Raw genomic sequence first — 72,089 nt, forward strand, 5'->3', positions numbered from 1 at the left:
AATTTCGCGACAAATTTGCTACGAGGACGTGTGGAAAAAGGCACTCGATTCTAAGAACGACTTATAAAATAAATAACTCCTTGTGTCGTTATTAGGCCTCCTATGACGACAATGTTCGGCACCAAAACTGAGCATGCTAATTAAAATAACTTTGAATGTCACACGGGCAAATGTTTCGAAAATCCAAAGAATGACTAAAAGAAGAGCCAAAGTGTACCAACACATATGAGAATAGAAAACCAATAGAAAGAGTCGGAAGTCTAGACTGAGTAATACTTAACTTTGGGCCTAAACATTAGCTTGTCTTATGCATAGGGCTGGTTCTGCCACTTGGTGTCGATATGAAAATCAAAGGTTAGTGCGTCTCGAAGCTACATCACCAACACAAGGCCTAGTAACTCCAAGCTCCATCCGTCATTCCCCCTTTCAAGGATCTCCCCTCCCTCAACCTCGGTTCGCACCTTCAAACACGTCCATGGAAGAATTACGAGACCAAATGGTCCAAATGACCCAACTTATGAACCAACTGAGAATGGAAAACGAATCCTTAGGAGCCGCACAAGCCAAAATGACCTCGATAACGAGAAAAAGATCGAAAAAATGGTTCTGCAGCAGACCATGGGGAGCAAGTATTTCTCCTTCGATCCTAAACCTTTTCCCGGCAAACTACCGGAAAAGTTCAGTTCATCTGACTTACCAAAGTTCAAAGCCATGGACAACCCCCGTGATCATCTCTTGAGCTTCGTGAATGCCATGAACTTGAAAGGTGTGGACAAGTCCATGTATTTGCCTGCCTTTCCTTTGTCCCTGGAACCTGTGCCACTCAAATGGTATTACCACCAGGACCCTAAGCTCTTCCCCACTTGGGAGGACTTTGTCAATGTCTTCGTCAAGCAATACTCGTCGAACATGGATTTTCAAGTCACCATGCGCGAGCTGGAAGTACTCTTCCAAAAGAAAAATGAAGGTTTCACGACCTATTTTGCTAGATGGAGAGACCAAGCGGCCCAACTAATCAATAGGCCTCCTGAAACGGAATTGGTCCAAAAGTTCATTAAAAACCTAGACCCAACTTATAAACAACACCTTAGGTACTTGGGCCTTGATACCTTCAAAAGGGTTTATGATGTAGGAATAAAGATCGAGGATGTGTAAGGTTATGATACATATGACAATTCATAAATCATGCGGAAAAAACCATAAAGCCACGAAAGCATATTATTTACACATAATCATTTAGCATAGAATAGATACATACATGTTGTAGCGTGCCTTCCCTAGCTGCGCCCGAACCGAACAAGAACAAGTCTTTAGGACTCCAAATGCCGTCCCTCCGTAGATAGTCCACAGTATGTCCGGATCCGCCTCAAGTTAGACCAACTAGAATCGCTCTTAAGGTGCTTAGGAATTTTGGCTAGTGTTTGCAAGTGTATGGCTGATTTTTATTTCAAAAACTTACCCTTTGAATACTTCAATCGTACCCATAAATTGTGACCCTAGGCACCTATTTATAGGAATATGGAAAAGGAATTGTAATCCTACTAGGATGTGGATTTGCTAGTTTAGAACTTTATTAGGAATCTAAATAACAAAACAAATCTAATAGGATTAGGATTTTAATCTTTGCACAAATCCTAATAGGATTAGGATTTCCCGCACAAGCATTGCACAAGCCGTGCACCCGCGCAAGCCTTGCGGCCCACGACAGGCGCACGGCCCACGCTGTTGTGCTGCGCGCGCGCCCTTGGCTGGGCCTGGCCTTGCGCTGGGCCTGGTCGAGGCGTGCGTTGGTGTGTGCGGCTCGCTGGGCGATGGCCTGGCTTCGTGCTGGGCCTTCGTCTAGCGGGCCTCGTCCGATACTAATTCGTACGATACGCTTCCGATTAAATTCCCGATTCCGGAATTCATTTCCGATACGAACAATATTTAATATTTCCGATTCCGGAATTAATTTCCGTTTCGAACAAATATTTAATATTTCCGTTTCCGGAATTATTTTCCGATTCCGATAATATTTCCGATTCTGACAATATTTCCGTTTCCGGCAATATTTCTGATTCCGGCAATATTTCCATTTCCGATAATATTTTCCGATACGTACCATGTTTCCGTTTCCGGCAACATCTACGACTTGGATAATATTTATATTTCCGATACGATCCATATTTCCGTTTCCGGCAATATCATCGTTTCCGGAGTATTCATTTCTTGCTTGTGACGATCTCAGCTCCCACTGAAACCAAGATCCGTCGATTCCGAATATCCATAGATAGAGTATTTAATGCCATTAAATACTTGATCCGTTTACGTACTATTTGTGTGACCCTACGGGTTCAGTCAAGAGTAAGCTGTGGATTAATATCATTAATTCCACTTGAACTGAAGCGGCCTCTAGCTAGGCATTCAGTTCACTTGATCTCACTGAATTATTAACTTGTTAATTAATATTGAACCGCATTTATTAGACTTAACATAGAATGCATACTTGGAGCAAGGGCATTATTTCCTTCAGTCTCCCACTTGTCCTTAGGCACAAGTGTGCATTTCCTAATTCCTTTGTCTCTCGATGCTTGCTCTTGAACATAAGGTAAGAGTTGTCATCCTTATTATGTCCAGAGGTGTTTCTCGGTTTCAGAGTTCAATTGATCAAATAAACAGATAATCATAACCTATGATTCATCCGAGCACGGCCATGCATTTCACAGTTTCTAGCTCTCCGAGTGGCCTTGTACAACTTTTAAGCATCTTATCCCGATTTATGGGAGGACAATCCCAATCTTGCGATCTTGAGATTAGACTTCGTTTGATAGGTGATTACCTGAGCGTTGCCTTTATAGCCTCCTTTTACGGTGCGACGGTTGGTCAACGTCAAAGCAACCAGTTCTCAAACAAGTAATCTCAAATCACTCAGGTATTGAGGATTTAGTGTCTAATAGTTTTAATGAAATTTACTTATGACAGATTTTCATCTCTTACAGTAAAGTTTCATAGGTCTGTCCGATACTAGTCTTCCCAAAGTAAGTATCTATGCAAATGACTGTGACATAGCCATGTCCACATAGTTCAAGAAACAGAACTACTAGTCATCTTGCATTCTAGTCGTCTAACGTTTTCTATGCGTCCAATTATATAGAAAACTCCGACTAGGGACCATTTTCAACCTTTGACATTCAAGTTCACTTGATAGACATTTCTTAGTCACAGGACTGGTCTTGACAGTCTATCTTGAATATATCGTCAAATTGAAGGGACTTATCATTTAATAAACCACAAATTAAATGGAAAAATGAATTCTATTCATTTATTGTGAATGATTAACCAATAATGTTTTACAACATTTAAACTCTAAAACTTTAAAACATTAAACAAGGATATCAACGCCATTCTCCAATATGCTTGATTCCCATAGCTGCAGTGTGCGAGTTGTGCTTCGCCTGCGGCAGAGGTTTAGTCAATGAATCTGATATGTTGTCATCAGTTCCAATCTTGCTTATCTCGGCTTCTTTTCTTTCAACGAACTCTCGTAGAAGGTGAAATCTACGAAGTACATGCTTGACTCTCTGGTGGTGTCTAGGCTCCTTTGCCTGTGCAATAGCTCCGTTATTATCACAATACAGGGCTATTGGTCCTTTAATGGAGGGGACTACACCAAGTTCGCCTATGAACTTCCTTAGCCATATAGCTTCCTTTGCTGCTTCATGTGCAGCAATGTACTCCGCTTCAGTTGTAGAATCCTCAATGGTGCTTTGCTTAGCACTTTTCCAGCTTACTGCACCTCCGTTGAGGCAGAAGACAAACCCAGACTGTGATCTGAAATCATCTTTGTCGGTTTGGAAACTTGCGTCCGTATAGCCTTTAACAATTAATTCATCATCTCCACCATAGACCAGGAAGTCATCTTTGTGCCTTTTCAGGTACTTCAGAATATTCTTGGCAGTAGTCCAATGCGCCTCTCCTGGGTCTGACTGGTATCTGCTCGTAACACTGAGTGCGTACGCAACATCCGGGCGTGTACATATCATAGCATACATTATTGAACCAATCAATGATGCATATGGAATCCCATTCATTCGTCTACGCTCATCAAGTGTTTTTGGGCACTGAGTCTTGCTTAGAGTTATTCCATGAGACATGGGTAGGTAGCCTCGCTTGGAGTCTGCCATCTTGAACCTATCAAGCACCTTATTGATATAAGTGCGTTGACTAAGTCCAATCATCCTTTTAGATCTATCTCTGTAAATCTTGATGCCCAATATGTACTGTGCTTCTCCTAGATCCTTCATCGAAAAACATTTCCCAAGCCAAATCTTGACAGAGTTCAACATAGGAATGTCATTTCCGATAAGTAATATGTCGTCGACATATAATACTAGAAAAGCAATTTTGCTCCCACTGACCTTCTTGTATACACAAGATTCATCTGCGTTCTTGATGAAACCAAAGTCACTGACTGCTTCATCAAAACGTATATTCTAGCTCCTGGATGCCTACTTCAATCCGTAGATTGATTTCTTTAGCTTGCATACCTTTTTAGCATTCTTTGGATCCTCAAAACCTTCATGTTGTATCATAAACACAGTTTCTGTTAAAATGCCGTTTAAGAAAGCGGTTTTGACATCCATCTGCCATATTTCGTAATCGTAATATGCAGCGATTGCTAACATTATCCGAATAGACTTTAGCATTGCAACTGGTGAAAAGGTTTCATCGTAATCCACACCGTGGACTTGCCTGTAACCTTTTGCAACCAATCTAGCTTTGAAAACTTCAAGTTTCCCATCCTTGTCCTTTATCAGTTTGAAAACCCATTTGCTTCCAATGGCTTGGTAGCCATCTGGCAAATCGACTAAATCCCATACTTGGTTTTCAGACATGGAGTCTAATTCAGATTGCATGGCTTCTTGCCATTGCTTGGAGCTAGGGCTCGTCATAGCTTGTTTGTAAGTCGCAGGTTCATCACTTTCAAGTAATAGAACGTCATAGCTCTCGTTCGTCAAAATACCTAAGTACCTTTCCGGTTGAGATCTATATCTTTGCGATCTACGCGGGGTAACATTTCTAGATTGACCATGATTCTCACCAGATACTTCTAAAGATCTCTGAGTTTCATCCTGAATGTCATCTTGAGCATTCTCTAGAGTTTGTTGTTCGACTCGAATTTCTTCGAGGTCTACTTTTCTCCCACTTGTCATTTTGGAAATGTGATCTTTCTCCAAAAAGACACCATCTCGAGCAACAAACACCTTCTTCTGTAATACCCCTTTGTTTCCTTTGGATAGCCCACAAGGATACATTTGTCAGATTTCGGATGAAGTTTGTCTGAAATTAATCGTTTGACGTATACTTCACATCCCCAAATCTTAAGAAAAGACACATTTGGAGGCTTTCCAAACCATAACTCATATGGAGTCTTTTCGACAGCTTTAGACGGAGCTCTATTTATAGTGAGTGCAGCTGTATTTAGTGCATATCCCCAAAATTCTAATGGAAGTTCGGCCTGAGCCATCATTGACCTGACCATGTCTAGCAAGGTTCTGTTCCTCCGTTCTGATACACCGTTCCATTGTGGTGTTCCAGGAGGAGTCAATTCTGATAGAATTCCACATTCTTTCAGATGGTCATCAAATTCATAGCTCAGATATTCACAGCCTCTATCAGACCGCAGTGCCTTAATCTTCTTGCCTGAATGATTCTCTACTTCACTCTGAAATTCCTTGAATTTGTCAAAGGATTCAGACTTATGCTTCATTAGGTAGACATAACCACATCTACTGAAGTCATCAGTGAAAGTGATAAAGTAGCTGAAACCACCTCTAGCATTTGTACTCATTGGTCCACATACATCTGTATGGATTAAACCCAATAGTTCAGTTGCTCTTTCTCCAACTTTAGAGAAAGGTTGCTTTGTCATTTTGCCAAGTAAACATGATCCGCATTTACCATAATCCTCTAAGTCAAATGGTTCTAGAATTCCTTCCTTTTGAAGTCTTTCTAAGCGTTTCAAGTTTATATGGCCTAATCGACAATGCCACAGATAGGTGACATCTGAATCATCCTTTTTGGCCTTTTTGGTATTTATGTATAAACTTGTTTGTCGTGATCTAATAAATAAAGTCCATTGACTAATCTAGCAGATCCATAAAACATCTCTTTAAAATAAAACGAACAACTATTGTCTTTTATTAAAAAGGAAAATCCCTTAGCATCTAAGCAAGAAACTGAAATGATGTTTTTAGTAAGACTTGGAACATGGAAACATTCTTCCAGTTCCAAAACTAGCCCGGAGGGCAACGACAAATAATAAGTTCCTACAGCTAATGCAGCAATCCGTGCTCCATTTTCCACTCGTAGGTCGACTTCACCCTTGCTTAACTTTCTACTTCTTCTTAGTCCCTGTGGATTGGAACATAAGTGTGAGCCACAACCTGTATCTAATACCCAAGAAGTTGAATTAGCAAGTATACAGTCTATAACGAAAATACCTGAAGATGGAACGACTGTTCCGTTCTTCTGATCTTCCTTTTGCTTTGGACATTCTCTTTTGTAATGGCCTATTCCATCACAATAAAGACATCTTGATGTGGACTTGTCCTGCTTTGATTTAGCATTGCCCTTGGACTTTCCACTTTTCTTGAACGGTCTCCCTCTAGCCTTGAGTAAATCTTTGGCTTCACAGTCCAGTATTATCTCAGCCTTTCTGACAAGGTGAACAAATTCTGCAACTGTTTCTTCTCTTGGTTCACTTAGGTATAGTTGCTTGAAGCGACCAAACCCACTGTGTAGTGAATTGAGCAAGATAGAGACTGCCATCCTTTCGCTTATTGGTGTTCCTAGTAGACTTAGGCGATCAAAGTATGAACGCATAAGATCCACATGGAACCTCAGTGGGACGCCTACCCTCTGTTTACTGCGAAGGAGCTGAACATGTGTTTCTTGGACTTCCATCCTATAACACCTGTTGGGAGAACTAACCTTTAGACCAGACATTGATTCAATCAACTCATGGACGTTCAGGTCTCTGTCCTCCGTGCTTCCACGACAGATATCCCTCAGATTCTTGATGAGCGTAAAAGGTTCATAGGCTACAAACCTTCTAGCCCAATCATCAGGGATATTGTTCAGCATGAGACTCATAACCTTTTTGAGATCCGCATCCCAGGAGAAAAATCTCTCAGGGGTCATGTCTCTGGCATAGTAGCTTGGCATGGGATGTAATAGTACATACTCAAGTCCATTGAGTCTGACTATTTCAACTAGCTTAGCTTCCCATTCAAGAAAATTTGCTAGGTTCGGCTTGACCATAAGCTCAGAACCCATGATGATGTTTTGATTGTTGTTTGCCATAGTTAAAACTACAATTGAAAAGAATAAACAAATAAATAACCATTCACAGTTTCTCTTAATAAACTTAAATTCTAGCATACATGCATAATTCAATGTTCATTAAGCATTTTATTCAAGTTATGTGTTCCGGCAGGTGTGAATAAAATGATTCCAAGATCCTAAAATCATTGAAGAATTAAGCACAGTTTGTCGACTTAATCCTAAAACATCTTAGGTAAGCAAAAGCCTTTTGCTAATAATCTAGAAACTATTCTTGGTTGATAGGTACGTCTAAGAACTTATTAGGTAAACCTATAGATTTTGCCACGACATAAAAGGACTCCTTACTTATATCGTTGAGTTTCACCAAAACTAACATGTACTCACAATTATTTGTGTACCTTGCCCCTTTAGGACCAATAAGTAACACCTCGCTGAGCGAAAACTATTACTAGATTGATGTAAAGGATATCCAAGCAAGTGTATATTTTGGCATGGCACCTTTTAACTCAATTTTTAAGTTTGGAACTTAAGGCTTTTACTATGTTGATTAGATTTTAAGTGAACTAAAATCCTTAATCATGCAACATAATCAAGCTTTGATCTCATGCATATTTAAGACATATTTAAAAGCAATAAATAACTTAAAACATGCATAAGATAAATGTGATCTAGTATGGCCCGACTTCATCTTGAAGCTTCAACTTCAAAGTCCGTCTTGAAAATCTCCGTGGGAGGCACCATTTTCTTCAAATAGGACAAGCTATAATTAAAACTAATTACAACTATTTGATGGTACGCAGACCATATTTGAATTGAAAAACAATTTTGGTACTTTAGACCAATTACATTCAAATTAATGGTACGCAGACCATATTTTCTATCCTATTTGGGCCATACTAGTCACTTCATAACCTGCAAAACAGTACATATACAATATATACCATTCACCCATTCATTATCATGAATGGCCCACATAGCTGGTTAGTAAAACACATTATGCATCACATAAACATTTGCAGCAATTAATCAAGGGCACCAATAATCTATCAATTATTCATTCCTTATTAATTCTAATCAAGTTGTTTTAATCTTAAGGATTTGTAGACCTAATCAAGAGTTTATGACTAAAAGGGCTCCCACTTAAACCAATAAATTCATATGCTTTACTAATTTTAAACATAAAAATGTATTTCTAGTCTAACCCGAAACATACAAATTTAATTAAAATTTAAAGCTCATATAAATTTATAAATTGAATCCGCTTATTTAATTTATTTTTCAGTCGTATTTAAATTAATTCATGATGTTAATTTTAGTAAAATAATTAGAATAAATAAAATTTATTATAATTATAATATTCAAAATTAAAATCCAGGAAAACAATTTAAATTATTAATTTTAAAATTAATTAAAATTACGAAAACTGAAAATTTCAAATTAAAATTTTAAAACTATCTAATCGTAACGCAACAATCCCACGCAACGCATAGCCATGGGCCACACGCACACAGCCATCGCTGGCCATGTGCGCGCAGCCCATGCGCTGCGTCGCATCGCTGCTGCTCACCATCGCAAGGCGCGCGCCAGAGCTCGTCGCAACAAGCACGCTGCTCACCATCGCTGGGCGCAGGCGCTCGTCGCACGCGCACGCTGCTCACCATCGTTGGGCGCAGCGCCAGCGCTCGTCGCAACAAGCACGCTGCTCACCATCGCTGGGCGCAACGCTCGTTGCACGCGCACGCGAGGCAGTGCGCGCTGTGGCGCAGCTCGCTTGCTTCCCACACGCGACTGCTCGTGCCTTGCTCTCGCCCTTGCCCATGCGCCCATCGCACACAGCCCACGACAGAAGGCAGGGCTGCTGCCTTGTGCTCGTGCACCATGCCCTTGCTCGCTGCATTCGTACCGCATGGGCGATGAGCTCCCTTGCTCGTCGTCGCATGCCCGCACTATACAACACCCCTTAAGGGTAACACGTAGAGTCCATTGCTTTGTGTGTGCAAGTTATATGAGCGAATCGCATAAAAACTAAAAATTTTATTTTCAAAATTAATGACAAATTAATAAATCATATTAATTTCATAATTTTAGGGCGAAAAATCGAAAATTTATTAATTTATTGATTTCCGATTAACACGGATTCAAGTCTAGGTCATAAAAATTTAAAATTTAACATAAATTTACAATTTTTATGGTGGTTTTTAATCATAGGTATCTAATTAAATTATAACTAATTATGAAAATCAAATTAATTCTAAATTATTCCAATTTTCAACAAATTAATCATAATTACGAATTAGATTGCATAATTAACAAGGCTAGGCATTCAAACTTGTTAAACATATACAGTAGGTCAATCAAAAATTCAAGATTTATCAACAAGAATCGCAAAAATTTAATTTAACATCTTAAATTTACGAAATTTTGCGTTCGAAAAACTAAAACCTCCGAAAAGTCATAGTTAGGCTTCGAATTTGAGAATTCTGGGTTCGGCCAAAAAATTTTAGAATGCCTTTTACATGCGGAATTGACACAAAAATCACTCGATTTGGATGAGTAACGAAAAAACTGCCGAAAAACTGCGTACGTATAATTAAATAAACGCAATTTGCAATTAATTAACAATTACGAAAATTAATCACCCCTTTTAATTCTTGCAAATTTGTAATATTTAACCATGTTTATGCAATTTAGATTATGAAAATAATAAGAGGCTCGTGATACCACTGTAAGGTTATGATACATATGACAATTCATAAATCATGCGGAAAAAACCATAAAGCTAGGAAAGCATATTATTTACACATAATCATTTAGCATAGAATAGATGCATACATGTTGTAGCGTGCCTTCCCTAGCTGCGCCCGAACCGAACAAGAACAAGTCTTTACGACTCCAAATGTCGTCCCTCCGTAGATAGTCCACAGTACGTCCGGATCCGCCTCAAGTTAGACCAACTAGAATCGCCTTTAAGGTGCTTAGGAATTTCGGCTAGTGTTTGCAAGTGTATGGCTGATTTTTATTTCAAAAACTTACCCTTTGAATACTTCAATCGTACCCATAAATTGTGACCCTAGGCATCTATTTATAGGAGTATGGAAAAGGAATTGTAATCCTACTAGGATGTGGATTTGCTAGTTTAGAACTTTATTAGGACTCTAAATAACAAAACAAATCTAATAGGATTAGGATTTTAATCTTTGCACAAATCCTAATAGGATTAGGATTTCCCGCACAAGCATTGCACAAGCCGTGCACCCGCGCAAGCCTTGCGGCCCACGACAGGCGCACAGCCCACGCTGCTGTGCTGCGCGCGCGCGCCCTTGGCTGGGCCTGGTCGAGGCGTGCGTTGGTGCGTGCGGCTCGCTGGGCGATGGCCTGGCTTCGTGCTGGGCCTTCGTCTAGCGGGCCTCGTCCGATGGTAATTCGTACGATACGCTTCCGATTAAATTCCCGATTCCGGAATTCATTTCCGATACGAACAATATTTAATATTTCGGAATTAATTTCCGTTTCGAACAAATATTTAATATTTCCGTTTCCGGAATTATTTTCCGATTCCGATAATATTTCCGATTCTGACAATATTTCCGTTTCCGGCAATATTTCCGATTCCGACAATATTTCCATTTCTGATAATATTTTCCGATACGTACCATGTTTCCGTTTCCGGCAACATCTACGACTTGGATAATATTTATATTTCCGATACGATCCATATTTCCGTTTCCGGCAATATCATCGTTTCCGGAGTATTCATTTCTTGCTTGTGACGATCTCAGCTCCCACTGAAACCAAGATCCGTCGATTCCGAATATCCATAGATAGAGTATTTAATGCCATTAAATACTTGATCCGTTTACGTACTATTTGTGTGACCCTACGGGTTCAGTCAAGAGTAAGCTGTGGATTAATATCATTAATTCCACTTGAACTGAAGCGGCCTCTAGCTAGGCATTCAGTTCACTTGATCTCACTGAATTATTAACTTGTTAATTAATACTGAACCGCATTTATTAGACTTAACATAGAATGCATACTTGGACCAAGGGCATTATTTCCTTCAGGATGACCTTGCAAAAACAGTACAAAGCAAGCCTGCATACAAAAGTAACACCTACAACAGGGGCCACACGCCTCAAGCCCAAGAGGTCCACGCCTTAGAGGAAACCCCAACCCGGTGGAGCCCTTGAAGGTGGACCCGAGATCGAAAGTTTGCCTCACTCGGGTCGACTCTGGTACAAGCCTTTCAAAGACTAACCAATCAAGGAAAGCTAAGGCCCATAGGCCCCACACCTGACCCTTCATTCAAAAGTAAATATTGGGTCGAGGGCACCTATTGCAAATTCCATCAAGGGAATGGGCATGACACTGAAAACTGTTGGAATCTAAAAAACACAATCCAGGATATGATAGAGGATGAAATAATACCTCTCCCTAACGTTGGCAAACCCAACAACAACAAGAGCCCACTCGGTTCTTGTCACATCCCTCTCGACCAACCAGAAAATAAGGACTTTGACCCTACGGTGTATATCACGCCTCAAGGTGCACCACTCACCGTGGTCCCTATGGATCAAATCGAGAGAGAAGTGTGCGGCGTGTGGGATGATGATGCTGAAGATGTCTACCTGTCTCAAGTGTCGGGACAGGACCTCTTTACTGAAACTTGGCCCGGGCATGCTCCCATTGACGCCACCCCTCAAGAGTCCGAAGTTGACAATCTCACTCGGTCCGGAAGGGTATACCAACAGGATATTCGCCCACCCCCTATGGACGACATCCCAGTCAGACAGACTCCTGAAAATGTGCGGCACACCACCGTCGCAGAAGTCATCGAAAATCCTCTCTTGAAGCAACTAAAAAGAACTAAAGCCGAGATTACCATCTGGGATCTCATGTGCACTTCAAAGGAACATCGTGAAAAACTAATTCGCTCACTTGGACCTCATCTCAGTCCCTACGGATATCACACCTGACTCATTGGTTAACCACGTCACAAGAGATGTTGAGGAAAAAGCAATAGTTTTTACTGACAAAGACTTACCTAAAGAAGGAGGCGCCCACAATAAGGCCCTCTATCTAGTGGTTGGATGCAAAGGACAAAACATCCCCCTAGCACTCGTAGATAACGGTTCAGCGGTAAATGTTTGCCCATTGCGAACCGCCCATTGCTTGGGGCTAGGAAATGATGACTTCCAAACCTCCACGCAAGGGGTGCGAGCCTATGATAACTCTCGAAGGCCTGTGTTGGGAAAAATCAACCTCACAATACAAACCAGGCCCGTGGCACGTACCGCGGAGTTTCAAATAATCAACATCAAGCCCACTTTCAACCTCCTCTTAGGACGCCCTTGGCTCCATGACTTAGGAGGTGTGGCTTCCACCCTACATCAAATGGTTAAACTTAACCATAACGGGGTAATTCTAGAAATACGCGCCCCTCCTCTCGACGTCAACTGTATTATGGTTGGAACGGCCGACACTGCGGAAGACCTTTACGGTTTTCAAGTGGATGAAGCCATCCATTTCATTGAGGACTATAATTTAGCATTTCTAGATCCGCGTGCATCCCGGGTCATCCCTAAAATATTGTTAGCTCAGGGCTATTTCCCGGGAACTTCATTGGGCATAAGGAAGAAGAACTACGTGTTCCATCCCCCACCCAACAAATCTACTCCTTTTGGCCTAGGCTATGAACCAACGAGGAAGATATTGCTGATCACTTGTCTAGGCTACGCCTTAAGCCAGCCAAGACAAAACGAGCCGCCCTCCTTTCCCCATATCAAAGAACCCTTAACGGTATGTTTGTCCGGGAAGGAGAAGAACACCCATGCTGTGACTTCCCTGAACCCTTCGTTCAAAATGGCCTGCTAAAGCCCGGATTCGAAATTTTCCATGACTGTCATACTTTGGATAGGGCACCCCACCTCACCAAGACTGAAACCGCTGAAATATTGGACAACCAAGCTCTATGGACATTGTTTAACGAATCGAAGCCTATGGAGGACGAGACTGTGATGACTACCCTAGCTCTACAAGATGAAAGTTTCGATCCAACTCGGTTAATCACTCCTACATCAACACTAGAAGAGGCCGAGAACGGATGGGTGAAGACATGTCAGTGGGTCAACGCAAAGGGAATAGAGTTTAAAATGAGTATAGGATAAGGACCAAAGTTCTATGAGACTAAACCCAACGCTTGAGCCGTAGAGAGCACTTTAGCAAAACGCCTATTAGTTCTTTAGATGATAGAAATAATAAAGCCCTAGATATGGTCCTAAGAACCCCCTAGAATGTTGATTAATTTATTTTCAGTGTGTTTTCCTTACTTTCCAAATTAATAAAGGCGTAAGATTTCTCCTAAAATATTATTCTAACACTAAACAAGCACTAATCATATTCGCAAATATAAAATCAAAAAAATATACGGTTTTTTCATGAAATGCCCCTGAGGTTTCACGAAATTCACCAAATACCCCTGCGTGTTTCAAAATACATAGTATACTCCTAATTTTTTCATACTGTTCACCAAATACCCCTATTATGACTTTCCGTTAGTCCTCCGTTAAGTCATGTTTATAATTCACTAATTGCACCTATATATAAACTTTTTGCATAATATACACCTATTTGTAAAGTTCTTTGCACCAAATACCCAAACTGCCTTTTTTCTTTTCTCTCCATCCCTTCTTTCTCTTTTCCTGATCCATCTTCTCCAGTACTCCTATTTGCTTTGTCAGTTTTCAACGGGATGATTGTCCTTGCAAATGTGTGTTTTAGTGTTGTTGTGTTGGTGCTTTTGATGCATAAATCAAGGTTGTTTTTAGGTGTATACAAAAAGGGTCCAAGCTTGGTAGTTAAATTTCTAAATCACTACATTGATGATGCCATATACGAAATACTCTGTATTAGGTAACTACTTCATCATAATGAAGCATATTCAGTCCAACTAACGACTAATCCATATTTTACGCTTTGCAACAAATCTTTCATCGATTTCATTGCTATAATCATAATAGATTAAAACCCGACTACAATATCAACAAAAGAACACGAGATCTATATTTAACAACAAAGATCAAAAGATTTATCAGACATGCAATTATAAGAAAACACCATGTCAATTTGATTCAAGCCAACAATACAAAACACCCCCAAATTACACTATTAATGGTAGAAATTATATACAAATTGAAATGGAAAATGAATAAAAACAATTGGAACCATCAACAATTGGAAAATAATCGCCCACAAATTGGACTGAGATTGGAGATACAAGAAGGAAGAACCCAGAAAAGAACATACGGGAATGTAGATTGGAGAAACTCGCGTTCATTGCCTTCCTCCGATTCACCGCATTATCCATCTTTAAAATTGCAAACCCCAAAAAAATCAAATTGGGTAAAAAATTGAAAATTGCAAACCCAAACAAATTATCCATTATATCACCCACAAAACTGCACCAAAATCTAGAAAAGTCATCCACAAATATTATGGAAAAGCAGTCCCTAATTTGCAGAAAAATCGAATAAAATTAAACTCCCACAATCCCTTTTCGGTGCTTGTCAAGTGGTACTTCGTGGGATGATGAGAAATGGGTTGGAGAATGCAATACTTTTAACCGGTTCCGCCATCGTCGCGAACGCCTGACACGCCGCGGTGAGATCCGCTCTCATTGGCGACCGACACGGGCTGACCGGAGGTAATAGCATGTCGGATAAGTCGTCGCTTGAACTGATATTGGAGAAACAAGAAGGGCGAACCCACAGAAGAGGGTATAAGGTTGAATTCGGATTGGGATGCGGATATGAATTTGTGTTGGGTTAGGCTAATCAATGGGGTAGAAATATTTGTTTTTGTGAAGAGAGCAAAAATGGCAGAAGAAGAGAGGAGAGAGAAGAAGAAGAAGAAGAGAGAAAGATGGGTCGAACAACAGAGAGGAGAGGAGAGAGAAGAAGAATAAGAAAGAGGAATTTTTTTTTTTTTATAAAAAAAAAGGTTAAATGTAGAATATTGGGTGAGTAAGGGTATAAAGGTAAACTAACGTTAACGGAGCACTAACGGCCGTTAAGTCTAGGGGCATTTGGTGCACTTTAAGTTTAAATAGGGGTATACTATGTATTTTGAAACACGCAGGGGTATTTGGTGAATTTCGTGAAACCTCAGGGGCATTTCATGAAAAAACCGAAAAATATAAGGAAGCGACCCACTTTAGGCCCAATAGCAAGGCCCACTCGGTCTTTAATCGTGACATAAAACCAATCCACAAAATAAACCGTACCATCCCCTTCATATCTCCAAGACATAAAGGTCAACCCGTGTAATCATAAAAGTTAACCCATGCAACCCAAAGAAATCAAAGGAAATCAAATCCAAAACAAATGCAAATGTTGCTTAAAAGGAAAATTAATAAAACATAACCCTACCATACCCTTCATTAACAACACGCACCTCAACCCACTCAAAAGCCTACGCAAAGATCTTCATATCTTCCGCACCCTAACTCCAATTTCAAAGCCATTTCGAGTCACGAATAGAAAAAATTAATCTGGACGAAAATGCGTCTAACGCTAACAGTCCAAAAAGCTTCCAAAATAGCGTCAAAATTGATTCCTGACGAACAAAGAGTAAAACAAAGAAATAAATGCAAGAACATGTCAAGTAAAAGAAGCAACGCGCCAAGAAACTCGCCCAGGAATCATTTTCAGCGCCCAGGACTGGGAGCCGAAATCTTTAACGCCCCAGCCTGGGCGCTGATTCTCTCTGCTTGCCGACTTTTGCCCAGAAGTGCTCATCATTTTATCCGCACATACACGGAAAAATAACGAACACTTGGGGGGTACATCACGTATACGCACCACAAAAAAAACACATGAAAAAATGATGTGCAAAATACGTGTACTCAAAAATAGAATGCACTCAAAAAATAAAAAATAATTTTTTGCAATTCGGGAAAGCAACAGATTAAAAATAAAAAATAAACTTCACTTATTCTACCGTTTCAAATAATATGTTCCATCTCAGAACATACTTATCGAGTTCGGCATCCTAGAATCTATTTTAGCCAGATCTACGCGCGACCTGATTCTAAGTTAAAGTAATTTAACAAGGATACGTAGGCAATCCTGTTTAGGGATTCGGTCCAATCAAATAAAAAAGAATATAACGTGCATAAGTGTTAGAAATGAGCAAATAAAAAAAAAGAGAAACAAAAGGAAAACAAGAAAGATAAAATCACGCCTTTATTAATATTTAAAAATAAATAAGAAGGAAAACAAGAGTGCTAAGGAATGAAGAAACAAACACAACTGAAATAAATAAAGGGCACCTACACCCTAACAAGAACTACACTACTCGAGTTCTTCCGGATCATCAAACAAAGTCTTGTAGAGGGCAATGTTCGCAGGGTCCACTTCCACGGGCTTCTGCGCTGCCCCTATATCAATCTCCATAAGAACAGGCTCCTTGACACTAACTTCCAAGGATGCCAAGGCCTCAGAAAAATTTTCAGTTTGAACAGCTATAGCCCGCTCAGCCTCAAGGGCACAAACAATGGGAGGGGAAGGATTATCAACATCAGTTGGATTAGCCACTGGTTCTACTAGGGGCTGAACTTTCCTAACCCATACATTATTCCGGCGACGATCTCTGCGAGAGATTACATTTTTTGGGTGAACAGCAGGACCCTTCATGTTAGGCACCTTTTTAGGCCTAGAACTGGAACGGGGAGGAACTTCCTTTCGCTTTCGATCAGGACGAGCTTTTACAGTCTTAATACCATGGTCGCGAGGATTAGCAGTATCACGGTTCTCATACCTAGCCCTACCTCGAGGTATCAAAAGCTCAGCCGGCTCTTCATTTCGAGCCTTAGTTCTCACAGCCTTATCATCGGAACTCATCCACAACTTGTAGTTTTCGGAAAGACCCACAAAGCCGTCTCTAGCCACGGTCCAACGCGGGAGGCCACCATAATACTTAGCCCACGCTTGAACCCGTGCTTCGGGAAAGACCGCTACTTTAGGTGGTACCGTATCGGAAAACGGGATAGTCTTCCTTAAGCCGTACTGTCGCATGACTCGGTAAGGGAAAATGTAAATGGGCCGAGATAACCCCAACAAAGAAACATAAACTAATGCCTTGGAACCCCCCGTCATATTAGTCAAACCCCACCACGGTACCATCTACTTAATAGAGCATATGCCATGAGTAAAATAGGAGGCCCACTCGGCCTCGTTCTGGCCTTGATGCAAATACTTTCGGTTACCCAAGGCTATAGGGCGATAACGTTTAGGATCGGCGGGAGTTTCTAAAAGCCTGAGTCGTTCCATGAGCCAAATCTGCAAAAAAAAAAAACGGGTACGATCAGAAAAATAATAATGCCTGGGACGCACTTTCAACGCCCAAGACTAGGCGCCAGAATATACGACGCCCAGACCTGGGCGCTGAAAATCAGCTCCAGGCAGGGGCAAATAAAAAAAAAATATGTGCGCGCATATAAACGATCGATTACCTACAGCAATAGGGGGCTCCCCTTAAAAATTTCAGACTTGGCATCCTTCTTTAACTCATCCGCACTCAGCAAAGTCTCGGCAACAACCAACGGCATAATGGAATAACAACTCTCCATCTGGCTGATCAAGGGGAACAACCTTATGTCACCGAACTCGTCATTATTATTCGACAGTAAATAGTGGTTCAATAAGCAGAATACAAATGCTCGAATATTCAATTTCTGTTCGGTCATATTCTTACTAGGTCTAAATGGTGTTTTACAAGCTTTGCCAAATTAACCTTATCACCCACAACGATCTCAGCAAGCATGTTAGCATCTAGTCCTAGGAAAGCCCCTATGGTTGTTTTACCCTCTTCAACAGTGCCAGGGGTAGCAGGAGTAGCATTGGTAGGATAACCAAGGATCGCGGCAAACTCATCTGGCAAAGGGCATACTTCATTGCCCCGAAAAATAAAAACATGGTGATCAGAATCCCAAAAGTCTAGGGCCGGATACAGAAAGTTATAATCAATATTAATTTGTTGTAAGCCTAAGAATGCCTCTAAGTGGTATCCTTTCAACAAAGCCTTTTCTGTGGGATTAAGGGCTCTTAGCCAACGCCTAACAACTCGTTGGAGGGAGAAAGGAGGAATCGACATGGCAAGAATAGGAAAGAGTAAAAGCTAGAACGGAAGATGGAGAGTAGTGAAAAAGAAAGACGTACTTAACCCCTATATATATACACGAAATCATCAAGTGACGTCCTGATCCCAAACGTGTTAAGAAATCCGGAATTAAGAAAAGAAAACTGACGAAATAGCATTTCTAGCGCCCAAGGCTGGGCGCCGAAATTATTAACGCCTTGCCAGGGGCGCCGGAAATCTAGTCCAGGGCCCGGACCCTTCAAGATGCGGAGCAGGAAAGGACTTAAAATCGTACGAGGCCCTGTTGTAATCAAGATCAAGCCCAAAGCACCGTTAGAGCCCGAATAGTGAAAACAAATGTTAAGACTTGTCGAAACTTAGACCCATCTCAAGGAAAAAATATGTGTACATTTTTTAAGGCAATAAAAAAATCAAGGTCATTCTTCGAAACACAAAAACAAAATCGAGTCGTTGGTGTCTACAATTAAAAAGGGTTTATTTGTCAAAAGATCAATCCGGGCCAAAATAAGCTCGATGTATTAATTATTGAAAAATGGAGCTAACTTTGTCGCCCGGAAAACGAAGTCGCACTCCACGACTTCATCAAAGTAGCATACCACTACAAAGATCGCTCGCACTTACGAGCACGGTCCCAAACACGATCAAGGACATTACAAAATGCGTATCCCCAAGGAACCTCTTTGACAAGAAATGACCATCAAGCACAAATGCTTGGGGGCTCGAAAGAAAATAAACATTTCAAAAGAAAGTATGCAAAGTTAAAACAACATTCCCATACTACGCTGTATGAAATCCCGTGTTTGAATAATCTCAAAAGATAAAACCGGATTACGACCTTAAGACAAAGGTCGCCGTTGATACCTATACATAGTCCTCTAATCAAGGACCCAGATAGTGGCAAAATTGGGCCGTAAAGACTAGCTCAAAACCATGAAAGACGATGACCGCGAGACAATGGCCCGGCTAAGCACGTTGTCAACCCACATTCAGGTTGCAACTAAATCCGAGCATCCCTCGAAAGAATTCGCTCTTACAAGAATGAATAAAAAGAAGTTCTCAAAAGAAATCCCAAGAACAAAGGAAATAGGGACTTGCCCACCTCAATCGGGCAAGATCGCGCCACGAAGCGCGCGGTTCCAAATCGAAAGACGAATTCAGATTCGCTCACCTTCAGTGGGCGGGGTCTGCGTCACTAACCGCGCAGGTCCTCAGTTTTCGAAAATGAAATCTTCAAAAAACACAAAACAGGCTCGCCATCTTCAGCCGGCGGGGTCTACGTCACAAACCGCGTAGGTCCTTATTTTCAAAACATCAAAACAGATTCGTCCACTTCTATCCAACGGGGCGTCCACCCTCAGCGGACAGGCTCGCCCACCTTCAGCGGGCGGGGTCTACGTCACAAACCGCGTAGGTCCTTATTTTCAAAACATCAAAACAGATTCGTCCACTTCTATCGGACGGGGCTTCCACCCTCAGCGGACAGGCTCGCCCACCTTCAGCGGGCGGGGTCTGCGTCACTAACCGCGCAGGTCCTTAGTCGTTGCAGCGATAACTTTTTCTGGTTTTCCCTTTTCCAAAAAATCAAAGGATTGGTTTTCCGTTTTCCCAAAAAAGCGATGTGCTGGATTTTCCTTCGTTTTACGTCCTATAAAAACAAGGGGGTTTTCTCGTTTAGCTAACCTTAAAAATGAGAATCTTTTAAAAAACGTTTTACCTCGTGATTGGGCTTGGCCAAGCCTAGTTACACTTTATAGCTTTGATTTCGAAAACATCTTTAGATACTTCCAATGACAAAGTGAGGGAGTTTCTATACTATCGGTTAACAGATTCCAATGACACGTGAGGAATGTGTTAACACTTCAAGTGATGATCCTTAAGTCAAATGTTATCACTCGGGGGCTCGTGAGACCCTCGCAAAACAGATCACATACACCATGGCTTGTATGACGCACTCCGTCTAATACTTTGACCATCGTCTTACTCCAAGACTCAGTCAAAGTGGGGGCTAACTGTAGACACCTACTTTTGTCCCCATTCCCGAAAGGGAAGGATCGATGATGAGAACATAAATCTCCACTTGGCAACGCATCTCCTACAAAATAACGAATCTCAATCACCCTTTCATTTCAGCCAAAACTGCTATTTATAGAAACCTGCTAAGAATAGTAATTGCCGTAAGAAGTAGTTGTTAAAAGTGGCAAAGTCATAAAAGATAAAAATCTATCAGAATTAGGTGTTGCACTCCAACATAAGTCCTAAAAGAGATAGAATTGGCAAAAGGAATTCTATTCCTGCTATAATTTGAAAATAAGAGTTACGTATTAATTAAATTCCTAACGAACCTAGAGTTCGTAACGGGCCCAGACGCATTCCGTCATAAGTTAATACGCACTAAGAAACTCGGATAAGTCTCAAAAGCTCCGTATTTAATAGTCCAGATCTGACAAAAGGCTCGGCCCAGATCCTATTTTCAACGCCTGGGTCTGGGCGCCGAAATCTTCGGCGCCCAGCCCTGGGCGCTGAAAATACCTGGGGCCGTGTCGTCTCCGAATTCTTTTTGGATTCGTATTCTAAAGATCTATCTTTCCACAAACTCTTTCCCTATAAATACAGCCTAAAAACCGACGTGAACACAACACACAATTCGATAACCTGAGTATTGACTCTAGCGTTAAGCCTAGCCTCACGCTGCAAAATTGATCCGGCGTTCTGTCGCAATCGACCCAAAAGTCGAACAGAACGCGTCCTGCCCCTTGTAGCTGATGATTTAAGCCTAAATACTGGAACACTGCTTAGAAACCCGAGATTCGTTAAATAAAAGGAGAAATAGCAAAGCCAAGTGGTTAGTTTTCTGAGAACCGTGACGCACCTCTCAAGGGTGCGTTGTAATGTGTCCCTCACATGATTTAATCGCTTTCATCACCCTTTTATAAAATTGTCAAACTATTAACTTGATTGATCTATCACGCCTAATAAGATAATACCTTGGACAATTGAATTATCATGCTAGGTACCTTAAATCAATCTAAATAAGATAATCACGATCGATTTAGTATTATGTGTTGCATGTTGCTAAAATCAATTCAGAATAGTTTAATAGTTTAACGCATGTCCCTTCAATTATTTATGTTGAGCTAGTAAGGATAACCTGCCTCTGGAGTTATCGATGAGCACTCCTCTCGGTAGTTACAGTCCCCCGAACTCTCAATCTCTGCCCTGCGGGTGTACGTTGAGCGATCCCCACACCAGGGATCACAAGGGAACCTATGGCCGTCGTGGTCGATCATAATTGCACTCCCTTTATGTCACGATAACCGGGTTTTGTCAGTTTTTCTCATTGTCGTTAAAAACTGAATGGCGACTCCTATATTACTAGTCGATTGGGTGTAAACTCACAGGAAATCTAACTACACTTGATCTGACGACGTCACGCCCACGAGGGACGAGGTCATGCATTAGCCTCGTGCTTTTTCGACCCCCTCACACTAGTACTATTCGTACAAAGGTACAGCACTACAAGACGAAACAAGGACGGAGCCCGCGTCCTTGCTTTGGCGGCATTCACGCCACTTCCTCAGCGCCCAGCGCTGCTTCGGCGTGCTGCGCTGGCATGTGCTGGCGTCTTGCACCCATTCCTCCTATAAATACCCCTCATTTTCAGCATTAGAGGAGGGGCATAACAAAATACAACGTCGTAATACTGACATTACGCCCAAAATACAAATAAAAAACCCTTCAAAAACACATACAAAATTTCTAATTCTAAGCAATTGGGAGCTCTAAAAGGAATTCTTGCCTAAACCTAAATAGGTAATTCCGAATCCCACCATATTCAATCATGTTTCTTTGATTTCAAAATGATTAGCAAGTTGGCATTTTTATTATTAAAAATGTCACTTGCAACAATCATACATCTTTTCAAAATCCAAACTTTTCAAAATACAAAAATGCAAACTTTCAAGATTCAAGGATGTTCAAAGTTGCTTGCAATCACCTCTTTGAACTAGAATCACCTTCAAGTATGGAGTAATCAAAGATGACACCTTTTTAACTCTTAAAAGTTTAGTCTTTTGAGATTCAAAACTCCATTTTTCAATATACAAGTTCAAGTTTTCAAATTTCAAGATCCCACCATGTTTAGGGTTGTTCATAACTACTTCCTTAAACTAGGATCCTTTCAAGTAAGGGCATATCAAAGATCTAACCTTTTCAACATCAAAAGGCCCGATCTTTGAGATTCAAGTCTCTTAAGTTTCAATATTTCAAGTACAAGTTCAATATTTCAAGTTCAAGTTCAAGTATTTCAAGTTCAATATTTCAATATTCAAGCTTTCAAGTTCAAGTTCAATATGCAAAGTCTAGGATACTTGGGTTGAGTAACCTCTCCCAAGTTGAGATTTTTGGCTTTGAATTCGTGTCGGGCGCACTTATTTTTAAGGAGCTGCTTGGCGTTCGAATCTTATGTTCCCAAGTACAAGTTTCAATTATGCACCTTTCAATATTGCAATTTCAATATCGCACCTTTCAATTCCGCAATTTCAATACCGCAATTTCAATACCGCACTTTCAATATCGCACTTTCAATTCCGCACTTTCAATCCCGCATCTTTACTTGCCTAGTCCATTTCTAGGCAATGTGGACCTACTCCCTAGTCCATCTCTAGGGGGTCTTGTATTTACTAATTCCGCACTTTATTTAGTATTGTGATGTTGCTTTATTTGCTTTATTGCTTTCATCACCGCACATGCTAAATACAACCAAATACAAGGTTACATCACGCTTAACAAAGATAATTTCTTGGACAAACCGGCCTTAGGTTCCTTTAAATTAATCTTTAAAGCAAAGTGACCACCATACAAAGTAGAGATTCTATTTGCTCTAAATTTCAAACCCACATAGTCTAATCTAGGGTATATTTTCGAAAATGTTGTGCCAACGTACTTGAATATTTCTAAAGCTCGCGGAATAAGCATTTCGTTCCCGTGCCCGGATCTCACCCATCCGTTTCAAGGATTCAAAGCCTTATCCAAAATAGAGTCAATTGCGGTCTTTCCAAACGAGACTTTAAAACAATGTTTGGTGGCGACTCCTTCAAGGTACAAAAATACAATGGTTTTCTAAAAAACCGCCCCTCTTGTAGAACGGGAAACAAGTGCAAAAAAAAAACCCTACAGTAATCCTTTGTGATCCTGAGTAACCTAGGGTCCTAAAACATCTCTTTTCCCATTAATCTTCTACAGCTAAATCACTTGACTTTCCTCACTGCTTTCAGATTCAAATTGTTCTTTAAGCATGCTCTTTCTATTCACATTATATCCCAAAGTATTTTTAGAATAAATACTTAGAACATTGGACCAGACTTAATACATTAATGCTAGAAAACCCATCCAATGGCATTGCTGAAGAAGATCTGCAAGCATATCTTCAAATCTTACTCATAATCCCCACTCCGATAATATCAATAATAAGTACAATCCAAGTGATTTACGACTGATTTTGTGGCTGGAGAATTATATGAAATACACACCTAGATTGAGCTCATTGAGCCAAAATGTTCCATATAAAATAACCAAATATAAGCCGCTCTTCCTGAATTCTTGCCACCCTGCATGATCTCCCAAACTGTAACCTCCTTTACAGAAGCAATGCCAATAAAACCGGGTATATTCCAAACATAGGCATAATAACTTCAACTAGGCATCATATAAAGCATTTATCTCAAGAGAAGTAGAGTTACCAGCCCCCGACTAAGCAACCCCCCTTGGAGTTAACTCCCACCCCACCCCCCCCCCCCCATAAACACACTTGCATATTCACAATTGCAAGAGCTACAATCAAAACTAAGTTACATCAATAGCTAACAACTGGAATTAGTACAAGTACAGATCTGAGTCAACCCTAGATGAGATTTATCTTTGCACCAGCTGCTCGACCATAAACATCCCGCAGAGGAAAATCGCACAAACACGAAAAATACAAGCCATCCATTCCAGCACCTTAAGGATTACATGAGCAATAAATACACTTCAAATACATTGCTTCTAATCAAGGCCATAAACCATAATTTAAGCAACATTGTTACTCTATTTCTTAAACAAGCAACAATGTAACAAAATCCTTCAAAATCTAAATCAAGTCTCCATTCTAATCTTCAGGCCAACAACAATTATTAACATAAAGTTCCTTATATCCTACAGGAGGCACGACTCAAATGTCTTTGATGTACATCTCCTTAGAAGTTTGAGAAGTCTTTAAGGCAAACAACACATAATTAACTGCATTTGACCAACTGAATCAGCAACCTTAGTTTTATCTAAAGTCAACCACCAAAATTCTATTTTCTAACCTCCAAATTTAGTAAGTAGCCAATACACTGGATCATGAAATGTTAAATTTTGGGTAAAAATGAAAGGATTTATAGTACTTCAATTTTTCACACTTTACTCAAATCAAAGGGAAAAAAGATTTCAATATTTACGGCTATATACATGAAACATTCCAAAATCAAATCACTAAGACACTAACTCGCCGAAAATTCAAAAAGTTCGTCAAGTTTTCAACTAATTAGTCCAAAGAAATCAATAAAAGCCCTAGAATTCATCAAAAATAAAAAATTTAGGCAAACTGCTGCTATAAAACAGAATTAAGCACACTAACCGTGGAATTGATGGCAACAGTGGGGCAGCCGGGTTTTACCGGAGGACGGAAAGCGGTGAGCGGCGGTGTCGAGCGGCGGTGCAGAGGTGTTGCGGGTTTTCTTGCGAGCAGAGGTTGGAGTGGTTTTATGAGGGTTTTACCGGAGGTTGGGGGGCGACCGAAAAGTGGTGCAAGAGAGCGACAGTGCAGAGTGAGGAGCGGCGGTGCAGAGGTTTTCGGTTTTTCTTGCGAGCAGAGGTTGGAGTGCAGGGTTTCTAACTTTGACTTTTGGGAATTCATGTTCTGTCGCCTAACTCATACTACGTAAAATTTTAATTGCTTTGTTATTTTATTTTTTATTTTAAAAAAAATTGTTTGATTTGGTTTAATTAAGGTTTATTTTTTTATTGTAAAAATAGTTTTGTAAAAGAATATAAAACAGTTATCTTGAAAACAGTTTTATATTTTATTAAGTATTTTAATTTTTAAATTTTAATTTTTTTTTTATTATGGTAAATAATATAAGACGGTTAGGTGAGGTAACCATACTCTATTCTTTTTTCACACAACTGTTATGAGAGAAAGGCGTTCTCTATACTCCTAGACAATGCTTAACAAACTTAACCGTACTTTATTCAGCGTTTTCTACTCCCTATTTTCTAGTAGTGATTCTTATAATTGGATCTACTAGAAGAGAAAAAGATGGAGGAAATAGTTGATCACAAAGGAGGTTCGCCATTAACGGAACCGAATCGATGAATTTGCGCTCGTCTACATATCATCGCAAGAATTTTGATAGATCACGTCTCGGTTATTTGTTATATTTTAGGTTTATTTTTTATTTAAAATTGAAAATGTTTGTTGTTTTGGAGAAATTAACATTAGCATTTTGCCGAAATATTGTTTACGCTTTGCGAATTCGATCAATGACTTCGCGATTTTAAATAGTAACTATATGAGTTGCGTTATACAGTAACTGTATGATTTAAAGAGTTACTATGTGATTTTTAAGATTCTAAGCGATTTAAACTATAACTATATGATATATATTGACTATTACTATAACATTTGCTAATTGTATGTTATAATGATTTATCGACTATATTTGACTATAAATTTCATGATTATATGACTATAATCCAAAAGGTTTACGCTCTTCTACAAATCGATGCAAAAAATTCGAAAAATTATGTCTCGGGTCATTATTTTTATAGTATTTTAAGTTTATTTTTATTAATTTGAAATATACTATTTGTATTATTATGTTCTTTATATGTTCTTTTTTCTCTACTCTATATTATTAGTGATAAGAATTACTATATTATGATGACATTAACTATATGACTATAACAATAACTATGTCTGCAACTCTGCAAGTGTATGACTATCATTAATAGTAAGAGTTATTATATCATGTATAATAGTAACTATATGTTTTAAATAGTTACTATGTTCTTTTTTTATTATTTAAATTATAAATTATTGGAAAATTTGGTAATATTAATCCAACCTTTGACCGATTTTCTTTTATTAAGCCCACCTACGACATATTTTTTAATAATCCCACCTTTATTACCTAACAACTTTTATTGGGCCCAACAGGTCATAAAACTGTTGTAAGCGACATTATTTCTCTACATGGCAGTACTCTCTCTCGATATATTCAGTCATCATCATCAATTCATCACCATCTCGTTGACTTTTTCACCGATTACCGGCCACTTAGGCCCAATAAAAGTCGTCGGGTAGTAAAGGTGGGATTATTAAAAAATATGTCGTAGGTGGGATTAATAAAAGAAAATCGGCCAAAGGTTGGATTAATATTACCAAATTTTCCTAAATTATTAACATAGTTGATATATTATTTATTATTTTCAGGTTTGCTTTTGATAAATAATGTTTTGGTGGTACATTGTGTAAATTAATAAAAAAATCGATCTACATCACAACAGAAGGAAGTTGTTGAATAAATATGTTTTGGTGGCTTGCTATGATTATAACAATAACTATGTCTGCAACTCTGTGACTATATGACCACTCAATAATAGTAATACTGACTATATCATGTATAATAGTGACTATATGTTTGAAATAATTTCTATATACGTAGTATGTGTATTATTATATTTTTTGTATGTTCATTTTTCTACTCTTTATTTTTAGTAATAAGTGTCACTATATTATGAAGACATTAACTAAATGATTATAACAATAACTATGTCTGCAACTCTGTGACTATATGAACATCAATATTAGTAATAGTTACTATGTCATGTATAATAGTAACTATATATTTAAAATAGTTACTATGTGTATAATAAAACATGTTGGAATAATTGCTTTAAATAATCCAATATTTAGACGATTTTTCGTTAATAATACATCATATCGATTATTATCTAATAATCCAAACTTTGTACCATTATATGTATCGTGTAACCATTCATTGTAAAAAAAATCTTATTTTCTTTTCTTTCTTTTCGTTTTCTGGTTTTATTTTTGTTCATAATATTCATCATCTTGTTCCTCCACCAAACCCTCATATCTCCTCGGACTCCTCAACAACAACTCCACTAAACACTAGTACCACCGCTTCTACCCCCACCACCGATTGGCCACCTACACCGTAAACACCACAAACCCTCTCCTCCTCCACCGTCCCTTCTATCTCCTCCCTTACACAATCCCCATTTTCTTCATCCTCCAAATACACCATCAAAGGGTAATCACAGTAAACAAATATTACAACAACGACATTTCCCTCAAAAAATAAAAAATATTCCAACAACGACAATAACGGACGCAGCAGGAGTGGCGCGAAGAGAGGGAGAAATTCTTCCGCGATCGAATCTAGCGTTGGCGGTGTGAGGTAGCATAAAAAAAAAGTAGTCGTCGAGGTAGGAGAGAGAAAATGCAGCAATAAGAAACCACCTTGTCGACAAAAAAATTAAGTCTTTAGGCTCTGAATCAAATTTGTTTTATAGCTTGGATCAACAATTTTGTGATTTTGGCAGTGTTTCAAATGATAATTGATTGATTAATGGTTGTTCATTGAGCAGTTGAAAACAAATTACTTCCTTTTCTGAGTTAACCAATTCCAAAAGTTTTGACTTATGGATTTTATTATCCTCTTCTAGGCTTTGAAGCCATTGATGGAAACTTGAAATAGAAGAAGAGCTGGGATTTGGGAGGAAGGGTAGTATTTTTTTTTAGAAAAGGAAAATAATAAAATATATCGCATTGACTTGTTTTACCGATTACAAGTCATTTGGGTGCAATAAAAGTGGATAGGAATAACCGGAGTCTCTCTCTGGGGTCCTGGTAGGGGTATAAAGATTGGATTATTATTAATACTTGATAGGTTAGATTATTAACAGGAAATCGTCCATACGTTGGATCATTTAAAGTAATTTTTCCTATTATGTTCTTTATATGTTCTTTTTTCTACTCTATATTATTAGTAATATTTTTTACTATATTATGATGATAGTAACTATATGAGTATAACAATAACTATGTCTGCAACTTTGCAAGTGTATGACCATCACTAATAGTAAGAGTTACTATATATATAATAGTAACTATATGTTTTAGATAGTTACTATATACTTTTTTCATACTTAAATTATAAATTATTAACATAGTTGATGTACTATTTATTATTATCAGGTATGCTTTTGATACACAATGTTCTAGTGGTACATTGTGTAAATTAATAAAAGATTTTACACCACAACAGAAGGAAGTTGTTGAAGAAATTGATTTTTGGTGACTTGCTATGATATTATCTCTTCAATTGGCGAGAAATAATACAAATATAAATCCAGCGATTTATTGTAGCTTGAAAAATGCCATAGAACTCTCTCAATGTAATACTTTTATTTTCTTTGAATCCAACAATATGATTTGTACTTTTAACTTCTTTGGGATGAAAGTTTACCATCAGAAAAAAAATCCGTACTTAGAGCTGTACACCATTTGTCTTTAAGAGTATATAATCTCTTGAACCAATCATCAATTTTCCAGCTTAAAAGTAGTTCTTATAGAGTTCCAAATCTGCTCAAAATCATTTGGTGTTATGCACCCACTTAAACACTTGCAAAATGCGTTTTTGAAGTTTTTATCAGACTTCAATAAACCAAATCTACTGTTTGCATTTTTACTCAAGTGCCACAAGCATAACCTGTGTCGTGCAGAAGGAAAAACCTGAAAAACAAGAAACAATGATGAATATGCAGTTACTCTTTTACAGTTATAATTACTCTTCTAAATAATATAGTTACTCTTATCCTATTGAACATATTAATGAAGCATGTCAATAGTTACTAGTTCAAATATATATACGTTCTCCGTTCTTGATTATTAGTCCCTTTTAGAATCTCGACACTATTTACAATTGAAGGGAATCTTCTAATTTATTCCGGTACGTATTTCAAAATATATTCATGTGTTGTTTTGTTCGTCTCAATGTGTAGTTTATCAATATCAAATTTGTATATTTCTTTAACGTACGTATTTGGAGATATTCACATTTAAATATTGAGTTAAAACGGACTAAAAAGTGAAAAAGGGACTACTATTTAAGAATGAAGGGAGTAGTTACTTTTTGGTGTACCACCTGGTTCATCACTAGGGCTAATCCGGATTCGGGGCGAGTACTGAATGGTTACTTTAAACAACTCATAGTTTCTTTTTTTAATAAACGTTATAGGCAATAAATTTTTTACTCTTTTTTAATCTTTCACAATATAATTACTCTTTCTGATAATATAATTACTCTTTGGGCCGTTCATTTTTTCAAATCACGTGAGCAGTGGTAGTCCATGTCATTTTTAAATTATGTAAAAAATACCTAATTAGTATGTACCAGGTCAATACAAGTGGGGTTAGAAATTCCTCAAAAAAAAAAAAAAAAAAAAAGTGGGGTTAGAAATCTATAAAGGGAATCAATGAATCCGAATATCCACAGCACATTGTCAAACCCAGCCATGCAAATAAGCAATGCATCCTTTTAATCCATAATCAATTATTGATTCCGTTGACATTTGACTTACTCTTAATAAACCCACTTGCCATTATCATCTCCATTAGCTGTCGTTGAAGCTTAAAACTTTGCAACACTCACGTCCGTACTAGGAAGTAGGACCCACTTTCCCTCCTTTTTCCTCTACTACAAAAACCCTCGCAAATTCCTCTTTTTTTCCCCAATCCGCTAACTTGTTTCCAACACAAAATCGCTGAAATTTCAGATAATTTTGTAGCAGTAATTCAATTTCTAGGAAGTGGGTTTCTCTCTTTGTTCAATTTAAACAATTGGGTTGATCAATGGAGTTGCAAAACGTTGGAATTGTGAGTTGTGGGAAGTGGATCAAACGGCCGGATAAAGCTACTTTGGCGGTTTTGGGAAAATCTTACAATTCATCCAATGCTAAATCGAAGCTTGAGATTTTCTCTTTTGATTCCAAGACTTCTTCTCTTTCCTCGTCGCCAATTGTATGTAGTAAACCCCTTTTTTTTAAAAAAAAAAGTCAAAACTTTTAATTACGAAAAGGATGGGTCGGTTAACCTAGAATTATCTCATGCGGTTGTCCATGAAAATTATTAATTGTTTATTTTGATTTGATGTTGTTTATTATTTTCTCAATTTGAATTACGGTTGTTTTTCAGGCTGAACATGAATTTGAAGATGGAGAGCCTGTTAGCATTGCGGTGCACCCTGATGGGGATCAAATTATATGTGCTACTTCTTCTGGTGATTGCAAGTATTGTCTATAATCTATCCTTTTTTTTCATCCTTTGAATTTTGTTTATTCCTTTTTCAAAAAAAAAAAAAAAAAAGATTGCTATAATGGGTTTGTTCGATGCGATTAGGAAATTGATGGGGCAGGGGTTTGAACCCTGTATCAGTTTCGAACTGAGGAAGTCTATGTTAAATGTGGCTTGGGTCCAAAATGGACACAAGGGACTCTTATTGATACCCATTCATTTGGTATTGGTACCGAGACTAATGTAGTATTAGTATATACCAATACGAGTCATTTGCGTTATTGGTACCGACATATTCTGTGTTGGTACTAAAAATGGTTATATTGGGTGACTTGTGTCCAATTTGGTCACAAGTCATGCGACGTTTAGAAAACCTCGTTTAGTACTTGTCGATATTTTTGCTATAATTTGTTGGTTTCACGCAATTTGGGAAATTAATGGAGCAGGGTTTGATCCCTGAATCTGTTTTGAACTTGTCGATCTTTTCCCTGAACCGCTTTTATTCAATACTCGTAGGTATTTTAATTATAGAATTGTTTATGTCATTTGATATGCTATATTTGCTTGAGTATTGTTGAGGCTGAATTGATTAATCTTGGTTGACCATGAGCATGAGTCATTTGTTTTAATGTTTGAGCCGTTGCTTTTTGTTTTACGGGAGTAGAAGGGTGGGGGTTGTTCGGGTAGGGGAAGGAGGGGGAGGGTGTAGTCTAAATATATATGTTGTCGAAGAAATATTACTAATTTAGCTGGTATGTAAGATGGAGGGGGGAAATAGTTGACTATAATGAAAGGAGATTGAGGTAGGGAAGAAAGATTGGAATTAGAAGATGATTGAGAAGAACTTCTTGTTCGACAATTCCCGATAGTAACAAGACTGTATTAGCTGGTTTGATTGCATAAAGAGTTTGGCTGATTAGTAATAGGCTGTTGGTACTATTCAGACCTGTGTAGAGGATACTTATGCTCATGCTTATTGATGGTTGGAATTCTTGGGGTTTTGGAAACAAATGTGCCTTAGAATCTATGAAATGACCTGGCAAGGAAAAGTTTTGAAAATAGTCCAAGTGAAGTAGCTGTGAGAATGTAGGATGCAACCTTTTCCCTGCATAAATATTTTGTGAGACGTAAGAAGTTCATATGCTCAAGCCGTTTTTGACTAATCCTATTTTCCGTACTTTGCCAAGCGTGGCACAAGGCCTTTTTGACAGCCCCATTCTTTGAGAAGTGGTTACAAATACATGCAACTATGCAAATAACTTCAACTTTATCAACAATATTCAGCCTGCTGAACACTCTACTTTGCATTCTGCAACGAGCAGAAGAGCCTGATTCTTCTCCACTACCCTTGCTGATTTCCTGTCAAGGGAAAAAAAATTGATGATTAGATGTTCATCAACCACAACCCAGTCGTTGCCAGATTTGTTATGTCTAACTGCTAGTTAACTCTTCATTATAGTACCGGACGTAAGCACTGCACGTATAGTTGTTTGAATTGTCAAATTTCCTGTGCATGCCCATTTGGCTAAATTCTTAGATAGAGGAATTTTTGGTGATATAGACCTTATTGACAGACAGGTTAATTTAAGATTTTAAGTGAGCCCATACTATGTGTTCATTTGAAATTTATACTTATTGCTTGAGTTTCTTTCTCTGTCTCTCCCTAATGTGAAGAAGGGGAGAGAAAATTAAAAGCACATAAAGACCTGGGAGAACACTGAAAATGTCCATTGTTGACTGAAAATGGCTCGAACAAACATGTAGCGAATTTGGTGTTGCTTTGACATACGACTACTCTAGAATTGAAGTTAACATACAGTAGAAAGTGCGATTAGGATCATAAGAAACCATACAGGAGGTGAGGGGAGAAAAATGATCTCATTTTTCTCAATATTATTGGCAATAACTAGGGCTGAGCAAAACTATCTGAAAATCCGATTATCCGAAAATCCGATCCGTATTTGATCCGATTTTTTGGATATCCGATCCGAAATTAACTTTCGGATCAGATATCTGATCCGAAAAAACGGATATCAAATAGTAATTTGGATATTGAAATTAGCACTTTCAGATATCCGATATCCGAAATATTATCCGAAATAAGTTGTTTTGGGCATATAATTATTCCCAAAGCCCATTATTCCAACAGTCCAACACCCACGAACCATTTCCCTCACCTCCCTAGATATCATCCGCCCAACTTCATTCTACCTATCCAAAACCTAACCACCTTCTCCTCCATATTCATCATTTTATTCACCGAATTCCATTTCCTCCATTAACATTTTCCTATCATTTTGCTTGCAAGTGCCAAGCCGACAAGCCTTACCATTTTCCTATCATTTTGCTTGCAAGGTGCCAAGCAGGCAAGCACTAGCAGAGTAGCAGCAAGATAGGAAGATCTACATTTTTTTGTTATTTGTTATTGCTGACATCTTGTTATAATGAATAAAATTTTTGTGGGTTCATTTTGTTAAGGTTTTTAGTTGTATTAGCTTGCATATTTTCTCAAACATCGATTGTAATTTTTTGAGTTAATCGTCGGATTTATAAGGTAGTTGAATGTACGGCTAGCCAAAGAATTTTTCAACAGCTTTGTTGGATATCGGATATCCGACAATATCTGATCCGAAAATTTTCGGATATCGGGTATCGGATATCCAAAAATTTCGGATCAGATACGGATATCATTTTTTAGGTTTTTCGGATACAGATATCCGATCCGAAATGTGATTTCTCCGATCCGTGCTCAGCCCTAGCAATAACAGCAAATGATTGTTCCTGATAGTAGATAGAACAGATTCAAGACCTCTAAATCGGATAGCAGATCAGCCCTTGTCATGTTGACTACATACAACCATAATAGACTGATACATTGTGATGTTCGGTCTCAACCTGAGGTACTAAGTTCATAGAAGCAGGTTTCAAAAAACAAACAAAAATAAAGGTTCAAAGTAGTCTCACTTTTTTTTTTACTTTGGTTAATGTCTTGACTTATTTCATAGGTTGTTCTTGTTGTCATTTAGCACTTAATTGCCTTTCTCCAGTATTAGGGGAATAATAATGTAACCGATGGTTTCATCTTTATTATTCCTTCTGTGTCTGATAATTTCATGGTTGAATCAGCTTATAAAATATGTATGAAATGTAAATCAAATAATTGAAAGTAGGTAGAGAAAAGAAAAATAAAGGCAGAAGTCTTATTACAGAGTATAAGAGGGTTAATGTCTTGGACAGAGATTTGTGAAATTTATATTTAAACCATTTGACATTTACTTTGTAGGAGAAGTGTATTTTGTTTTGGAGATCCAAATATAGTAATATTAGGGTGGGGGGGGGAGGGGGGCAGATATCTATGGAGGTATTGGAAAATCAGTAGAGAGAAGAGAGAGTTTGGAAGAGGAGAGGTTTGTTTTACGGGAGTGATTATTACCCTAGGGGGGAGATGGGTAACAATTAACCCCCATTTTAGGGGAATAAGTTACCCCACTAACTAATCATCCCAAATCCAAACTTAAAAAACTCAGAATTATTACTGCTTTATCTTTTCCCCTGTCATTACTCAGGCGGGCTCTAAAAGAGAATAGAGGAAATATCTGAGTTTGATAATAAAAGACTATCAAGGTCTCAAGGATATACTTAGGATTAGTAAAGATGGAGTTATGTGTTTGGCAGATGTAACTATTCAAAGTAAATGAGAAGGAAGCTTCTAGATGTGGTATCTATATTTCAAATCATCAACAAATCATATCTCGTGTAAGTTTGAGACCTAAATTTTCTATTGGCCAATGCACTACATATTAAGTTTGATTAAGAAAAGAATTGGGACCTAAACTTTAACAAAGTTTAGGGTTAAGGATCCCAGATGGATGGAAAATATAACCCTGTTAATTTTTCCATTCATTGCATTAAAGAGTTAAGCTAATCATTGGGGACTTGCCTTTCGGCTCTCACATTTTTCTCCGTTTGGGACCCTTGGTTAAAAGTTTAGGTCCTTGAGTTAAAAATCCACATGACTTATGTATAACTGTTGGTGTGGCTTTCGGAGTTTGCCAAACAACCAATGAAAAGAAGGAACTTTAGATTATTAGCTAAATTAGTTCTTTAACTTTTTAAATTACTTCGATTTGATTGTTAGGCAATTAATTTTCAAATTTTTAAGCTTAAGATGTGTGTGGTTTTCTTTATTTTTCGAAATTAATTTTCAATCTGATTTTGTTTTGCTAAACGTGAATTTGAAATTTCCCTTATCCCTCCTCATGAGTAAGTCATCTTCCGCCTTCCTCTCTCTTGTCTCAATGTGTCAATCGAAGAAATTTCCAGAGGTTGTCTCCATCAATTGCTTTTCTTTGTTTTGTATTCCCCATATCAATCACCAAGCGCCACCCCACCTCCGCACATCTTACACCGCCAATTTTGCCCGGAAGCTGCCATTCAGTCACCACTCAATATACCTCCATCAATTCATATAGGTTGCAGCTCAATCAGAAATTCGATAAAATAGTTATGCACTTTGGTAGTATACATACATGATCATGCACAAGACGAGATTCTCCATTTCTCTGGCTATGTAAAGGCTTGCTTAATTTCCATTAACCTTAACAGAAATGGAACAAAAAGCAAAAAAACTTCCCCCTTATCTTGCATTTAATTGCTTTTCTGTATGAAAAAATTACGGAATGGTTAACGGTGGAACCTTGGCTTAAGTTGACCGGAATGGGAATGAGGTCCCAAAAGGTGAAAAAGAAGGTGTAGGTCCTCAAAAGTGAAAAATGTAAAAGGTCGTACCCCCAACCTTTAGCTTAACTTTTGAATTAAAAGAGAAATTAAAAATTAACAATTTCCATTTATAAAGATCTGTTGATAAAAAAGAACAAATCAGATTTAGTGACCATTTAATTTGGTAAATAAGGAATATGCAATTAGATGTGCATTCCTTTAATATATCTCGGTTTTTGCGCTTTAAGAGTTAATAATATGATGTGCATTACTTCTATCATTATATAAATAAGAATGAATGAATGCTGTACGACATCAAGCTAAATGTAGCTTTATTATATTTAGCACAAATGCACAATACATTTTAATGTGGGTGAGTGATATTTTCTCTACAACCTCTATGTCCACGTCTCTTGGGGCCATAACTAGGGGCTTTCTAAGTAGCAAAACTATTCACAACATCCCTTAATATTTTGTATTGAAAAGAAGATAAGCACATAATTTTCACCTTCAAGATGTTTACTCATATTATATTCTTTCAGTATGATGTACTGGAATACCAATTTAATTGCTATGTCCAGAAGAGCATACTGTAATATGTAATAACTCATTAAACCAGTACTCATAGTACAATTGCATCCCAAACATACTACTTATACATGTTCCCTATTCAGAAGATTTTATGTTTTGTTTTCAAGAACTTGATATTCCTCGGGTCCTCTAACCTTCCTCTTAAGACCTTACTCACCGTTGTCAATAGGCTAAATTTCTGAGAAAATATAATATTCTGGAGAACAAGGAATTTTGAGCCAGGTTCTATTCTTTTGGACTTCTGTTATGAACTTACTTACATAAGATGCCTATACCGTGATGCACCTCCCCCCCTTTACACACACATAAACACGTAAACTTCTATTGTGTCCATATGATGATATACCCCCTCCCTATCTATTTTTGTTTAAAATCTCCACCCAACCAATGGCTTAAAAAGCTGTTGTTTTTACTTCTGTCTTGTTGTATTGCATGCCCTTGAAACAGCTTCCATGTATGAGCACCTTAGAATGCAGTTCAGCTTATCTATTCCACTTTTGCCTTAATTTTGAAGAAGCATTTATATTTTTGTGTGCAAAATGCAGGTTATTTGAATTGTGTGTTGAAGAAAAATCTATGAAACTATTGCCTAGAGAAGCACCATCTCTACAAGGTGTTGGACTGCAAACTTGTATAGAGTTTAGCGTTGATGGATGCAAACTTGGTGTTGGTGGAGAGGTAAGACGTTTACAACTCTATGGACTCTGATTTGAAGAGTGAATGAAGAGGGGCAAGTTTACGTGCTATGGTGTTATTGATGCTTGTTGTCCTTCACTCGCGTTTTCCAAGAAAAATAATAAATATGCTGTTCTTTTTCTACTACTTAAATCTCACATTACCCAATTTAATCTTTTCTTATTCAGGATGGACATCTAAGAATCTTAGAGTGGCCTAGCTTGCGAATAATTCTTGATGAACCAAACGCTCAAAAGTCCTTTAAGGATATGGATTTCAGGTGACAATAAATCCCATTTTTTAGTATCCTTATTTGGTTCTTAATGCCTTCAGTAGTGATTATTACTTAATTGTGCACATAGATTAGATGGATTTATACTGTTGTTGGGTAAAGAAACCCTTTGGAAGGTTATTATTTTCCATCAAGGGGTTGGCGGCCTTGGCGGTTACAGTTACTTTGCTGTCACCTTTTATCTCCTCATTCTGATTTTTCCTTAATTCCTCTCTATCCTTTGTGCTTTATTTCCTAATCTGATTAATCATTGAAATGTATCTCAAGCATTGCAAACATGTCGATTGACATGGTTAAAAAAAATTCATGAAGATCTTTGAGCTGCTTTTATGGACACTTGGACAGATATTCATGGTAAAAGTTATAAATTGTAACGTTACATACATGGATACACGGGTACATCAAATATATTTGTTCCTTCTATACATTTATGCTCAAATGTATGTTCTTTCCTATGATATTAATTTGTAGTTTTTAGTTGTGGATATTAGTCCCGCAAAGCAGGTTCTTGTTATAACAAGGCAAAGACCCTGAGTATATTTAGGAATCCTGTCATCTCCTCCAAGTTTCACCCTAACCAAGATGACCTTACAGTTGTCACTTGCTAGGCTCTTAATGTTACTTATTGACTACTCACTTTTGCTGCAGTTGTATGAGCCCTTTTTTAAATTCTATATCAGTATGTATTGGATTCTGCTTGAGAAACTTATTGGAAAACAGGAAAAGTTGGCTTGATGATATGTAGATTGTGTAATAAGAGTAATACTTCGTATTCAGTTTCTATGATGTGACATATTTATCGATTTTTTTATATTTGGTCCATTTACGATGGAGCCAAAGATTCATTTGTTCTTTTGGCTGTGGGATGTAATGGACTAAATCAAAATGGCTCTTAAAACCTCTTCGCTTCCTTTCCATGAAGTAGAAGATGGTCGTCCCGTTGTCGTCCCGTTTGGGTCAATTGGAAACAACCTCTCTGCAATTGCAGGGGTAAGGTTGCGTACACCCGACCCCCCCTTACCCCGCTTCTTGCGGGAGCCTCTTTGAGGCAATGGGGTAATGATAATGATGATAATGATGATGAATCTGGCGTGGTTTTATCATTGGAGTCCCTCCTTATTGTTTTACTGAAACTGTCAAATATTAAACGTTGTACTGTTGCCTTTCAGCCTTGACTCTGAGTTCTTAGCCTCAACTTCTACTGAAGGTTCAGCCAGAGTTTGGAATGCAAATGATGGAGTAACTGTGGCAACCTTGAAACGAAATCCGGTAGACTGCTGGATTCGGTCTTAATTATTCTTATGTGCTTACTTTTAGTAACTTGTGTTGATGATATGTGAGTTTCTTGTGCAGAATGAAAAGATTGAATTATGTTGCTTCTCAAAGGATGGAACTAAACCTTTTCTGTTTACCACTGTTCAAAGAGGTAAATAAGCTTCTTGGTGAAGCTGAGTTTTTAGCTTCTTTGGGTAAAAAAATCTGAAATTATTTGGAGTTGTTATTAAAGCTAGTCTTTGTCCAGCTGCAGCGAAGGCTAAACCGATTACTGTTGTATGGGACATGAGTACTTGGGATAGGATTGGGCATAAGGTACTACTTGCGAAGCCTGCTTCGGTAATAACCACCAGCCAAGATGGGAAATATCTTGCCTTGTAAGGACCTTAACCCTTCAATATGTTCTCGCATACATCTAAGTTCACACCACACGGAACTTCTGTGCGCTTTTTCCGTGTTTTCATTTATTGGTTCAAGACTTCAACTACCATCTGGTGGATTTTACTCTTACTAGCTCGAAAGGTTTTCAAAATTGACATAGTGTCATTGCTCTTAGTCTGTTTGTTATAGCCTATTTCCATGTAGCTTTGTGTTTAAACCTGTATATGATGATTTTATGTGCTCATACTTCTTTCAGAGTGATATTATTTAGGAGGGAGATGCTATTGATGTTTTCTTTTCGATTTCGTTTACTGGTCATAAAGGAAGTGTGCTTCAAATCAGTTGTATTCCTGGTTAATACTGAGTAGAATACTAGAATATATGAAGTATGTTACTCTGACTCTTCATTTACCTCAAGTACCCTTGTCGGGTCCTTGATACTCGGACATGGATATGGCTTGTCCACTGAACTTTTTTGGTCTAAAATCATGAACTTTCTTCATAATTTAGCCGAGTCGAACACTTGGTTAGACATGTATCTGTGTCCAAGTAACATAGTTTAGTGAGCTGAGTCAAAGCAAAAGATATTGATCAGAAGAGTAATTTCCGTGGCAGTATTGTCTTATACTGATTTGTTGGCATGCTTGTTGGGGGTTTAACTGATGATTATCCTTCAAACACTAAGTTCTCTTTTTTGACAGGGGAAGTAAAGATGGTGATGTATGTGTAATTGAAGTGAAAACAATGAGGATCAATCACTGGAGTAAAAGGCTGCACCCGGGTACATCCATTGCAGCTCTAGAGTTTTGTCCTAGTGAAAGGTAACTTAATGTTCAATGGCCAAATATGATCCTGTTGTAGTCGCTGATGAGTGATGACTGGTAGTATGATAATTTATTGTCAACTTTTTTGTTAGTCATCAAGTATTTTATCTTAGTAGCTGATGAAAAACGGAAAAAGGGTAACCTAGGCATCAAATAAAAAAGAATTGAGTTTGGAGTTATTTTGGGACATATAATGTGGTAAATTGCTGTGAATGGGTACAGGGATTAATTCGAGTAAATCTAAAGGGCTACTTTGAATTTCAAAGTTTACCCTTTTGGATTCCCTACAAAAGAATTTTAGGCATTTCTATGATCCTTTTTCAAATCCAATTTGTTATGAATGCTAGTGGTTAATGCTTTTTCTTATTTAAAATGCCTGCTCACAAACTTGTACTGTTACCCATTAAAGATAATTGAAGGATTTTGGAAATTGCAACATGATATATTGACCTGTCTAATATCTTGGAATTTGAAATTCTTGGACTAGAATCTGTCATTCCCATTTATAGTTGTAAATACATGGTCGGAAGTTGTTGCTTCAAAACGACCTTGTTCAAAATTAGCTGTTTCTGTTCAGTGGAGTAGAATATTCAATATTGTATTGATCTAAATCTTAGCTGCTTTGCATTTGGGATGGTAGTTAAAATGTTTTACTCGCATTGCAATGCCAGGATTGTACTTACAACTACCAAAGAATGGGGCGCCAAGGTGACGCAGCTAACTGTTCCTGTAGATTGGAAAGGTCTTCTTTTCTTTCTAGTTAATTAATTACCAGCTTTTCCATCAATGGCGTGTTAAAGAAACGAAGCTAAACAATCAAGTGTTTGTTTTTTTTGCAGATTGGCAGATCTATTCAATCCTAGGACTTATGCTCTTGGTTTCTGCAATAGCCTTCTACATCTTCTATGTGATGTCTGATTCATTTTGGCAGGTTCCTACCGCACATCAGCCTTCTACAGCACACATAGATTCTTTTCTAGGAGATTCACTTTCATCTGAGGATCCATTTGGCCCACTTGATTTGTGATTCTTTATTCGACTTTCATAGACTCATCCAAGGTGCAACGAGATTGTACAAACTTTTTGTTTTCAGCCTATATTGTGTAATACTTTGCAGTTTCACTGATTGAGACAAGGTAGCACAGTTGGGATATTTCAGTCTTACAGTTTATTTTTCTCTATCCTTTTCATTTTCCCACTCTTCCATGGACTCCAATGTATTGTTCCCTGAATATTAAAGAATACGTACCTGTTACTTTTCTAGTTTTTTTTTAATATGTATCCATTTTTAGGGGTGGTAGTGTAGGATGCATATTAAAAAAAATACATGTTTATTGCCCTGCAAATTTTTATTTAATACAAAGTATAATTTGGTACTTTGCGGATGTGCTTGAATGCTGTTTTCATACGCCATACAGAGTACAATTTTATAGATCAACTCATGGGCGATTTTCTAGGTACAACTTGCATGTCTTTTGTTTGCAGTTGTAGTGTCTAGTTTTTTGTAAGCCTCTCCCTCTGCTTGCAACCGCCTTGTGCAAATTATTCATGAATTTTATAATCTTTCTAGTCAATTAGTGAATTTTCATAAGTCAACCTCAATTTCTCTAAGACAATCCCTCATTGAAAACGAGACTCGATTGCCAGTATTTTTAATATGATAAAATCCATGTCGCTTGGGAAATACCTTAGAGCGAATTTCTCAGGCTATACGCCAAATAAAATGGTTTATACCTTGATCATGCATAAAAATGAACAACGCATTAATTCATGGCAAGCAAATTTCTCCTCTAAAGCAGGTAGGGCTACTCTCATACAAAGCAATTTAGAAGCTCTACCCGCTTATATATGTTCGCCTTTTCTTTTAGGATAAAAAAAATGGCTACACACTCGGATTCCATTCACCAAATCCTTTTGGAATCAAGACTTGACACGTAATTTTATTCCACTAATTGCGTGGGATAAAATTTGTCAACCTGAAACTTATGGAGGCTTAGGTTTACGCAAATGGTTGGAGGAAGCTTAATGGCGATTTTAGGAGAGAGAAATTGATCGTGGTCGACGACTGGGCCGAGGAGAGTGTTAAATAATGCCTTGAATCGGTCAACGCCCCAGCACGGGGAAGCACTTTACGGTATCTGTTATTCTGGACTAGGGTTATCTGTTTTGGGCCTATTTTCTAGGCTTTTCCGCATCTGTCTAGTGAGTACTATATAAACTCTCTAGGTCATAACCTAGTTGGATTCTGTAATCTGTACTCCTCAAGATCAATAAAACTTTCTTCCCCTCTGCCTGTGGACGTAGCTAACACATTGTTAGTGAACCACGTTAAATTATCTGCGTTCTTTATGACGTTATTTATTCTTTATTTGCATCTGTTATAACAAACTGGTATCAGAGCCGGATCTATTCCAGGGTTTGAAATTTCGTTGAGAAAGATGTCTGGTATTAACGTGAAGATCGAGAAATTTACCGGGAGTAATAGTTTCAGTTTATGGCGAATCAAGATGCGAGCCTTGTTGAAACAACAAGGGTTGTGGGCGCCGCTTGATAGGAAGTCGGCGGATTAAATCACCAATGAGATGGTCATTCTGGAGGAGAAGGCACACTCGACGATTTTGTTGTGTCTTGCTGACGATATCATCACCGAGGTCGCGGAGGAGGAAATCGCGCAAGGTCTGTGGGTTAAGCTCGAGAGTCTGTATATGACAAAGTCCTTAACCAATAAGTTGCTTCTAAAGCAACGTCTGTTCAGTTTGCGAATGCAGGAAGGTATGCCTCTCCGAGATCACTTAGATCAATTAAACACAATTTTATTAGAATTGCGTAATATTGATGTTAAAATTGAAGTTGAGGATGCTGCTTTAATTCTGTTAGTTTCTTTATCATTATCGTATGAAAATTTCGTGCAATCGTTTATTATTGGTAGAGATATTATTTCTCTAGAGGAGGTTAGATCGTCCCTCCATACTAGAGAGTTGCGCCATAAGGCGACTGGTACATGTACAGATAATCAGGCTACTGGGTTAGTGGCCAGTGGGAGTTATGGGCATGGAAATTCGGGGAAGAAGAAATTCAAGAAACCAGTTTCTAAGGGTCCTAAACCTAATGATGTCAAGAAACCAGTTTCTAAGGGTCCTAAACCTAATGATGTTTGTAATTATTGTAAGGAAAAGGGGCACTGGAAATCTGATTGTCCCAAGAAGAAGAGGCAACAGGATAAATCACCAGGTACTGCTGCAGTAGCTGATACTAATTCTGAAGAGGATATTGCTCTAGTTGATGATGAGCACACGCATCACAATGATGTGTGGATCCTTGATTCTTGAGCGTCTTACCATATATGTCCGCGCAGGGAGTGGTTTACAACCTACGAGCAAGTAGACGGTGGAAATATTTCTATGGCTAATAGTTCTGTTTGTAAGGCGGTTGGAATAGGCTCGATTAAAATTCGGACACATGATGGTAAATTCTGCACATTGAATGATGTTAGGCATGTTCCAATTATGACAAAGAATCTGATATCTTTGAGTATGTTAGACAACAAGGGTTTTAGTTTTCAAGGTGAAGGTGGAGTTTTACATGTCTGCAAGGGTTCGAATGTGGTTCTAAAAGGTGTAAAACATGGTACCTTGTATTTTCTTCAAGGTTTTACGCTATCAGGTTCTGTTCCTGTTGTATCCTCGGAGATTGATAAGGAGAACATGAACAAGTTATGGCATATGAGGCTTGATCACATGAGTGCAAGAGGGATGCAAATTATGTCAAAAGTGGATCTTCTTTGTGGTCACAAGGTCACGGATCTTGAATTCTGTGAACATTGTATTTTTGGGAAACTACATCGCAGCAAGTTCCCTAAAGGTATACACAGAACAAAAGGCACACATGAATACATCCATTCTGATTGCTGGGGTCCTTCCCGGGTGAAGTCTTTAGGGGGTCACTGTTAGGTTATGATACATATGACTAAACATAAATCATGCGGAAAAACCATAAAGCCAGGAAACATATTATTAACACATAATCATTTAACATAATTCAGATGCATACACTTTGTAGCGTGCCCTCCCTAGCTGCGCCCGAACCGAACAAGAACAAGAACAAGTCTTTAGGACTCCAAGTGTCGTCCCTCCGTAGATAGTCCACAACACATCCGGATCCGCCTTAAGCTTGACCAACTAGAATCGCCCTTAAGGTACTTAGAATTTTCGGCTATTGTAGGCAATGATGTGACTGAATTTTTTCTCTCAAAATTTACTTTGAATACTTCAAAATCATCTGTCAAATATGTGACCCTAGGCCCTTATTTATAGAGTTTATGGAAAGGAATTATAATCCTACTAGGATATGGATTTATTAATTAGAATCCTATTAGAACTCTAAATAATAAATTTAATCTTTTAGGATTAGGATTTAATCAATGTACGAATTCCGATAGGATTAGGATTCGTTACGAACACGAGCACACACACACGCAGGCCTTGCGGCCCACGCCGAGCGCACAGCGCATGCGGCCTCGCAGCCCATCAGCTTCGTGCGCGCCCGCCAATGCTTGGCTGGGCCTGGCCTTGCGCTGGGCCTGGTCGAGCACTTGGCGTGTGGCTTGCTGGGCGTTGGCCTAGCCTCGTGCTGGGCCTTCGTCTAGCAAGCCTCGTCCGATGCTAATTCGTACGATACGCTTTCCGATTAAATTCTCGAATCCGGAATTCATTTCCGATACGAACAATATTTAATATTTCCGATTCCGAAATTAATTTCCGTTTCGAACAAATATTTAATATTTCTGTTTCCGGAATTATTTTCCGATTGCGATAATATTTCCGATTCTGACAATATTTCCGTTTCCGGCAATATTTCCGATTCCGGCAATATTTCCATTTCCATTAATATTTTCCGATACGTACCATGTTTCCGTTTCCGGCAACATCTACAACTTGGATAATATTTATATTTCCGATACGATCCATATTTCCGTTTCCGGCAATATCATCGTTTCCGGAGTATTCATTTGCTTGCCTTTGACGATCTTAGCTCCCACTGAAACCAAGATCCGTCGATTCCGAATATCCATAGATGGAGTATTTAATGCCATTAAATACTTGATCCGTTTACGTACTATTTGTGTGACCCTACGGGTTCAGTCAAGAGTAAGCTGTGGATTAATATTATTAATTCCACTTGAACTGAAGCGGCCTCTAGCTAGGCATTCAGCTCACTTGATCTCACTGAATTATTAACTTGTTAATTAATACTAAACTGCATTTATTAGACTTAACATTATATGCATACTTGGACCAAGGGCATTATTTCCTTCAGTCTCCCACTTGTCCTTAGGGACAAGTGTGCATTTCCTAATTCCTGTGTCGCTCGATGCTTGCTCTAGAACATAAGGTAAGAGTTGTCATCCTTATTATGTCCAGAGGTGTTTCTCGGTTTCAGAGTTCAACTTATCAAATAAACAGATAATCATAGCCTATGATTCATCCGAGCACGGCCATGCATTTTACAGTTTCTAGCTCTCCGAGTGGCATTGTACAACTTTTAAGCATCTCATCCCGATTTATGGGAGGACAATCCCAATCTTGCGATCTTGAGATTAGACTTCGTTTGATAGGTGATTACCTGAGCGTTGCCTTTATAGCCTCCTTTTACGGTGCGACGGTTGGTCAACGTCAAAGTAACCAGTTCTCAAACAAGTAATCTCAAATCACTCAGGTATTGAGGATTTAGTGTCTAATAATTTTAATGAATTTTACTTATGACAGATTTTCATCTCTTACAGTAAAGTTTCATAGGTCTGTCCGATACTAGTCTTCCCAAAGTAAGTATCTATGCAAATGATTACGACATTGTCATGTCCACATAGTTCAAGAAACAAAACTACTAGTCATCTTGCATTCTAGTCGTCTAACGTTTTCTATGCGTCCATCTTTATAGAAAACTCCGACTAGGGACCATTTTCAACTTTTGACATTCAAGTTCACTTGATAGACATTTCTTAGTCACAGGACTGGTCCTGACAGTCTATCTTGAATATATCGTCAAATTGAAGGGACTCATCATTTAATAAACCACAAATTAAATGGAAAATGAATTCTATTAATTTATTGTGAATGATTAACCAATAATGTTTTACAAAGTATTAAACTCTAAAACTTTAAAACATCAATCAAGGACATCAAAGCCATTCTCCAATATGCTTGATTCCCATAGCTGCAGTGTGCGAGTTGTGCTTCGCCTGCGGCAGAGGTTTAGTCAATGGATCTGATATGTTGTCATCAGTTCCAATCTTGCTTATCTCGACTTCTTTTCTTTCAACGAACTCTCGTAGAAGGTGAAATCTACGAAGTACATGCTTGACTCTTTGGTGGTGTCTAGGCTCCTTTGCCTGTGCAATAGCTCCGTTATTATCACAATACAGGGCTATTGGCCCTTTAATGGAGGGGACTACACCAAGTTCACCAATGAACTTCCTTAGCCATATAGCTTCCTTTGCTGCTTCATGTGCAGCAATGTACTCCGCTTCAGTTGTAGAATCCGCAATGGTGCTTTGCTTAGCACTTTTCCAGCTTACTGCACCTCCGTTGAGGCAGAAGACAAACCCAGACTGTGATCTGAAATCATCTTTGTCGATTTGGAAACTTGCGTCCGTATAGCCTTTAACAATTAATTCATCATCTCCACCATAGACCAGGAAGTCATCTTTGTGCCTTTTCAGGTACTTCAGAATATTCTTGGCAGCAGTCCAATGTGCCTCTCCTGGGTCTGACTGGTATCTGCTCGTAGCACTGAGTGCGTACGCAACATCCGGGCGTGTACATATCATAGCATACATTATTGAACCAATCAATGATGCATATGGAATCCCATTCATTCGTCAACGCTCATCAAGTGTTTTTGGGCACTGAGTCTTGTTTAGAGTCATTCCATGAGACATGGGTAGGTAGCCTCGCTTGGAGTCTGCCATCTTGAACCTATCAAGTACCTTATTGATATAAGTGCTTTGACTAAGTCCAATCATCCTTTTAGATCTATCTCTGTAAATCTTGATGCCCAATATGTATTGTGCTTCTCCTAGATCCTTCATCGAAAAACATTTCCCAAGTCAAATCTTGACAGAGTTCAACATAGGAATGTCATTTCCGATAAGTAATATGTCGTCGACATATAATACTAGAAAAGCAATTTTGCTCCCACTGACCTTCTTGTATACACAAGATTCGTCTGCGTTCTTGATGAAACCAAAGTCACTGACTGCTTCATCAAAACGTATATTCCGGCTCCTGGATGCCTGCTTCAATCCGTAGATTGATTTCTTTAGCTTGCATACCTTTTTAGCATTCTTTGGATCCTCAAAACCCTCAGGCTGTGTCATAAACACAGTTTCTGTTAAAACGCCGTTTAAGAAAGCGGTTTTGACATCCATCTGCCATATTTCGTAATCGTAATATGCAGCGATTGCTAACATTATCCGAATAGATTTTAACATTGCAACTGGTGAAAAGGTTTCATCGTAATCACTACTACAAAAACAAGCAAAAAGATCTTTAATAAAAGACCCTTTAAATAACATAACGGGTCTCTTTAGTGAAATAGATCTAATATTAGAGATAAAGGGTCTCTTATGTGTACTGGGGTCCACCAATCACACAAAGTATGTAACAAAGAGACCCTTCGAGTGACCTCACAGGTCTCTTGTATACAATGGGCCCCACAAACTATATAAAATATGAAAAGGAAGAGACCTCTTAAGTAAGGTCACGGGTCTTTTTTTTCATTCAATTTAACTTTATTTCCGTTTTTTTTCTATTTGATAATATTGATTTACTTGTTACCAACCCTAGCTTCTTCAACTTCATCATTTTCTAAATTTCTCCATCAAAAACAATATCTCGATGACTTAGCCTTTCCTTCTCTCTCCTCTCACCTCTAGCAGCATCTCCGTTTACTCTTCTCCCGTCGCCGCCGCCGCTGCCGCCACCAACCAGGCAAACCCACCTTCTCTGCCACCATACTGGGTCTCTCACCGTCACTTTCAATCATCAATTGAGAAGCGTTGTAGAAACCTTAATTCGAAGAAAAATAAGTGCTTTTAACGAGATGTAATTTCCAAATGCTTAGAGGAAGTGAGCCGTGAGATTAATCTCACCGCCTACAAGAAAGTGAGGTATCCCAATCACATCCCTTTAATTTTTAATTTTTAATTTTTAATTTTTTTACGTTTTTGACAAATTTGTTAATTAGGGTTAGGAATTGGTTTTGTTTGCGTTAAATTGATATGATCTGTGTGTTTTTGCTGGAATTATTTTGAAATTGATGAGTTATTTTAACGCTAATTGTCAATGTTTGTGAAATTATAACCGTTGGTTCTGATAATTATCTTATTTGCACACTAAGTGTGTGATGAAATGCCCAATTGATTATTTTTGTGATATTTTTGGATATCCAGTGATTCAGTGAACCGGCATTGATCCTATTTTCTCTCCGCCAACTTTTTTTTTGCCTCACCAATAACCATTCATGCTCCAATTTCCCCTAAATCACTCTAGAAATATTGATCTTTCACTCTACCTATTTCTCCATGGCTAAAATTAAGAGTTTCCCATGGAATTGTTTGAGTTGTGTCTTTGGTTTTTGAGTTGTCACTCTGGTTTTAAGTTCAATTAGTTGAATTGTGAATTTTTTTCACTTGAATGCTTTTGTCCAGTGGACCAGTTTTTCTGGAGAACAATATCAAACTTGCCATGTCCATGATACCAAATTTACCAATCTCTTTTTGTGGTTCTGGTCCTTAGAAACTTTGCATCCACTAGTCAGTAAGCCTTGTTTGTCTTTGATTCGCACAATTATTCAACCATTTGAAAACGTTTAACGATATAACTTCTCATAGGGTAGTCGATTTTTAATCTGTAGTCCGAGCTGGATAGGGTTTAGATTCAATCCCAGTTGTTTTAAGTTGTAATCACTTTTAGTTGTTAATTAAAATTTGAGGTCATTTCAGGTGCAGATGTTAGTCAAGTAAATTTGACTTCAGACTCGACTCCATTGTTTTGACCTCTAATAAGTGATAATACCTGAAAAGATTCAATATAATTTGACCTTAGTATCATTGGATTTTACTATTTTTTAGTATTCATTTGAAATTTAAGAGAATATGACAGATATATGTCACTTAGACATGACCTGGTTAATGCAACATGTGTTTGAGGGAATTGGCAAAAGGAAGAGATAGTTCTTTCAGTATTTAAAGAATTTAGTAGCTTAAATCTATATTGTTAAGTTGTTATAGGGATGTATTTGTATCATTTCTTTTAGTAGTTTCATTTTCTTGTATTATTAATTGCTTGTGGAGATAACATGTCTAAAAGATTTGCCAAAGGGATATGGGTTCACTCTAATGGGTCTCTTGACATCTGCTAGGCAAAGCTTCTGTAGCTTTCAATGTATATGGGGATTATTCATGGAAGACAAAAACAAATATTGGAGCAATGTGTTGCTCCTTTTGATTTTTGTATCAATGCCCTTGAGATGGAATTGATGATAAGAACCATTTATTATGCATGAAAAGACTCATATGAATTGAACTTTTTCTACATAAAATATATGAATTGTTTCATTACAGAAAAGTTCCCCCTGCATCTCGAATTGTTGCATATTTCCGTGCTGTTGGCCTCTCCAATTCTGTTTCTTTGATAGTTTGTTGTCCTGAAATTGACATCCTATAATTAATATTATTGGATTAACTATAAAGTCAAAGCAAAGTGATCTCATAGTCAAGCTTTGAAAATTAGATAATAGTGTGTATCATTGATCAAAGCAAGGCACCTATTAATCAGATGCGTGAACTCCCCTCTGTCAGCCATTTTTGATTGCAGCGTTTGATTACAGGACAAGTTATCAACTCGGACTAGTAGCTTAGTGATACCCAACCTCATATTAGAGCCATCCATTCTGCCTTAATAGCATTACAGTGGCCAAGGTTCACACTTGGTGCAGAAACAAAGTTCCCCCCTGCAATTTATGGTTCTTGCATTGCTGTAAATGATGTGTCTCAGCTCTTTAATCATGTATTTTACTTGTATCTTTTAGGAGATAATGGTTTACATAATTGTAAACTATGCTTCAACCTTAAGCATAGTCTGCATCATGGTTTCCATTGTATCTTTATGATATTTTGATCTGGTAAGATACAGATTGTCATGGTTTACATAATTCAACCTTAAGCATGACAATAGTCTGCATACAGTGTCTTCAAACCAAATAAATTGCCCTTAATATATTGCTGGTTGTATTCGAAGTTTCATTTAGATGTTTATGTCTTTCTCATCATTCATGTTATCGTTAATCGGTAAATGAGTCGATTATTTTAAATTATGCTTTGTTTAACTACTAATTAATAATTATGCTACTTATTACAGTTTTCTGAAGAAACTTATTCATCGGAAAATGTGGATGAGGTAGAGACATGTGGGTCGAGTATTTGCTCAAGCAAAAAGCGGATCAAGACAACAAAGTTGATGGTATGGAAATAACTCCATGAGTTTCGGTTCCAATTGTTGGTAAATTGGTGTGAATGATTATATTTTGGAATTGATTTTTGTTTTACGTTTTTGGAAATTGCGATGTAAAGTTTGACGCTTATGCAAATCACAGTTTATGTAAAGCTTGCGTTTTGAGCATTATTTGTTGGAAATATTTTTTTTGGTAATATATGGATTATGGAGTTGTTCTCGGATTATTACAAATTATTTATTATAGCAGGTGTGGTTTTGTGCTTTGATGCCGGCTGACCGGTATTTATAGAGGTGTAAACGCAGGTGTAATGTGTATATTAATTAGGTGCCTGCTGGCCTGTATTTTAGAGGTGTAAAAGCAGGTTGAATATGCATATTAATTAGTTCTGAATATATTGCTGATCGACCAGCGGTATTATTCTGCTATTATCGGTTTTTTTTAAGAAAAAGGGTTGCAAAGAGACCCGTCAGGTGTAATAAAGGCTCTCTAGTTATAATAATAAAAAATTCAAAGAGACCCCGTATCTAAGATGTTAGGTCTTAGTTTGTAAAAAAAAATAATAATAAAAATAACAAAGAGACCCCCTATCTATATATGAGGTCTTAAGCGCTTTAATAAATAAAAATAAAAATATTCAAAGAGACCTCCTATCCTACTTATGAGGTCTAAACAATTTAAAAAAAAGATCTCCCATCTCTAATAAGGGGTCTCTTTCCCTTCTAAATTATTTTCACCAGCTTTTACATAAGAGACCCTCTTTCTTACGTGGGGGGTCTCTAGATTTTAACAAACAGACCCCCTCTCGATGAGGGGGTCTCTTTATCAAAGAGACTTGTGAGATAGAGACCCCTTGAAACGAGATCTCTTAAGCCATTTTGGAAGGGTCTCTTTGCCCTTTTTTGTAGTAGTGAATCCACACTGTGGACTTGCCTGTAACCTTTTGCAACCAATCTAGCTTTGAAAACTTCAAGTTTTCCAACCTTGTCCTTTTTCAGTTTGAAAACCCATTTGCTTCCAATGGCTTGGTAGCCATCTGGCAAATCGACCAAATCCCATACTTGGTTTTCAGACATGGAGTCTAATTCAGATTGCATGGCTTCATGCCATTGCTTGGAGCTAGGGCTCGTCATAGCTTGCTTGTAAATCGCAGGTTCATCACTTTCAAGTAATAGAACGTCATAGCTCTCGTTCGTCAAAATACCTAAGTACCTTTCCGGTTGAGATCTATATCTCTGCGATCTACGCGGGGTTACATCTCTAGATTGTCCATGATTCTCACCAGATACTTCTAAAGATCTCTGAGTTTCATCCTGAATGTCATCTTGAGCATTCTCTAGAGTTTGTTGTTCGACTCGAATTTCTTCAAGGTCTACTTTTCTCCCACTTGTCATTTTGGAAATGTGATCCTTTTCCAAAAAGATACCATCTCGAGAACCAAACACCTTGTTCTCAGATGTATTGTAGAAGTAATACCCCTTTGTTTCCTTTGGAGAGCCCACAAGGATACATTTGTCAGATTTTGGGATGAAGTTTGTCTGAAATTAATCGTTTGACGTATACTTCACATCCCCAAATCTTAAGAAAAGACACTTTTGGAGGCTTTCCAAACCATAACTCATATGGAGTCTTTTCAACAGCTTTAGACAGAGCTCTATTTATAGTGAGTGCGGCTGTATTTAGTGCATGTCCCCAAAATTCTATTGGACGTTCGGCCTGACCCATCATTGATCTAACCATGTCTAACAAGGGGCGACACACCGTTCCATTGTGGTGTTCCAGGAGGAGTCAATTCTGATAGAATTCCACATTCTTTCAGATGGTCATCAAATTCATAGCTAAGATATTTACCGCCTCTATCAGACCGCAGTGCCTTAATCTTCTTTCCTAATTGATTCTCTACTTCACTCTAAAATTCCTTGAATTTGTCAAAGGATTCATACTTATGCTTCATTAGGTAGACATAACCATATCTACTGAAGTCATCTGTGAAAGTGATAAAGCAGCTGAAACCACCTCTAGCATTTGTACTCATTGGTCCACATACATCTGTATGGATTAAACCCAATAGTTCAGTTGCTCTTTCTCCAACTTTAGAGAAAGGTTGCTTTGTCATTTTGCCAAGTAAACATGATTCGCACTTACCATAATCCTCTAAGTCAAATGGTTCTAGAATTCCTTCCTTTTGAAGTCTTTCCATGCGTTTCAAGTTAATATGGCCTAATCGACAATGCCACAGATAGGTGAGATATGAATCATCCTTTTTGGCCTTTTTGGTATTTATGTTATAAACTTGTTTGTCGTGATCTAATAAATAAAGTCCATTGACTAATCTAGCAGATCCATAAAACATCTCTTTAAAATAAAACGAACAACTATTGTCTTTTATTAAAAAGGAAAATCCCTTAGCATCTAAGCAAGAAACAGAAATGATGTTTTTAGTAAGACTTGGAACATGGAAACACTCTTCCAATTCCAAAACTAGCCCAGAGGGCAACGAAAAATAATAAGTTCCTACAGCTAATGCAGCAATCCGTGCTCCATTTCCCACTCGTAGGTCGACTTCACCCTTGCTTAACTTTCTACTTCTTCTTAGTCCCTGTGAATTGGAACATAAGTGTGAGCCACAACCAGTATCTAATACCCAAGAAGTTGAATTAACAAGTGTACAGTCTATAACGAAAATATCTGAAGATGGAACGACTGTTCCGTTCTTCTGATCTTCCTTTAGCTTCAAGCAATCTCTCTTCCAATGCCCCTTCTTCTTGCAGTAGAAGCATTCAGATTCAGAAGTGGGTTGACTGACCTTCTTCTTTTCAGATTTGGCGCCAGTTTGCTTAGTTGGGCTGGCCTTGTTGCCACCTTTCTTAGCATTCCTCTTCTTTCCAGATTTCTTGAACTTGCCCCCACGCACCATAAGCACATCTTGCTTATCACATTTGAGCGTCTTTTCAGCGGTCTTTAGCATACCGTGAAGCTCAGTGAGCGTTTTGTCCAGACTATTCATGCTGTAGTTCAGTTTGAACTGATCATACCTGTTATGAAGAGAATGGAGGATGGTGGCTACAACCATTTCCTGAGAGAATTGCTGATCCAGCCGACTCATATTCTCAATGAGTCCAATCATTTTGAGAACATGTGGACTTACGAGCTCGCCTTTCTTAAGCTTGGTCTCAAGAATTTTCCTATGAGTCTCGAATCTTTCGACCCGAGCCAGATCTTGGAACATGTTCTTTAACTCACTGATGATCGTGAAAGCATCTGAGTTGATGAACGTTTTCTATAGATCTGCACTCATGGTTGCAAGCATTTGACATTTCACATCCTTGTTGCCATCAATCCAACGATTGAGGGCTGCCTGAGTGACCCCTTCTCTTGCGGCTTCGGGCATCGCTTCTTCTAGGACATACTCATTTTCTTCCTACATAAGAACTATTTGCAAGGTTCCTTTGCCAGTCAAGGAAGTTTTTCCCGCTCAACTTCTCCTTTTCGAGAATTGATCGAATGTTGAATGAATTGTTGTTTGCCATAATTAAAACTACAATTGAAAAAGAATAAACAAATAAATAATCATTCACAGTTTCTCTTAATAAACTTAAATTCTAGCATGCATGCATAATTTAATGTGCATTAAGCATTTTATTCAAGTTATGTGTTCCGGCAGGTGTGAATAAAATGATTCCAAGACCCTAAAAACCATTGAAGAATTAAGCACATTATGTATTTAGACTCAATTCTAAAATCTTTTAGGTAAGCAAAAGCCTTTTGCTAAGTCTAGAAAGTACTCTTGGTTGATAGGTACGTCTAAGAACTTATTAGGTAAACCTATCGATTTTGCCACGACATAAAAGGACTCCTTACTTATATTGTTGAGTTTCACCAAAACTAACATGTACTCACAATTATTTGTGTACCTTACCCCTTTAGTATCGATAAGTAACACCTCGCTATGGCGGAAAACTATTACTAAGATCGATGAAAAAAGGATATCCAAGTAAGTGTTATTTTGGCATGGCACCTTTTAACTCAATTTTTAAGTTTGGAACTTAAGGCTCTTACTATGTTGGTTAGATTTTAAGTGAACTAAAATCCTTAATCATACAACATAATCAAGCCACAATCTCATGCATTTTTAAGACATATTTAAAAGCAATAAATAACTTAAAGCATGCATAAGATAAATGTGATCTAGTATGGCCCGACTTCATCTTGAAGCTTCAACTTCAAAGTCCGTCTTGGAAATCTCCGTGGGAGGCGCCATTTTCTTCAAATAGGATAAGCTATAATTAAACTAATTACAACTATTTGATGGTACACATACCATATTTTAATTAAAAAATAAATTTGGTGCTTTAGACCAATTACATTCAAATTAATGGTACGCAGACCATACTTTCTATCCTATTTGGGCCATACTAGTCACTTCATAACCTGCAAAAGAGTAAATATACAATATATACTATTCACCCATTCATTATCATGAATGGCCCACATAGCTGGTTAGTAAAAACACATTGTATGCATCACATAAATATTTGCAGCAATTAATCAAGGGCACCAATAATCTACCAATTATTCAGTCCTTATTAATTCTAATCAAGTTGTTTAACCTTAAAGGATTTGTAGACCTAATCAAGAGTTTATGACTAAAATTGCTCCCACTTAAACCAATAAATTCATATGCTTTACTAATTTTAAACATAAAAATGTATTTCTAGTCTAACCGGAAACATACAAATTTAATTAAAATTTAAAGCTCATATAAATTTATAATTGAATCCACTTATTTAATTTATTTTCAGTCGAATTTAAATTAATTCAAGGTTTTTAATTTTAGTAAAATAATTAGAATAAATTAAAATTTATAATAATTATAATATTCAAAATTAAAATCCAAGAAAACAATTTAAATTATTAATTTTAAAATTAATTAAAATTACTCGAACTGAAAATCTCAAATTAAAATTTAAAACGATTTAATCGTAACACGAGGTACGCACATCACCACGCAACGCACAACCATAGGCCACGATGCGCGCAGCCTCTGTGCTATGTCGCGTCTGCTGCTGCTTTCCCTCGCAAGGCATCGCTCGCTGCGTGAGCCTTCGCTTGCTGGCGCGAGGCAGTACGCGTTGTACGCTATGTTGCTCGTTGCATTCGTACCGCACGGGCGACGAGCTCCCTTGCTCGTCGTCGCGTGCCCGCACTATACAACACCCTTAAGGGTAACACGTAGCTTCCATTGCTTTGTGCGTGCAACATTCATAAGCGTTTTCATAAAAATTTAAAATTTTTAATTTAGAATTAATGAAAAATTAACAAATCATATCAATTTCATAATTTTAGGGCGAAAAATCGAAAATTTATTAATAAATTAATTTCCGATTAACATGGATTCAAATCTAGGTCATAAAAAATTTAAAATTTAACATAAAATTAAAATTTTTATGGTGGATTTTAATCATTGGTACCTAATTAAATTATTAATTAATTATGAAAATCAAATCAATTCTAAATTATTCGAATTTCAACAAATTAATCATAATTACAAATTAGGTTGTATAATTAACAAGTCTAGGCATTCATAATTGTTAAACTTATACAGTAAGTAGGTCAATAAAAAACTCAAGATTTATCAACAAGAATCGCAAATACTTAATTTAACATCTTAAATTTACAAACTTTTGCGTTCGAAAAACTAAAACCTCCGAAAAGTCATAGTTAGGCTTCGAATATGGGAATTCTGAATTCGGCCAAAACCACTCGATTTGGATGAGTAACGAAGAAACTGCCGAAAAACTGCGTACGAAAATTAATCACCCCTTTAATTCTTTGCAAATTTGTAAAATTTAACCATGTTCATGCAATTTAGATTATGAAAATAATAAGAGGCTCGTGATACCACTGTTAGGTTATGATACATATGACTAAACATAAATCATGCGGAAAAACCATAAAGCCAGGAAACATATTATTAACACATAATCATTTAGCATAATTCAGATGCATACACTTTGTAGCGTGCCCTCCCTAGCTGCGCCCGAACCGAACAAGAACAAGTCTTTAGGACTCCAAGTGTCGTCCCTCCGTAGATAGTCCACAACACGTCCGGATCCGCCTTAGCTTGACCAACTAGAATCGCCCTTAAGGTACTTAGAATTTTCGGCTATTGTAGGCAATGATGTGACTGAATTTTTGCTCTCAAAAATCACTTTGAATACTTCAAAATCATCTGTCAAATATGTGACCCTAGGCCCTTATTTATAGAGTTTATGGAAAGGAATTATAATCCTACTAGGATATGGATTTATTAATTAGAATCCTATTAGAACTCTAAATAATAAATTTAATCTTTTAGGATTAGGATTTAATCAATGAACGAATTCCGATAGGATTAGGATTCGTTACGAACACGAGCAAACACACACACACGCATGCACGCCCGCAAGCAGGCCTTGCGGCCCACGCCGAGCGCACAGCGCATGCGGCCTCGCAGCCCATCAGCTTCGTGCGCGCCCGCCAATGCTTGGCTGGGCCTGGCCTTGCGCTGGGCCTGGTCGAGCATTGGCGTGTGGCTTGCTGGGCGTTGGCCTAGCCTCGTGCTGGGCCTTCGTCTAGCAAGCCTCGTCCGATGCTAATTCGTACGATACGCTTTCCGATTAAATTCCCGAATCCGGAATTCATTTCCGATACGAACAATATTTAATATTTCCGATTCCGGAATTAATTTCCGTTTCGAACAAATATTTAATATTTCCGTTTCCGGAATTATTTTCCGATTCCGATAATATTTCCGATTCTGACAATATTTCCGTTTTCGGCAATATTTCCGATTCCGGCAATATTTCCATTTCCATTAATATTTTCCGATACGTACCATGTTTCCGTTTCCGGCAACATCTACGACTTGGATAATATTTATATTTCCGATACGATCCATATTTCCGTTTCCGGCAATATCATCGTTTCCGGAGTATTCATTTGCTTGCCTTTGACGATCTTAGCTCCCACTGAAACCAAGATCCGTCGATCCTGAATATCCATAGATGGAGTATTTAATGCCATTAAATACTTGATCCGTTTACGTACTATTTGTGTGACCCTACGGGTTCAGTCAAGAGTAAGCTGTGGATTAATATTATTAATTCCACTTGAACTGAAGCGGCCTCTAACTAGGCATTCAGCTCACTTGATCTCACTGAATTATTAACTTGTTAATTAATACTGAACCGCATTTATTAGACTTAACATTATATGCATACTTGGACCAAGGGCATTATTTCCTTCAGTCACAGATATTTTGTGTCAATGATTGATGATTTCTCAATGATGACTTGGGTGTTCATTATGAAGCATAAAAGTGAAGCTTTTAAGAATTTCAGACAGTGGAAGGCGTTAGTGTAGAATCAAACAGGGAAGAAGATCAAAAGGTTGCAAACTGATAATGGTCTGGAATTTTGTTGGTCTGAGTTGGATGAGTTCTACAAGAATAAAGGGATTGTTAGGCATCATACAGTCAGGGATACACCACAGCAAAATGGTGTAGCATAACGTATGAATCAGACACTTCTGGAGAGAGCTATGCATTCTTTCTAATGCTGGACTAACCAGAAGATTTTGGGCAGAAGCGGTTAGTACATCTTGTTATCTGATCAATCGTGGACCTCACACAGGTATACATCTCAAAACCCCTATTGAGGTGTGGTCTGGTAAGCCTGCTGATTACTCTAGTTTAAGAGCTTTTGGTTGTACCGTTTATTATCATGTAAATGAGGGTAAATTAGAGCCACGAGCTAAAAAGGGAGTATTTGTAGGCTATGGGGATGGGGTTAAAGGGTATAGAATCTGGTCCCCATCTGAAAAGAGGGTTATACTAAGTAGAAACGTAGTCTTTGATGAAAATTCTATGTTTAACCCTACTGTGAAGTCTATTGTTGTGTCAGAAAGTGCTATTGTTGAGAAACAGGTGGAGCAGCAAGTCACTCTAGATGAGAGCGAACCACAAGATGAAGGTCAACAACCACAGTCAGAATCAGAACCATCAGTTTCGTCATTACCAGTAGCGAATCAGCACATTTTGGCTCTTGATCGATCAAAGAGAGCTAATTATGGGATGCCTCCCAAGAGATATGTGAGGGGGTCGAAAAAGCACGAGGCTAATGCGTGACCTCGTCCCTCGTGGGTGTGACGCTTCTTTTTGTCAAATCAAGTGTAATTCAATTTCCTATGAGTTTACACCCAATTGACTAGTAATATACGCCATTCAGTTTTTAACGACAATGAGAAAAACTGACAAAAACCGGTTATCGTGACATAAAGGGAGTGCAATTATGTTTGACCACGACGGCCATAGGTTCCCTTGTGATCCCTGGTGTGGGGATCTCTCAACATACACCCGCAAGGTAGAAATTGAGGGTTCGGGGGACTGTAACTACCGAGAGGAGTACTCGCTCGTCGATAACTCCAGAGGCAGGATATCCTTACTAGCTCAGAATAAATAATTGAAGGGACATGCATTAACTATTAAACTAATCTGAGTTGATTTTAACAATATGCAACACATAATACTAGATCGATCGCGATTATCTGATTTAGATTGTTTTAAGGGACCTAGCATGATAATCCAATTTCCCAAAATATTATTTTATTAGGCGTGATAGAACAATCAGATTTGATTAGTTTAACAGTTTATAGTAGGGCGAGGAAAGCAATTAAATCATGCGAAGGGGCACATTACGACGCACCCTTGAGAGGTGCGTCACGGTTCTCAGAAAACTAACCACTTTGACTTTGCTATTTCTCCTTTTATTTAACGAATTTCAAGTTACGGGACAGGATACGTTCTGTTCAATTTTTGGATCGATTGCGACAGAACGCGTGATCAATTTCGCAGCGTGAGGCTTAGACTTAGGGGTTAGAGTCAATACTCAGAATATGAATTGTGTGTGTTTTTTTTCACGTCGAACTTGGGGCTATATTTATGGAAAAGAGTTCTTGGAAAGATATAATTGTAGAACTCTAACCCACGAGGAATTAGGAAAGAACACGTCCCAGGTAATTTCAGCGCCCAGGGCTGGGCGCCGAAGATTTCGGCGCCCAGAGCCAGGCGTTAAAAATAGGGTCTGGGCCGTTTCTTTGTCAGATTCGGAATCTTAGAATCCGGAGTGTATGAGACTTAATCGAGTCTTTTAGTGCGTATTAATTTTATGACGGGATGCGTCTGGGCCCGTTACGAACTCTAGGCTCGTTAGGATTTTAATTAATACGTAACCCTTATTTTCGAATCATATTAGGAATAGGATTCTCTCGCAATTTCTATCTCATTTAGGATTTATGTTGGAGTGCAACACCTAATTCTTACAGGTTTCTATCTTTTATGACTTGCCACTTTTAACAGCTACCCATTACGGCAGTTACTATTTTTAGCAGGTTTACATAAATAGCAGGTTTCTATAAATAGCAGGTTTCGGGTGAAATGAAAAGGGTGATTGAGATTCGTTATTTTATAGGAGATGCGTTGTCAAGTGGAGATTTATGTTCTCATCATCGAACCTTCCCTTTCGGGAATGGGGACAAAAGTAGGTGTCTACAGTTAGCCCCCACTTTGACTGAGTCTTGGAGTAAGACGATGGTCAAAGTATTAGACGGAGTGCGTCACACAAGCCATGGTGACCTATTTTGCGAGGGTCTCACGAGCCCCCGAGTGATAACATTTGACTTAAGGGTCATCACTTGAAGTGTCGACATATCCCTCACGTGTCATTGGGATTTATCAACGGATAGTATAGAAACTCCCTCACTTTGTCATTGGAAGTATCTAAAGATGCGTAGAAACTCCCTCACTTTGTCATTGGGAGTAGCTACTGATGTTTTTGAAATCAAAGCTATAAAGTGTAATTGTGCCTGGCCAAGCCCAATCACGAGGTAAAAATGTTTTTAAAGATTCTCATTTTCAGGGTTAGCTAAACGAGAAAACCCCCCTTGTTTTTATGGGACGTAAAACGAAGGAAAATCCAGAACATCGTTCTTTTTTGGAAAAAACCGAAAACCAATCCTTTTAATTTTTGGAAAAAAGGAAAACTACTCACATCATTCTTTTTTGGAAAAACGGAAAACCAGAAAAAGTTATCGCTGCAGCGACTAAGGACCTGCGCGGTTAGTGACGCAGACCCCGCCGGCTAAAGATGGCGAGCCTGTCCGCTAAGGGTGGACACCCCGTCCGATAGAAGTGGACGAATCTGTTTTTGAAATTTGAAAATAAGGACCTACGCGGTTTGTGACGTAGACCCCGCCGGCTGAAGATGGCGAACCTGTCCGCTAAGGGCGGACACCCCGTCCGAAAGAAGTGGACAAATCAATTTTGAAATTTGTTTGTGCTTTTTGAAAATAAGGACCTACGTGGTTTGCGCCGTAGACCCCGCCGGCTGAAGATGGCGAGCCTATTTCATTTTGTTTTTTTTGAAGATTCTTTTTTCGAAAACTGAGGACCTGCGCGGCTAGTGACGCAGACCCCGCCCGCTAAGGGTGGGCGAGCCCTGTCCGCTAAGGGTGGACGTCCCTGAATTCGTTTTTTATTTTCGATTTGGAACTCGCGTGGTTCGTGACGCGATCTTGCCAACTGAAGATGGGCAAGTTCCTATTTTTTCCATCGTGATTTCTTTTGAGAATTTCTTTTGTTCATTCTTGCAAGGGCGAATTCTTTCGAGGGATGCTCGGACTTAGTTGTAACCTGAATGTGGGTTGACAACGGGTTTAGACGGACCTTTGTCTTGTGACCGTCTTCTTTTGTGGTTTTGAGCTAGTCTTTACGGCTCAATTTAAGTGTCAACGGCGACCTTTCTCTGAGGCCGAAACCCGTTCTTTTGAGATTATCCAAACATGGGACTGCGTGTAGCGTAGTCCGGGAATATGATTTTGACTCCGCACACTCTTTGTTGGAGTATATATATTTTTTTTTTCCGCGAGCCCCCAAGCACTTGGGCTTGTCGGTCATTTTTTACCAAGAGAGGTACGTTTTTTATAACGTCTTTTAATCATGTTTGGGGTCGCGCTCGTATGTGCGAGCGAACTTTATAGTGGTGTGCTATTTTGGCGAAGTCGTTGAGTGCGACTTCAGTTTTCGGGCGACAAAATTTATTTTCCAAGAACATCCGGTTTAGCTTGGCCCGGATTAAACTTTTGATAGATGAACATTTTCATTTTGAGAAACCAACGACTTAACAATATTTTTTGGTGTTTCGAAGAATGACCTTGATATTTATTTTGCTCATATTTGCTTTGAAAAGTGTACACATATATTCCTTGAGACGAGTCTAAGTTTCGACCAAGTTTTAACATTCATTTTTGCTATTTGGGTGCTAAAGGTGCTTTTGGGCTTGATCTTGATTGCAATTGGGCCTCGTGTCTAGCAACACGGTTTTAAGTCCTTTCCTGTTCCGCGTTTTGTGAAATCTGGGCCTTGGGCTGCATTTTCAGCCCCCAAGGCTAGGCGTTAATTATTTCGGCGCCCAGCCGTGGGCGCTGAAAGTCTTTTCCTGGCGATTTTTGGTTTTCGGATTTCTTAATGCGTTTCCGAATGGGATCAGGATGTCACTTGATGTCTTCAGCTATATATAGGGGCTAGATACGTCCCTATTTTCCATCACTCTTAATTTTCTTCTCTTGTAGTTGCTTAGCCTTAATTCCTGCTTGCTTTTGTCATGTCGATTCCTCCCTTCTCACTCCAACGAGCTGTTAGGCGTTGGCTACGAGCCCTTACTCCTACAGAAAAGGCTTTGTTGAAAGAATACCACTTAGAGGCACTTTTAGGCTTACAACAAATTAATATTGATTATAATTTTCTGCATGCAGCCCTAAGCTTTTGGGATTCCGATCATCATGTTTTTATCTTTCGGGGCAACGAATATGTCCTTTGCCAGATGAATTTGCCGCGATCCTTGGTTATCCTACTAATGCTACTCCTGCCACCCCTGGCACCATTGAAGAGGGTAAAACAACCATAGGGGCTTTCCTAGGACTAGATGCTAACACGCTTGCTGAGATCGTTGTAGGTGATGAGGTTAATTTGGCAAAGCTTGTAAAACATCACTATAGGCCTAGTAAAAATATGACCGAACAGAAATTGAACATTCGAGCCCTTGTATTTTGCTTGTTGAATCATTATTTGCTGTCGAATAACAATGGTGAGCTGAAGAAGGATGCCAAATCTGAATATCTTAAGGGGAGCCCCCTATTGCTGCAGGTAATTGATCTTTTCCTTGCGCACGTGTATGTTTTTTTTGCATACTTTTTTAATCGTCCTGCTTGGAACTGAGTATCAGCGCCCAGGGCTAGGCGTTAAAATTTTCGGCGCCTGGTCCTGGGCGTTGAAACTACGCCCCAGGTTTCGTTTGTTTATTTATTATTTTTTGATTTGATCGTACCCGTTTTTTGCAGATTTGGCTCATGGAACGACTTAGGCTCTTAGAAAATCCTGCCGATCCTAAATATTATCGCCCTATAGCCTTGGGTAACCGGAAGTATTTGCACCGAGGCCAGGACGAGGCCGAGTGGGCCTCCTTTTTTACTCATGGTATCTGTTCTATTAAATGGGTGGTACCGTGGTGGGGTTTGACTACTATGACGGGGGGTTCTGATGTATCGGTTTATGTTTCTTTGTTGGGGCTATCCCGGCCCATTTATATCTTTCCTTACCGAGTCATGCGTCAATACGACTTAAGGCAGACTATCCCTTTTCTGATACGGTACCGCCTAAAGTAGCGGCCTTTTCACAAGCACGGGTTCAAGCGTGGGCTAAGTATTATGATGGTCTCCCGCGTTGGGCCGTAGCTACAAATGGCTTTGTGGGTCTTTCTGAAAACTACAAGTTGTGGATGAGCTTCGACGATAAAGCTGTGAGGACCGAGGCTCGAAATGGGGAGCCAGCTGAGCTTTTGATACCTCCTATTCGGGTTAGATATGAGGGCCGTGATTCTGCTAATCCTCGCACCCATGGTATTAAGACTGTGAAAGCTCGTCCTGATCGAAAGCGAAAGGAAGTTCCTCCCCATTCCAGTTCTAGGCCTAAGAAGCTGCCTAACATGAAGGGGCCTGCCGTTGCTAAAAGAAATGCAAGCTCTCGCGGAGATCATCGCCGGAACAATGTATGGGTTAGTAAGGCTCAACCGCCAGTAGAAACAGTGACTAATTCAGTTGATGTTGATAATCCCTCCCCCACCATTGTCTGTGCCCTTGAGGCTGAGCGGGTTGTAACTGAGAATGTTTCTAAAGCCTTGGCATCTTTGGAAGTTAGTGTCCAGGAGCCGGTTCTTATGGAGATTGATATGGGGGCAGCGCAGAAGACTGTGGGGGTGGATCCTGCGAACATTGCCCTCTACAAGACTTTATTTGATGATCCGGAAGAACTAGAGTAGTGTAGTTCCTGCTAGGGTGTAGGTGCCCTTTGTTTATTCCAGTTGTGTTGGTTTTTCCTTCCTTAGCACTTTTGTTTTCCTTCTTATCATTTTTTAATAAAGGCGTATTTTATTTTTATTTTCATTTTTTGCTTCTCCTCTTTTCTTTTTATATTTTATATATGTCTAACACGTTTTGCACAATGTATATATGTTTTTTCTTACTTGATTGGACCGAATAGGATTGCCTACGTATCTTTGTTAGAATCAGGTCGCGCGTAGTTCTAGCTAGAATAAATTCTAGGATGCCGGATTTTAATAGATATGCCCTGAGGTGGAAACATATTATTTAATCGGTCAAATGAGTGAAGTATCATCATTATTTTCGTCTGCTGTTTTTTTTTGCCGTAAGCCGCGTATAAAGATGAAATTCCATTGTTTTTTTTTGTACGGCTATATTTTTTTTGGTACGCATATCTGGATACGTGTTGTATCCCCCAAGTGTTCGTTATTTTTCCGTTATGTGCGGATAAAATGACGAGCACTTCTGAAAATAAGTTAGGCAAGCAGAGAGTTTCAACGCCCAGGCTGGGGCGTCAAAGATTTCGGCGCCTAGCCCTGGGCGCTGAAAATGATTTCTGGGCGGTCGTTTTGACGCTTTGCTTCACATGTTCTTGCATTTATTTCTTTTTTCTTCGGTTTGTGCTTTGCTTTTTTACTCGTATTAAAATCAATTTTGAGGCTATTTCGGAGGATTTTTTGACTGTTAGCGTGAGACGCATTTTTGTCCGGATTAATTTTTTCTATTCGTGACTTGAAACGGCTTTGAAAATGGAGTTAGGGTGCGGAAGATATGAAGATCTTTGCGTAGGCTTTTTGGGCGGGTTGAGGTTCGTGTTGTTAATAAAGGGTATGGTGGGGTTACGTTTTATTAATTTTCTTTTTAAGCAACATTTGCATTTGTTTTGGATTTGATTTCCTTTGATTTCTTTGGGTTGCATGGGTTGACTTTTATGATTGCACGGGTTGACCTTTATGTCTTGGAAATATGAAGGGGATGGTACGGTTTATTTTGTGGATTTCGAGAATTGGTTTTGATGTCACGATTCAAGACCGAGTGGGCCTTGCTATTGGGCCTAGAGTGGGCCGCCTCTTTGCAAGTACGTTTGGTGCTCATTTAGTGTTAGAATAAAAGTTTTTAGGAGAAATATTACGCCTTTATTAATTTGGAAAGTAAGGAAAACACACTGAAATAAAATTAACCTATATTCTAAGGGGTCTTAGGACCATCTAAAGCCTTTATTTTTTTTTCTACCGATCTAAAGAACTACTAGGCGTTTTTTTTATTAAGGTGCTCTATATGGCTCAACTCTTGGGTTTAGTCTCGTAAAACTTTGGTCCTTCACCGGTACTCATCTTGAATTCTATTCCTTTTGCGTTGACCCACTGAAATGTCTTCACCCATCCGTTCTCGATCTCTTCTAGTGTTGATGCAGGAGAGATTAACCGGGTTGGATCGAAACCTTCCTCTTGTAAAGCTAGGGTAGTCATCACAGTCTCGTCCTCCATAGGCCTCGATTCGTTAAACAATGTCCATAGAGCCTGGTTGTCCAATATTTCAGCTGTTTTGGTCTTGGTGAGGTGGGGTGCCTCATCCAAGGTGTGGCAGTCATGGAAAATTTTAAATCCGGGTTTTAGCAAGCCATCCTGAACGAAGGGTTCAGGGAAATCACAGCATGAGTGTTCTTCTCCTTCCCGAACGAACATTCCGTTAAGGGTTCTTTGATACGGGGGAAGGAGGGTGGTTTGTTTGGCCTTGTTAAGGCGTAGCCCAGACAGGCGGTCAGCAATATCTTCCTCCGTTGGTTCATAGCCTAAGCCAAAGGGAGTAGATTTGTTGGGTAAAGGATGGAATGTGCATTCCTTCTTCCTTATGCCCAATGGGGTTCCTGGGAAATAACCTTGAGCTAACAACATTCTAGGGACGACTCGAGATGCGCGCGGGTCTAGGAATGCTAGATCATAGTCTTCGATGAACTGGATTGCTTCATCCATTTGAAACCCATAAAGGTCGTTTGCAGTTTCGGCCGTTCCAGCCATAGTACAACTGATGTCGAGAGGAGGGGCGCAGATTTCCAGTATTATACCGTTATGGTTAAGTTTAACCATTTGGTGCAAGGTAGAAGCCACACCTCCTAAGTCATGGAGCCAAGGTCGCCCCAAGAGGAGGTTGAAAGTGGGCTTGATGTCGATTATTTGAAACTCCGTGGTGCGTGCCACGGGCCCGGTTTGTATGGTAAGGTTGATTTTTCCCAACACAGGCCTTCGAGAGTTATCATAGGCTCGTACCCCTTGCGTGGAGGTTTGGAAGTCATCGTTTCCTAGCCCCAAGCAATGGGCGGTTCGCAATGGGCAAACGTTAACCGCCGAACCGTTATCTACGAGCGCTAGGGGGATGTTTTGTCCTTTGCATCCAACCACTAGATAGAGGGCTTTATTGTGAGCACCCCCCTCTTTGGGCAAGTCTTTGTCAGTGAAAACTATGGCCTTTTCTCCAGCATCTCTCGTGACGTGGTTAACCAATGAGTCAGGTGTGATATCTGTAGGCACCGAGATGAGGTCAAGTGAGCGAATAAGCTTTTCGCGATGTTCCTTTGAAGTACACATGAGATCCCAGATGGTAATCTCGGCCTTGGTTCTTTTTAGTTGCTTCAAGAGAGGGTTTTCAATGACTTCTGTGACGATGGTGTGCCGTCCATTCTCAGGAGTTTGTCTGACTGGGATATCGTCCATAAGAGGTGGGCGAATATCCGGTTGATATATCCTTCCGGATCGGGTGAGATTGTCGACTTCGGGTTCCTAAGGGGTGGTGTCAATGAGAGCATACCCGGGCCAAGTTTCAGTAAAGAGTTCCTGGCTCGATACTTGAGATAGGTAGATATCTTCAGCATCATCATCCCACAAGCCGCATACTTCTCTCTCGATTCGATCCAAAGGGACCACAACGAGTGGTGCACCTTGAGGTGTAATGTACACCGTAGGGTCGAAGTTCTCATTTTCTGGTTGGTCGAGAGAGATGTGACAAGAGCCGAGTGGGCTCTTGTTGTTGTTGGGTTTGCCAACGTTAGGGAGAGGTATCACTTCATCCTCTATCATGTCCTGGATCGTATTTTTTAGATTCCAGCAGTTTTCAGTGTCATGCCCATTTCCTTGATGGAATTTGCAGTAAGTACCTTCGACCCAATATTTGCTCTTGACAGGAGGGTCACGAGTGGGGCCTATAAGCCTCAACTTTCCTTGATTGGTTAGTCTTTCAAAGGCTTGTACCAAAGTCGACCCGAGTGGGGCAAACTTTCGGTCTCGGACCCATCTTCCAGGGCTTCTTCGGGTGGGAGTCTCCTCTACGGCATGGACTTCTTGGGCTTGGGATGTGTTGCCCCTGTTGTAGGTGTTGCTTTTGTATGCAGGTTTACTTTGTATTGTTTTTGCGAGGTCATCCTCGATCTTTATTCCCACATCATAAACTCTTTTGAAAGTGTCAAGTCCCAGGTACCTAAGGTGTTGTCTGTAAGCCGGGTCCAGGTTGTCAATGAATTTTTGGACCAATTCTGTTTCGGGAGTGAAGGAAATAATGCCCTTGGTCCAAGTATGCATTCAATGATAAGTCTAATATATGCGGTTCAGTATTAATTAACAAGTTAATAATTCAGTGAGATCAAGTGAGCTGAATGCCTAGCTAGAGGCCGCTTCAGTTCAAGTGGAATTAATGATATTAATCCACAGCTTACTCTTGACTGAACCCGTAGGGTCACACAAATAGTACGTAAACGGATCAAGTATTTAATGGCATTAAATACTCCATCTATGGATATTCGGAATCGACGGATCTTGGTTTCAGTGGGAGCTGAGATCGTCACAGGCAAGAAATGAATACTCCGGAAACGATGATATTGCCGGAAACGGAAATATGGATCGTATCGGAAATATAAATATTATCCAAGTCGTAGATGTTGCCGGAAACGGAAACATGGTACGTATCGGAAAATATTATCGGAAATGGAAATATTGCCGGAAACGGAAATATTGTCAGAATCGGAAATATTATCGGAATCGGAAAATAATTCCGGAAACGGAAATATTAAATATTTGTTCGAAACGGAAATTGATTCCGGAATCGGAAATATTAAATATTGTTCGTATCGGAAATGAATTCCGGAATCGGGAATTTAATCGGAAGCGTATCGTACGAATTAGCATCGGACGAGGCCCGCTAGACGAAGGCCCAGCACGAAGCCAGGCCATCGCCCAGCGAGCCAACACGCACCATCGCATGCCAAGCCTTGACCAGGCCCAGCGCAAGGCCAGGCCCAGCCAAGGCCTAGGGCGCGCGCGCGAGAGCACAGCAGTGGGCCGAGCGCTGTGCGCCTAGCGTGGGCCGCAAGGCTTGCGCGGGTGTACGGTGCTCATGCAATGCTTGTGCGGGAATCCTAAAGCAATCGGGATTCGAAATATGATTAAATCCTAAAACTATTAGATAATGATTATTTAATTAGAGTCCTAGTAGGATTATAATTAAATAAATTAGTATCCTAATAGGATTCCAAAACCTTTTCCATAACTCTATAAATAGGTGCCTAGGGTCACATATTTACATAGATTATTCAAGTATTCAAAGTGAGTTTTGAGAGAAAAATTCAGTCACATACCTTGCCTAAAAGTGCCAAAATTATTAGTACCTTAAGGGCGATTTTAGTTGGTCAATCTTAAGGCGGATCCGGACGTGCTGTGGACTATCTACGGAGGGACGACACTTGGAGTCCTAAAGACTTGTTCTTGTTCGGTTCGGGCGCAGCTAGGGAAGGCACGCAACAAAGAGTATGCATCTAAACTATGCTATATGATTATGTGTAAATAATATGTATTCCTGGCTAAATGGTTTTTCCGCATGATTTATGAATTGTCATATGCATCATAACCTAACAGTGGTATCACGAGCCTCTTATTATTTTCATAATCTAAATTGCATGAACATGGTTAAATATTACAAATTTGCAAGAATTAAAAGGGGTGATTAATTTTCGTAATTGTTAATTAATTGCAAATTGCGTTTATTTAATTATACGTACGCAGTTTTTCGGCAGTTTCTTCGTTACTCATCCAAATCGAGTGATTTTTGTGTCAATTCCGCATGTAAAAGGCATTCTAAAATTTTGACAAAATTATTATTTTTCTGCCGAACCCAGAATTCTCAAATTCGAAGCCTAACTATGACTTTTCGAAGGTTTTAGTTTTTCGAATGCAAAATTTCGTAAATTTAAGATGTTAAATTAAATATTTGCGATTCTTGTTGATAAATCTTGAATTTTTGATTGACCTACTGTATATGTTTAACAAGTTTGAATGCCTAGCCTTGTTAATTATGCAATCTAATTTGTAATTATGATTAATTTGTTGAAAATTAGAATAATTTAGAATTAATTTGATTTTCATAATTAATTATAATTTAATTAGATACCTATGATTAAAAACCACCATAAAAATTGTAAATTTATGATAAATTTTAAATTTTTATGACCTAAACTTGAATCCATGTTAATCGGAAATCAATTGAATAATAAATTTTCGATTTTTCGCCCTAAAATTATGAAATTAATATTAATTTATTAATTTGTCATTTAATTTTAAATATAAATTTTTTAAATTTTATGCGATTCGTTCATATAACTTGCACGCACAAAGCAATGGACGCTACGTGTTACCCTTAAGGGGTGTTGTATAGTGCGGGCATGTGACGACGAGCAAGGGAGCTCGTCGCCCATGCGGCACGAATGCAATGAGCAAGGGCATGGTGCACGAGCACAAGGCAGCAGCCCTGCCTTGTGTCGTGGGCTATGAGCAATGGACGAATGGGCATGGGCGAAGGCAAGGCACGGCAGTCGCGTGTGGGCAGCAAGCGAGCTGCGCCACAACGCGCACTGCCTCGCGCAAGCGCGCGCAGCCTCGCGCGCAGCGAGCGCAAGCTCGCGTGCCACGAGTGCTGCGCCCAGCGTCGATGCCGCGCGCAGCGAGCGCTGGCTCGCACCAAGCGAGCGCGCACAGCATGCGCTGGCGAGTGCACGAAGCGAGCGCTGGCCCGCGTGCAGCGAGCGCTAGCGAGTGAACGCAGCGAGCGATGGCTCGCGTGCATCGAGCGCTGGCGCGCGCGCAGCGAGCACATGCTCGCGTGCATCGAGCGCTGGCGCGCGCGCAGCGAGCACCAGCTCGCGCGATGGCTTGCGAAGGGTAGAAGCAGCAGCTATGCGACGCAGCGCATGGGCTGCGCGCACATGGCCAGCGATGGCTGTGTGCGTGTGGCCCATGGGCGTGTGATGCGTGAGGTGTTTGCGTTGCGATTAGATCGTTTTGAAATTTTAATTTGAAATTTTCAGTTTACGTAATTTTAATTAATTTTAAAATTAATAATTTAAATTATTTTCTTGGATTTTAATTTTGAATATTGTAATTATAATAAATTTTATTTATTCTAATTATTTTACTAAAATTAAAATCATGAATTAATTTAAATACGACTGAAATTAAATTAAACTTTTTGGATTCAATTATAAATTTATATGAGCTTTAAATTTTAATTAAATTTGTATGTTTCCGGTTAGACTAGAAATACATTTTTATGTTTAAAATTAGTAAAGCATATGAATTTATTGGTTTAAGTGGGAGCCCTTTTAGTCATAAACTCTTGATTAGGTCTACAAATCCTTAAGGTTAAAACAACTTGATTAGAATTAATAAGGACTGAATAATTGGTAGATTATTGGTGCCCTTGATTAATTGCTGCAAATGTTTACGTGATGCATAATGTGTTTTACTAACCAGCTATGTGGGCCATTCATGATAATGAATGGGTGAATGGTATATATTGTATATGTACTGTTTTGCAGGTTATGAAGTGACTAGTATGGCCCAAATAGGATAGAAAATATGGTCTGCGTACCATTAATTTGAATGTAATTGGTCTAAAGTACCAAAGTCGTTTTTCAATTCAAATATGGTCTGCGTACCATCAAATAGTTGTAATTAGTTTTAATTATAGCTTATTCTATTTGAAGAAAATGGTGCCTCCCACGGAGATTTTCAAGACGGACTTTGAAGTTAAAGCTTCAAGATGAAGTCGGGCCATACTAGATCACATTTATCTTATGCATGTTTTAAGTTATTTATTGCTTTTAAATATGTCTTAAAATGCATGAGATCAAAAGCTTGATTATGTTGCATGATTAAGGATTTTAGTTCACTTAAAATCTAACCAACATAGTAAGAGCCTTAAGTTCCAAACTTAAAAATTTAGTTAAAAGGTGCCATGCCAAAATATACACTTGCTTGGATATCCTTTACATCAATCTAGTAATAGTTTTCGCTCAGCGAGGTGTTACTTATTGGTCCTAAAGGGGCAAGGTACACAAATAATAGTGAGTACATGTTAGTTTTGGTGAAACTCAACGATATAAGTAAGGAGTCCTTTTATGTCGTGGCAAAATCGATAGGTTTACCTAATAAGTTCTTAGACGTACCTATCAACCAAGAATAGTTTCTAGACTATTAGCAAAAGGCTTTTGCTTACCTAAGATGTTTTAGGATTAAGTCGACAAACTGTGCTTAGTTCTTCAATGATTTTAGGATCTTGGAATCATTTTATTCACACCTGCCGGAACACATAACTTGAATAAAATGCTTAATAAACATTGAATTATGCATGTATGCTAGAATTTAAGTTTATTAAGTGAAACTGTGAATGGTTATTTATTTGTTTATTCTTTTCAATTGTAGTTTTTAATATGGCAAACAACAATTCATTCAACATTCGATCAATTCTCGAAAAGGAGAAGTTGAACGGGAAAAACTTCCTTGACTGGCAAAGGAACTTGCAAATAGTTCTTATGCAGGAAGAAAAGGAGTATGTCCTAGAAGAGGCGATGCCCGAAGCCGCAGGCGACGGGGTCACTCAGGCAGCCTCAATCGTTGGATTGATGCCAACAAGGATGTGAAATGTCTAATGCTCGCCACCATGAGTGCGGATCTGCAGAAAACGTTCATCAACTCAGATGCTTTCACAATCATCAGTGAGTTGAAGAACATGTTCCAAGATCTGGCTCGAGTCGAAAGATTCGAGACTCATAGGCAAATTCTTGAGACCAAGCTTAAGAAAGGCGAGCCCGTAAGTCCACATGTTCTCAAAATGATTGGACTCATTGAGAATATGAGTCGGCTGGATCAGCAATTTTCTCAGGAAATGGCTATAGACATCATCCTCCATTCTCTTCATAGCGGGTATGATCAGTTCAAACTGAACTACAGTATGAATAGTCTGGACAAAACGCTCACTGAGCTTCACGGTATGCTGAAGACCGCTGAAAAGACGCTCAAAAGTGATAAGCAGGATGTGCTTATGGTGCGTGGGGGCAAGTTCAAGAAATCTGGAAAGAAGAGGAATGCTAAGAAAGGTGGCAACAAGGCCAGCCCAACTAAGCAAACTGGCGCCAAATCTG

The 72,089-nt window shown here is 38.8% G+C and overlaps 1 protein-coding gene across 1 annotated transcript; it reads left to right on the plus strand.

The window, feature by feature from the left end:
- Positions 1-30,092: 30,092 nt before the first annotated feature.
- Positions 30,093-41,019, plus strand: LOC110793647 (SEC12-like protein 1). Its single transcript, XM_021998538.2, has 10 exons — positions 30,093-30,613; positions 30,788-30,882; positions 36,742-36,874; positions 37,060-37,151; positions 38,333-38,432; positions 38,517-38,589; positions 38,686-38,815; positions 39,521-39,640; positions 40,315-40,385; positions 40,483-41,019. Exons 1-10 carry the CDS (start codon positions 30,446-30,448, stop codon positions 40,668-40,670), a joined length of 1,170 nt encoding a protein of 389 aa, XP_021854230.1. The 5' UTR covers positions 30,093-30,445; the 3' UTR covers positions 40,671-41,019.
- The last annotated feature ends 31,070 nt before the right edge of the window (positions 41,020-72,089 follow it).

This window comes from Spinacia oleracea, chromosome 5, assembly GCF_020520425.1.
Source record: "Spinacia oleracea cultivar Varoflay chromosome 5, BTI_SOV_V1, whole genome shotgun sequence".
Taxonomy (NCBI): Eukaryota; Viridiplantae; Streptophyta; class Magnoliopsida; order Caryophyllales; family Amaranthaceae; genus Spinacia; species Spinacia oleracea.

Coding starts and splice junctions, on each gene's coding strand:
- LOC110793647 (XM_021998538.2), top strand. CDS start 30,446: ATGGAGTTGCAAAACGTTGGAATTGTGAGTTGTGGGAAGTGGATCAAA. Junction 37,152..38,332: donor TTTAAGGATATGGATTTCAG/GTGACAATAAAT, acceptor GTTGCCTTTCAG/CCTTGACTCTGAGTTCTTAG. Junction 38,816..39,520: donor GATGGGAAATATCTTGCCTT/GTAAGGACCTTA, acceptor CTTTTTTGACAG/GGGAAGTAAAGATGGTGATG.